This window comes from Oncorhynchus tshawytscha, linkage group LG07, assembly GCF_018296145.1.
Source record: "Oncorhynchus tshawytscha isolate Ot180627B linkage group LG07, Otsh_v2.0, whole genome shotgun sequence".
Taxonomy (NCBI): Eukaryota; Metazoa; Chordata; class Actinopteri; order Salmoniformes; family Salmonidae; genus Oncorhynchus; species Oncorhynchus tshawytscha.
This window is the reverse complement of record NC_056435.1, coordinates 43557966-43610991: the sequence shown is the minus strand read 5'-3', so window position 1 is coordinate 43610991 and position 53026 is coordinate 43557966. Positions and strand designations below refer to the sequence as shown.

At 41.8% G+C, this 53026-nt stretch overlaps 4 protein-coding genes across 6 annotated transcripts; 1 reads left to right on the top strand and 3 right to left on the bottom strand.

The window, feature by feature from the left end:
- Positions 1–3732: 3732 nt before the first annotated feature.
- LOC112254574 (sodium-dependent neutral amino acid transporter SLC6A17-like) lies at positions 3733–6387 on the top strand. Its single transcript, XM_024427276.2, has 3 exons — positions 3733–5139; positions 5611–5803; positions 6048–6387. Exons 1-3 carry the CDS (start codon positions 5126–5128, stop codon positions 6222–6224), a joined length of 384 nt encoding a protein of 127 aa, XP_024283044.2. The 5' UTR covers positions 3733–5125; the 3' UTR covers positions 6225–6387.
- A 6330-nt stretch (positions 6388–12717) lies between these two features.
- Positions 12718–18128, bottom strand: LOC112254572 (potassium voltage-gated channel subfamily C member 2). Its single transcript, XM_024427275.2, has 3 exons — positions 17362–18128; positions 14307–15186; positions 12718–14206 (listed from the first exon to the last, which is right to left on the bottom strand). Exons 1-2 carry the CDS (start codon positions 17950–17952, stop codon positions 14338–14340), a joined length of 1440 nt encoding a protein of 479 aa, XP_024283043.1. The 5' UTR covers positions 17953–18128; the 3' UTR covers positions 12718–14206; positions 14307–14337.
- Positions 18129–19126: 998 nt separating this feature from the next.
- Positions 19127–35841, bottom strand: LOC112254571 (tripartite motif-containing protein 16-like protein). Of its 2 annotated transcripts, XM_024427273.2 has the most exons (7): positions 35246–35841; positions 34954–35049; positions 34469–34705; positions 20853–21012; positions 20514–20564; positions 20313–20366; positions 19127–20120 (listed from the first exon to the last, which is right to left on the bottom strand). In XM_024427273.2, exons 1-7 carry the CDS (start codon positions 35822–35824, stop codon positions 19570–19572), a joined length of 1728 nt encoding a protein of 575 aa, XP_024283041.1. In that variant the 5' UTR covers positions 35825–35841; the 3' UTR covers positions 19127–19569. The 2 variants fall into 2 exon arrangements, with proteins under 2 accessions (XP_024283041.1, XP_024283042.1); XM_024427274.2 differs by lacking the exon at positions 20514–20564.
- A 5034-nt stretch (positions 35842–40875) lies between these two features.
- LOC112254570 (striatin-interacting protein 1 homolog) lies at positions 40876–51664 on the bottom strand. Of its 2 annotated transcripts, none has more exons than XM_024427271.2 (21): positions 51408–51664; positions 50652–50721; positions 50469–50543; positions 50241–50375; positions 49972–50092; positions 49761–49829; positions 49576–49682; positions 49355–49482; positions 49061–49243; positions 48713–48933; positions 48499–48564; positions 47722–47785; positions 44431–44502; positions 44241–44315; positions 44037–44134; positions 43827–43953; positions 43554–43654; positions 43379–43445; positions 43081–43185; positions 42759–42963; positions 40876–42555 (listed from the first exon to the last, which is right to left on the bottom strand). In XM_024427271.2, exons 1-21 carry the CDS (start codon positions 51516–51518, stop codon positions 42305–42307), a joined length of 2451 nt encoding a protein of 816 aa, XP_024283039.1. In that variant the 5' UTR covers positions 51519–51664; the 3' UTR covers positions 40876–42304. The 2 variants fall into 2 exon arrangements, with proteins under 2 accessions (XP_024283039.1, XP_024283040.1); XM_024427272.2 differs by having other exon boundaries at positions 40876–42552; positions 51408–51657.
- Positions 51665–53026: the final 1362 nt, after the last annotated feature.

Here is a 53026-nt window from a genome sequence, read left to right as displayed (position 1 = left end):
AATAGAAAATGACTCAAGTAAAAGTGCATACTACTTGAGTCTAAAAGTATTTGGTTTTAAATATTCTTAAGTATCAAAAGTACATGTAATTGCTCAAATATACTTAAGTATCAAAAGTATAAATCATTTCAAATTCCTTATATTAAGCAAGCCAGATGGCACCATTTCTTGTTTTTTAAAGTTACGGATAGTCAGGGCCACACTGAAAAATAATTTACAAACGGAACATGTGTGTTTAGTGAACCCCTAACGATCACCCTCCTACAGGCCAACTCACATTTAACCCTACAGAGTCTCACCACCAGAGGGACCTGCAGCGCTGCCCAAAACAACCTCCACCCTCACGCTATGAGTGACCCTAGTCACAGGACACCCCTCTCCCCCTCTCCAACAGACCCAGATGTTAGAGTTTACCGCAGCAGGGGCTGCTTTGACAAGGAACCACATGGTCAGGTGTCTGAGATATTACAATGGTGTGTATCTATCCCTAATGGAGTGTATTCAGTGCTGGACACGCAGTATGTTCTGGTCTAGAGGCCAGGCAGCAGTATTCTTATTATGCTCTGCTCTGCTCTGCTTATTGCAGACAGTTTAGGGGAATGTAGAGAAAATCATATTTACGTTGGCATTAAGTGAAACTGAATGTGAGTATCTATACAGTGCATTCGGAAAGAATTCAGACTTTTTCCACATTTTAAGTTACAGCCTTTGAATAAGGCTGTAACCTATTATTGTCCTCATCACTCTATGCACAATACCCCATAATGACAAAGCGAAAACTGTTTTTTATAAATGTCTGCAAATGAATTACAAATTTTAAAAAACAGACCCTTTGCTATGAGACTCAAAATTGAGCTCCGGTGCATCCTGTTTTCATTGGTCATCCTTGAGATGTTTCTACAACTGGATTGGAGTCCACCTGTGGTAAATTCAATTGATTGGACATGATTTGGAAAGGCACACACCTGTCTATATAAGGTCCCACAGTTGACAGTACATGTCAGAGAATATACCAAGCCATGAAGTCAAAGGAATTGTCCGTAGAGCTCAGAGACAGGATTGTGTCGAGGCACAGATCTGGGGAAGGGTACCAAAAATGTATGCAGCATTGAAGGCCCCAAGAACACAGTGGCCTCCATCATTCTTAAATTGAAGAAGTTTGGAACCACCAAGACTCTTCCTAGAGCTGGCCGCCCGGCCAAACTGAGCAATCTAAGGGAAGGGCCTTGGGCAGGGAGGTGACCAAGTACCCAATGGTCACTCTGACAGAGCTCCAGAGTTCCTCTGTGGAGATGGTTGTCCTGGAAAGTTCTCCATCAATCAGGCCTTTATGGTAGAGTGGTCAGACAGAAGCCTAAATTCCAAGCGTCATGTCTGATGGAAGCCTGGCGCCATCTCTACGGTGAAGCAAGATGGTGGGAGCATCATGCTGTGGAATGTTTTTCAGTGGCAGGGACTGGGAGACTAGTCAGGATCGAGGGAAAGATGAAAGGAGCAAAGTACAGAGAGATCCTTGATGAAACCTTAGGCTGGGGCGAAGGTTCACCTTCCAACAGGACAATGACCCTAAGCTCACAGCCAAGACAACGCAAGAGTGGTTTCGGGACAAGTCTCTGAATGTCCTTGAGTGACCCAGCCAGAGCCCAGACTTGAACCCAAGCGAACATCTCTGTAGAGACCTGAAAATAGCTGTGCAGCGACGCTCCCCATCCAACCTGACAGAGTTTGAGAGAATCTGCAGAGAAGAATAGGAGAAACTCCACAAATACAGGTGTGCCAAGCTTGTAGCATCATACCCAAGAAGACTCAAGGCTGTAATCGCTGCCAAAGGTGCTTCAACAAAGTACTGAGTAAAGAGTCTGAATACTTATGTAAATGTGGTATTTCTGTTTTATTTTTAATACATTTGCCAAAATATCTAAAAACCTGTTTTTGCTTTGTCATTATGGGGTATTGTATGTAGATTGATGAAGAAAAAAAATATGCAATACATTTTAAAATGAAGGTGTAAGGTAACAAAATGTGGAAAAAGTGAAGGGCTCTGAATATTTTCCGAATGCACTGTATATATTTGTGGCAGGTTTGAATCCTTTTAAGCTTTGCAGTCCTCCATATCAGTCCTCTATATCATATGATAGAGTGTAGTTATGCTTTCCCTAGATTTTATGTAGAACGTTTCTTTGTAATTTAGTGTGCCACTGAAGCACTTGAGCAGACGACTGCTCTTGACACACCTTCTTTCGTTTCAATGCTCTACCTGCTTCAGCAAAGTGTTTAGCGGCAGGAAGAATATTGATTGGCATTGGTTACAATGCCAACAGTCCAAAGGGATCTGTATATTTTGAAAGACTATGTGCAAGGCTGCTGTAAAGACACTGTCTTCATTGTCTATTTGCTAGCATTCATGCTAGGCTCTTCACATAAGCACCACTGTCTCATCTAGTGTCAGTGTCCTACTGTATCTTGTCTACTTCAAGCCAATACTCTCCATGTTCATCATGTAGGAGTTATATAGTGTGATGCTCCAGGCCAAGCATACAGTAGCTAGTGTCTTAGAAACTTCAGTACCTCTACCAAAGAGTCTGCCTGTTGACTACGTCCTGTACATACACCATGGAGAAGAATGAACAGATCACAATCACTTTCAGAGCAGAAATCCAGGAAGAAACGCACTGTATAATGTGCTGCTATTGATGTAGACGGTGAAAGAGGACTTGTCCAGTCACTACAAATAGCACAGATGAAGAGTACAAAAGGAGCACAAAACTTTTTTGATGATCTCATATTATGAGAAATCTTTGCAATAAATTACTACCAAGCATATAAAAATGTATTGACATAACCTTCTTACAAATAATTCATCGGAACAAGAAAGACTGTAGTATTTATAGGCACAAATTGGAATGTATTACAGCAGATGTGATGATTAAGGAGCTTTGACCAAATCTGATCGAAGTCTGACTGTAAAGCAATCTCCATTTTACTGAGGAATATAAACCTTCCAATGGTTGATCCTCAAATCTCTATTTACTGATACTCATGAGCAGAATGGCAGTGCTTCATGCTTAGTATGTAAGTGTGTCTTAATTTAAACCAAGAGCACAGTTCTCCGTTGGACAATTTCAACCCTCTTACAGAAGTGAAGTATTAAAACCAGATAGAGACTAGCACACAGTGCTAGTTTAATATCTGCCAAGACCTTTTCCCACAAGTATTTACACAGTTTCATCACACAGATTGCAAAGCTTTTACCATTCGTTCTTGCCATAACAAACAAAAAAAAAAAAGTACATTTGACAATCTGAAATGGCAGGGAAGGAAGGAAATGTCGCCCCCCCCCCGTGACCGTGACCCACTTTCATAAAGTAAAATGCCCACTTGGCCTGTCACTCTTATCGTCGTTTGAATTACAAATAGCTGTGAAGTCAAAATGGTTCCATTTTAGCTAGCTTTCTTTTATGAAGAGGATTGCTTTATTTGTATTTTTATCACAATGTTCAAAGCCATGGTGTTGATGATTAAATTACTACATTTATATTATTGCATAATATCCTATCTGTGTATGTTGGTGCGCATAATGTTTAATACTAATTAAGATTTTATCTGTAAACGTGACCGGGTGTACTTTTTCATCCTGTGTATATTTCATTGTATATTTGAGGTTTCTCTATTTTGTAGTTGGTATACCTTATCTATGACTATGGGAGTGTAAAAGGAGTGCGACGAGGGGTGGGTACAGTATGTTAACCTTGTGTGATCCTAATGTAGCCTCGTTTTGAGAACGTGTATTGTCGAACTCTGACGAGCTACATGTGCAGCACTCTGGTTCCCATGTGTTCCTCTCTCAGCTGCTTGTAGAGAGGCGTGGCCCTCCAGACAAGAACACATGGATAAGCATATCTATGCAGTAGGTTAATATACAACCAGTCTTTGCTTGAAGTTCTAGTCAAGCTTTATTTGAGTCAAAATCCCTCACTTTAAACGTCTGTAAATATTCTTACGTCTGTAAGATTCTACACCCGATAATAATCCAATTATTCTAAAGATAGAGCAAAACTTGTGAAGTATATAAATGTCTTAACACTGAAGAACTGTTTCGATGAGAGTTAATGTGGAGGAAATGACTATTGGATGTGGTGAATATGAATGCACTTTTTCACTTGAATCTCAAAAGAGTATTGTTATGTTTTTGTTTTCTGCATGTTGGTATGCTCAGTGTTTGCCCTAGTGTGGGTACAGTCTTTGTTAAAGCATTGTACTATTATATTATCTGCTGCACCTTCTCACCTTCTCCAGCTACAACAAGATAGACAACAACTGCCACTTTGACGCCATGCTCGTCTCCTTTATAAACCTTTTCACCTCCATCCTGGCTACTCTGGTGGTGTTCGCCGTGCTGGGCTTCAAGGCAAACCTTATGAATGTGAAGTGTGTCATAGTGTGAGTTCAAATCAACTGCCCTATCGGACGTAGGGTAAGTTGAGTCAAAGGGATAAGTTGAGCCACCCTTGTTTCTAGGAAACCATACACAAAATGAATCATGTGGCCAAATATTTAGGACGAGGTCATAATTTCATAGAGTATGAATGAAGAAACCACATCGAAAAAGTGGTAGGCAAGTTAGGTCCAAAAAACTGAAAACTGGTTTTCACAAAGTCAAATGAGTGTATTGTGTTATAAGTTATTGTGTCATGATGCTTGTATCTAAATCAAAGTATATATTTTTAAGATTGTTTTATACATCAGTTGGGGTCTTTATAAGCTACCATATGAGTTCCTAAACCTAGCATGAAAGTGCATCCCTGTAGCTGTGTGGGTTAATATAGTCAAAATGTTTGCCTTGGGGTAAGTTGAGCCAATGGCCACCATACCCCATACAAACGATGATTACATTTGGTCAGTTTTATGCATAAAACTGATAGTATTTTTGCAATGTGTCATGCGTATGAACTCAAGTGCATTTTATTGTTACAGAGAAGACATCATCATATCCTGTGCATACAGACATATAAAGGGCAATGGTATCGCCCCCCCCCCCTTGAGGTTCTTGAGAGAGCAGCCAAGGAAGTGAGAGAAAGGAAGAAGTCCATTCGAGCAGGAGGCAAGGGATGAAAAAATTGACTGAATGACATTGAAGAGGTACATTGACAACAACAAAAAACAATACCTGTACCTGTGCAAAAGAGAGGCTGTGACAGAGTAGCAGAGGCACACAAGGTCTTATCTGATGACATGGAGTCTGAGCTTGCTAAACATATCAAGAATCTCACAGACCATATTCATGGGCTTAGTAGCCTGAAATGCACAGAACTTACCTACGAATTGGCACATACAAACAATATTCACAACCTTCTAAAATATATATAGGTATCTTTGTTAGAAAGAAAACTATATTTCCCTTGACGGAGTGATGCTGAATGTAAAAAATGGCTCAACTTACCCTCTTCTCCCCTAGTGATAGTGGAGGAAATGTATGATGTCTAATCCAGAATGAAACCACTCTTTGCTCACACCATACATTTATTATCGTGCCCTCTCTGTGATCAGAGTCAGGACTTTTGCAGTACGTTTCATCTTGTGCACTAACATGATTCGCGGTGGTCCCTTCAGAAATGCAGAGAAGATCATTGGCTGCCTGAACTCTAACGTGCTGAGTCATGACCTCATTCTGCCACACGTGAACTTCTCCCAGCTGTCCACCGTAGACTACACTGAGATTTACGGTGTCATCAAGACGTTGAAGGAAGGCAGCTTCGCCAAGCTGGGCCTGGACCCTTGTGTTCTGGAGGATGAGCTCAACAAGGTGCAGTGGGTCTGTTTGTCTGGTCTGTGAGCTCTACATCATCCATCATCAACTGGATCTGAATATGATCTTCACAACACCATACCAACTAGGCTTTTCTAGTCATCCTTATGCTGTACTTATTAAACTCCTTTTTGTCTCTTCGGTCCCCTCTCCCTCTCTCTATCACAATCTCTTGGTCCTCTTTTGCTCCCTCTCTCCTCCACTCTTTTCTTTCTCTCTATATCCATCCCTCTCTTTGCAGTCAGTGCAGGGTACAGGCTTGGCCTTCATTGCCTTCACAGAGGCCATGACTCATTTCCCGGCCTCTCCCTTCTGGTCCTTCACGTTCTTCTTCATGCTCATCAACCTGGGCCTGGGCAGTATGATCGGCACCATGACAGGCATCACCACGCCCGTCCTCGACACCTACAAGATCTAGAAGGAGCTCTTCACAGGTCAGCCCTAAAACCAACTATGGCTCTCCCATTCTCCTCTATCATAGTTTCATACACAAATTCAGCACTTTTACCCAAGACAGAGTGGGGAACTAGGTAAGACTCACAAATTCTGAGATTATTAAGGATGACTCATTTTTTGTTCTATTGTTGTAGTCCTTTCAGGGCTGAATACAAAGTAATAGCAATAACAGCAATGTTGCATACATACAGTAAAGACTGTCATCCAAGCAGACAAAAGGTTTTACATAATGTGAAGGTTATTCAACTCCACTACCAATTCACCTGTGAGGAAGACGCTATATAAAAGCTGCAGACACTGCACACTTTCAGACTAATGCTTTTAGCTACCTCATCTTGCTCCAATTCCCTCTGTCTATTTCTCTGTATCTGTATTTGTATTTATTAAGGATCTCCATTAGTTCCTGCCAAGGCAGCAGCTACCCTTCCTTGGATCCAAACAAGATTAAGGCAGTTACACAAAACAATTAAATGATAAAACAGTAGATCATACAACACATTATTACAACACTAAACGACCACTACATATCTACAATACAAAATGTATCATCAGTGGTGGAAAAAGTACCCAATTGTCATACTTGAGTAAAAGTAAAGATACTTTAGTTAATAGAAAATGACTCAAGTAAAAGTGCATACTACTTGAGTCTAAAAGTATTTGGTTTTAAATATTCTTAAGTATCAAAAGTACATGTAATTGCTCAAATATACTTAAGTATCAAAAGTATAAATCATTTCAAATTCCTTATATTAAGCAAGCCAGACGGCACCATTTCTTGTTTTTTAAAGTTACGGATAGTCAGGGCCACACTGAAAAATAATTTACAAACGGAACATGTGTGTTTAGTGAACCCCTAACGATCACCCTCCTACAGGCCAACTCACATTTAACCCTACAGAGTCTCACCACCAGAGGGACCTGCAGCGCTGCCCAAAACAACCTCCACCCTCACGCTATGAGTGACCCTAGTCACAGGACACCCCTCTCCCCCTCTCCAACAGACCCAGATGTTAGAGTTTACCGCAGCAGGGGCTGCTTTGACAAGGAACCACATGGTCAGGTGTCTGAGATATTACAATGGTGTGTATCTATCCCTAATGGAGTGTATTCAGTGCTGGACACGCAGTATGTTCTGGTCTAGAGGCCAGGCAGCAGTATTCTTATTATGCTCTGCTCTGCTCTGCTTATTGCAGACAGTTTAGGGGAATGTAGAGAAAATCATATTTACGTTGGCATTAAGTGAAACTGAATGTGAGTATCTATACAGTGCATTCGGAAAGAATTCAGACTTTTTCCACATTTTAAGTTACAGCCTTTGAATAAGGCTGTAACCTATTATTGTCCTCATCACTCTATGCACAATACCCCATAATGACAAAGCGAAAACTGTTTTTTATAAATGTCTGCAAATGAATTACAAATTTTAAAAACAGACCCTTTGCTATGAGACTCAAAATTGAGCTCCGGTGCATCCTGTTTTCATTGGTCATCCTTGAGATGTTTCTACAACTGGATTGGAGTCCACCTGTGGTAAATTCAATTGATTGGACATGATTTGGAAAGGCACACACCTGTCTATATAAGGTCCCACAGTTGACAGTACATGTCAGAGAATATACCAAGCCATGAAGTCAAAGGAATTGTCCGTAGAGCTCAGAGACAGGATTGTGTCGAGGCACAGATCTGGGGAAGGGTACCAAAAAATGTATGCAGCATTGAAGGCCCCAAGAACACAGTGGCCTCCATCATTCTTAAATTGAAGAAGTTTGGAACCACCAAGACTCTTCCTAGAGCTGGCCGCCCGGCCAAACTGAGCAATCTAAGGGAAGGGCCTTGGGCAGGGAGGTGACCAAGTACCCAATGGTCACTCTGACAGAGCTCCAGAGTTCCTCTGTGGAGATGGTTGTCCTGGAAAGTTCTCCATCAATCAGGCCTTTATGGTAGAGTGGTCAGACAGAAGCCTAAATTCCAAGCGTCATGTCTGATGGAAGCCTGGCGCCATCTCTACGGTGAAGCAAGATGGTGGGAGCATCATGCTGTGGAATGTTTTTCAGTGGCAGGGACTGGGAGACTAGTCAGGATCGAGGGAAAGATGAAAGGAGCAAAGTACCGAGAGATCCTTGATGAAACCTTAGGCTGGGGCGAAGGTTCACCTTCCAACAGGACAATGACCCTAAGCTCACAGCCAAGACAACGCAAGAGTGGTTTCGGGACAAGTCTCTGAATGTCCTTGAGTGACCCAGCCAGAGCCCAGACTTGAACCCAAGCGAACATCTCTGTAGAGACCTGAAAATAGCTGTGCAGCGACGCTCCCCATCTAACCTGACAGAGTTTGAGAGAATCTGCAGAGAAGAATAGGAGAAACTCCACAAATACAGGTGGGCCAAGCTTGTAGCATCATACCCAAGAAGACTCAAGGCTGTAATCGCTGCCAAAGGTGCTTCAACAAAGTACTGAGTAAAGAGTCTGAATACTTATGTAAATGTGGTATTTCTGTTTTATTTTTAATACATTTGCCAAAATATCTAAAAACCTGTTTTTGCTTTGTCATTATGGGGTATTGTATGTAGATTGATGAAGAAAAAAAATATGCAATACATTTTAAAATGAAGGTGTAAGGTAACAAAATGTGGAAAAAGTGAAGGGCTCTGAATATTTTCCGAATGCACTGTATATATTTGTGGCAGGTTTGAATCCTTTTAAGCTTTGCAGTCCTCCATATCAGTCCTCTATATCATATGATAGAGTGTAGTTATGCTTTCCCTAGATTTTATGTAGAACGTTTCTTTGTAATTTAGTGTGCCACTGAAGCACTTGAGCAGACGACTGCTCTTGACACACCTTCTTTCGTTTCAATGCTCTACCTGCTTCAGCAAAGTGTTTAGCGGCAGGAAGAATATTGATTGGCATTGGTTACAATGCCAACAGTCCAAAGGGATCTGTATATTTTGAAAGACTATGTGCAAGGCTGCTGTAAAGACACTGTCTTCATTGTCTATTTGCTAGCATTCATGCTAGGCTCTTCACATAAGCACCACTGTCTCATCTAGTGTCAGTGTCCTACTGTATCTTGTCTACTTCAAGCCAATACTCTCCATGTTCATCATGTAGGAGTTATATAGTGTGATGCTCCAGGCCAAGCATACAGTAGCTAGTGTCTTAGAAACTTCAGTACCTCTACCAAAGAGTCTGCCTGTTGACTACGTCCTGTACATACACCATGGAGAAGAATGAACAGATCACAATCACTTTCAGAGCAGAAATCCAGGAAGAAACGCACTGTATAATGTGCTGCTATTGATGTAGACGGTGAAAGAGGACTTGTCCAGTCACTACAAATAGCACAGATGAAGAGTACAAAAGGAGCACAAAACTTTTTTGATGATCTCATATTATGAGAAATCTTTGCAATAAATTACTACCAAGCATATAAAAATGTATTGACATAACCTTCTTACAAATAATTCATCGGAACAAGAAAGACTGTAGTATTTATAGGCACAAATTGGAATGTATTACAGCAGATGTGATGATTAAGGAGCTTTGACCAAATCTGATCGAAGTCTGACTGTAAAGCAATCTCCATTTTACTGAGGAATATAAACCTTCCAATGGTTGATCCTCAAATCTCTATTTACTGATACTCATGAGCAGAATGGCAGTGCTTCATGCTTAGCATGTAAGTGTGTCTTAATTTAAACCAAGAGCACAGTTCTCCGTTGGACAATTTCAACCCTCTTACAGAAGTGAAGTATTAAAACCAGATAGAGACTAGCACACAGTGCTAGTTTAATATCTGCCAAGACCTTTTCCCACAAGTATTTACAGTTTCATCACACAGATTGCAAAGCTTTTACCATCCGTTCTTGCCATAACAAACAAAAAAAAGTACATTTGACAATCTGAAATGGCAGGGAAGGAAGGAAATGCGCCCCCCTCGTTTTGAGAACGCCCCATGTGCAGCACTCTGAGGGGCTGCTTGTAGAGAGGTGGGTACAAGAACATGGATAAGCATGTTAACCTTTTGTGTGATCAAAATCTAATGTAAATATTCTTACGCCTCGTTTTGAGAACGTGTATTGTCGAACTCTGACGAAGCTACATGTGCAGGCTGTGCCGGGTGGACTCTGGTTCCCATGTGTTCCTCTCTCAGCTGCTTGTAGAGAGGTGTGGTCCTCCAGACAAGAACATGGATAAGCATATCTATGCAGTAGGTTAATATACAACCAGTCTTTGCTTGAAGTTCTAGTCAAGCTTTATTTGAGTCAAAATCCCTCATTTTAAACGTCTGTAAATATTCTTACGTCTGTAAGATTCTACACCCGATAATAATCCAATTATTCTAAAGATAGACAAAACTTGTGAAGTATATAAATGTCTTAACACTGAAGAACTGTTTCGATGAGAGTTAATGTGGAGGAAATGACTATTGGATGTGGTGAATATGAATGCACTTTTTCACTTGAATCTCAAAAGAGTATTGTTATGTTTTTGTTTTCTGCATGTTGGTATGCTCAGTGTTTGCCCTAGTGTGGGTACAGTCTTTGTTAAAGCATTGTACTATTATATTATCTGCTGCAGTAACAGCAACGGGATTGGAGTCTAAAACCTCTGTAGGGAAAATTACTTGTGTTAGGAACTGCCCCTTTGTAGCTAAAGTGTTACAGTGACTCTCAACATAATATGAGTGTGTGAGTGTGGGTATGTGTATTTGTGTCTATGAATGTGTGTTAGTGAGTTTGTAGTTTCCTTCTTATAAGTGGGTGCAGGGACTTACCAAGCTCAAGTTGAACATTGAATCGGAGGCCCAACCAAAACCAACTCTCTCTTCCATCATGACGATTGTACGTTATTGAAACTACACGTGAAAAGAGTAACAATGTTTTTTGGGATATCACCAAAAATATCAATAAACCATAAAGAACATGTCAAGTGATTTGTATTGAACTTTTAGAACAAGCTAGATGTGTAGATAAGATACTTGTAGTTTGGATGGCCTGAAACACTGCCGTTCTCTTTACAATTGGAACATAAGGTCCCCTAGCATTGCGCAAACGTAATCATTTGACACTCAACATATCCCATATTGGGACATAACCATGTTCCCAGCAGAACACAATCACACGTCCTCACTCTCATTAAGTAATATATACTGTACACAGAGGAAAGTATTGTCATGGTTCACAAGGATCATAATTAATTCACATTTCAATGCAATGTAAATACACCCTTTGTACATATTTGTGAAGCAATTCCTTGGAGGCCAACAGATGACAAATATCTGTACACAGCTGTTGTTATTCTGGAAGAGGAAATGGTGCTGTCCTCCCTCATAATGGATGTTTTGGCAGAGAACTAAAGGGCTTCTCAGAAGCCAATGTACAACCCTTCAACAAGAGGACACAGCTGTGAACACAGGCTTAACCCATCAGAACACAGGCAGTAGACATTTTTATTTCGGATGATTATTACAGACAGATATTGTGGTGATGTTACGCTCTCACCCAACTGTGACATATAATTGGAAAATTACTTAACAGAAACGTAGAAACTATAGTATATACAGTAACTATAATTGCAATGTTTTAATTTGTAGTGTTAATATTGTTAGAAGTTGTAATGTTTTTATATCAAAGATAATGCATTTCATCTGTGTTTCAATTTCCCCTGATAAATTATCCATTTTGTTTCAAATATCAATGTGATTTCACACTCTCACCTAAACAAATCATGAATAAGAATTAACCAGGCAAGTATTGATCAAATGACAGAAATAGCATTGTTTCAACTCATTGTTTCACATATAGAAAAGTACATGTCTAAATCAATGCTCAATTAATGTAAAATGAATTAGTATAGCTATACTAAACCAAAATATTAACACATGCAACAATTTCAACGATTTTACTCTTACAGTAAATCAGTCACTTGAAATGAATAAATTAGGCCCTAATCTATGGATTTCACATGACTGGGCAGGGGCAAAGCCATGGGTGGGCCTGGGAGGGCATAGGCCCACCCATTTGGCAACCAGGTCCAGCCAATCAGAATATTTTTTAGTCTCAGAATATCGTCTCAGATGATCCCGCAGGTGAAGAAGCCAATGTTGAGGTCCTGGGCTGGCGTGGTTATTCCTGCAGTGGACATTCCGGCAGTCAGCATGCCAATTTAACGCTCCCTCAAAACATCTGTGGCATTGTGTTGTGTGACAAAACTGCACATTTTAGAGTGGCCAATTATTGTCCCCAACCCATGTAATGATCATGCTGTTTAATCAGTTTCTTGATATGCCACACCTGTCAGGTGAATGGATTATCTTGGCAAAGGAGAAATGCTCACTAAACGGACGAACTGTGAACAAATTTGTTCACAAAATTTGAGAGGAAGAAGCTTTTTGTGCTCATGGAAAATGTCTGGGCTCTTTCATTTCAGCTCATGAAACATGGGACCAACACTTCATATGTTGTGTTTATATTTTTGTTCAGTGTAAATTACTTGACTGAAACTTGAATATGATTAAAAACTCTACATGTCAGCAAAAGTATTGTATTTGGTTCAAAACATTCTCTAAGACCTAAACCTCAAATGGAGTTGTGCATAAAGGGTGTGACCATTGAGCAAGTTGAGGAAGCTGAACTCCTAGGTAACATTCAATGGTCAATTATCATGGTCAAGTCATTTTGACAAAGTTGTGAAGATGGGGAGGGTTATGTCTGGTATAAAAGTTGCATAATCAGATAAGATACAGCTCGGACACCCATACATACCCCACAAGACATGCCACCAGGGGTCTCTTCACAGTCCCCATGTCCAAAACAATTCACGGAAATGCACGGTATTATACAGAGCCGTGATCGCATGGAACTCCCGCCCATCTCCAATAACTCAAGCAAACAGCAAAATTACATAAAACAAATGGATAAAACAACATCTCATGGCACAATAGGGACTGTGAAATGACACACATACAAACACATGCCCACACACTCTATCACACTCTAACACAAACAATCTATACACACATTATTCTTTAGTTGTGTTGTTTGTACAATGAGTGTAGAGAACATTAAGAACCCCTGGTCTTTCCATGACCAGGTGAATCCAGGTAAAAGCTATGATCACTTATTGATGTAATTTGTTAAATCCACTTTAATCAGTGTATATAAGGTTAGAGAAGGATTTTTAAGCCTTGAGATAATTGAGACATGGATTGTGTATGTGTGCCATTCAGAGGGTGAATGGGCAAGACAAAAAATGTAAGTGCCTTTGAATGGGTATGGTAGTAGGTGCCAGGGGCAGCGGTTTGTGTCAAGAACTGCAACGCTGCTGGGTTTTTTACACTCAGTTTCTCAACTGTGAATTAACAGTTTCCCGTGTGTATCAAGAATGATCCACCACCCAATGGCCATCCAGCCAACTTGACACAACTGTGGGAAGCATTGAAGTTAACATGGGCCAGCTTCCCTGTGGAACACTTCCGACACCTTTCCCCGACAAAGTCCACGCCCCGACAAATTGAGGCTGTTCTGAGGGCAAAAGGGGGTGCAACTCAATGTTAGGAAGGTGTTCTTGATGTTTGGAATACTAACTGTATATTGTATCATTTTACATTTGTGTGACTGTTCTTGTCTACCAGTACATCAGTGTTTTGTTACTTGCTGTGTTTTATGTTTTTGTGTGGACCCCAGGAAAAATAGCTGCTGCTTCTGCAAAAGCTAATGGTGATCCGAATAAATGAATAATACATACTACCTTGAATGCACACAAACAAATATTGTTTGTCCTTTACCCATGCAATGGTCTATAAAGATATTAAAATGTAAAATGTTATAATGTTATTGATGGTATAACATAGCTATAATGTCCCAATCCGGTGTAATGGTACAATCAGGATCCAGTCTCTACATCCAGGGTCTCATAGCCAGACTAACGCCAGGATTCACTCTAAGAGGGAAAGAGAGAGAAAAGTTTATCTTGTTTTCTGAGCAACAAAAATAGGGATATTAATATAATCAAATATGAATATACAAATATTATAAAATACCTGAACAAGAGCGCTCCCCTGATAACAGGCATCATTCTACCTGCTCCCCACTTGGGGATGGCTGGCTAAGCGTTCCAGACAGGGGCAGGTGTTGCCTCTTCTTCTTCTTTGGGAGCTTTTGTTGGGCCATGGCCAGGGAGTAGTACAGGCGGAAGTTATTGACTATGACTGGGACAGGCATGGCGATGGTCAGAATACCTGCCAGAGCACACAGGGCTCCAATTACCATGCCGGAACAGGTCTCCGGGTACATGTCCCCATAGCCCAGGGTTGTCATGGTAACCACCGCCCACCAGAAGCCTATGGGGATGTTCTTAAAATTGGTGTGCGCAGACAAAGTTGGGTCTTCAGGGTCACCATGTACTCGCTCTGCGTAGAATTCCAGGGTGCTGAAAATTAGCATTCCAATTCCAAAGAAGACAGCAAGGAGGCAGAACTCTTGAACGCTGGCCTTTAGTGTGTAGACTAACACACGCACTCCCACCATGTGGCGCATCAGCTTAAAGATCCTCAGGATCCTCACAAAGTTCAGCACACGCAGGAAGCCCAGGGCATTCCCACCCAGCCCCACATCCAGGAAGAAGGGCAGGATGGCCACAAAGTCAATGATGATGTTTAGTATGTTCTTCACAAACACCAGTATGTTGGAGCAGCAGGTGAAACGGACCAGGAACTCAAATATGAACCACACCACACAGACGCCCTCCACCACAGTCAGAGTAGGTTCGGTCACTATCTCATAGTACGTCACCTCTTCTGTGTGGTTCCCATTATTGACCAGCTCTGTGCGTTGCTCTAACGTGTGGAAGCTCTCATGTGTCTCCAGACAGAAAGCTGTGATGGAAAGGAGGACGAAGAAGAGGGAAACAAATGCAATGACCTGCAAATGACAAGAAGTGTTATCATATGACTCTGAGTGGATCATCTCATAATGATTAAAGACACAAACAACACTGATTTATTTGTCTTCTAGGTTTGATTGGCGTGTTGGACATACATTGTATCAAAAAGGCTATTGGTTGGTGAGATGAGGCTGTTGTCTCCTGAACTGACTCAATCCCATAGTTGCTGTTTCATATGGAGCCACAGTACCTTCATTTGAGTGACATGAGCTAATGAGAGTTACATTACTGAACCATTCAAGGGACTCTGAGGGTGAATCTCAATTGCATTTTTAAATTCCTCACATCTTCTCTCCCCATCTCCTTCTCAAAGCGCATTGGAGCAGAAGATCTGAAGTTCCTGCACACTAATATTCTCTGTTTTAAGAAGGAGGAAAGGAAAACGTATGTAAGAAGAACATAGAATTGAGATTCACCCTGAAGCTTCAATTCTGGTGAAGCTGCTTTTATTATTACAGTCCTAGCCTATGGAACAGCCGACAAGAGAATCTGTGTAGTAGAAACAGTGGATTTTTTATTTTATTTTTGCACACCTCAGGTGTGCCTTTACTTATTTTTTACATTTGATTTATGCTACTACCTTTTGTAGTAGTTGTTTTTTTGCCCTTTTTGTCTGTGATTACTTTTATTTCTATCTTATTATTTGTTGTTTTAAATTGTATTTGTGAAGTGCCTGGCTTAAAGATATGGATATGGCTGATTCTGTTGCAAAACCTTTCCTAAACGGAAGCAGACAAACGGGGCGTGATCTCCCTGAATTTGTTCAATAAAAACTATTGTTTGGCAAATGATTACACCCCAGGTGTAGCCCACAAATCTTATGTTGTACACAAAGGGCATGGTTGACATGTTCCAACTATTTATTGGATTCCATGCCTCAGTAGGCTATTTAAAATAAAATAAAATGTAACCTTTATTTAACCAGGCAAGTCAGTTAAGAACAAATTCTTATTTTCAATGACGGTCTAGGAACAGTGGGTTAACTGCCTGTTCAGGGGCAGAATGACAAATTTGTACCTTGTCAGCTCAGGGATTTGAAGTTGCAACCTTTTGGTTACTAGTCCAATGCTCTAACCACTAGGCTACCCTGCCGCCCCAGGTGGGTGGCAGGGTAGCATAAGCATATGCACAATTTCATTGTTATTGTTATTTTCATGTTATTTTTTCAGGAGGGGAATTAGGCTACATGCAGCTATTTACATGTTGTACACAAAAGATGATCAACATGTTCATACAAACTTGCAGATAGTTTTTTGCCCCAAGGCATAACTCAAGTGGGGAGTTACATGCAGCTATTTAGGCAGCATATCAAACACAAGCAGGACACAGACATATAGTCTAATTAGCAATTTAGTGTTATTTTTTTAAATCATAGTTGTAAACATTGGCTAAACAGGAGGCGGACAGGCAGCCAAAGTAGTAGTGTTCTATTTCAGCAACTCTGGCAAGTGGCAACGAAATGGCAGCAACTACGAAGATTGGCCTACAGCATCCCACAAAACACAGATTGTTTTTACTCCAATGCAACATGTATGGACTGTGTCCTGCTTGTGCAACTGCAATATCCATTACAGCAGACAGAGAAGGTTGTAGCCTTCATAAAGGCCTTGAATGTTCGCTCAAATCACCGCAGGATTCTTATTTCAGCTGCTCAGAATATGAGGTAGTGATATAGACTACATTAACAAAGAAAGAAATGTGTACGCAAATTAACACATGCACAGAAGGTAATCTGGATGTATAGGTTTGAGAATTAGGTTTCCAGAGGGGCAGAGCAGAGGCATTCATAACCACAGCCTTTAAAGAGGTGTGGTTCATCAGATGTGCTTCAGGCTTTCAGAGCTGCTTCCACGTGCATCTCCAAGCCAGTGCAAGTGTTTATTGTTCTTCAAAATGAGTGACTCTGTTTCACTGCTGTGATCCGTATCTATGCCTGCTGCCTGCTCTGCACAGTCATTAGAGCTGTTTGGTTTATGGAAAAGCCATATGGTTTATAACTGCAGTAAACAGAGCCTGCCTGCTACCACACCACCTTCTCCACAGCTTGGTAGGAATGTCCAGAGGGAATTACCCAGCCTCACACTGACTAGCCTGATTCAGTCCCTATCAAAACTACATTTTTTTTTAATTGGGAGAGAATAAAGAATACAAACCTTGGCAGCCTTAGATGAGAACGGGTCGTCAAATAAAGCCCACATTTTTGCTTTCCACCTTTTGCAGCAGCTCTGAGAATTAGCTGGGTTGTCCTCAACATCGAATGACTCTGGAAACTCTTCATTGTGGTGCTGTTTTGAGTCAGATGGTCCGAACGCTGCAAGGGCCACTTCGGCATCCCTATGTTGGCAGAATGTTATCCAGCAACAAGGTTCCACGTCCGCCTTGTCGACCTCCCAAAAAGCCAACTCCTCTTCAAAAAGGGGACCGCAGACATCTGTTGGACAGTGAAGCTTACCGGTTCTGTAATAATTCAGAACATTGGAGAAAACACCTGGATGTCTGTCGAAGAAGAATTCAAGGTCACCACTTGGGTCATGATCCATCAGTTTAGCCAAACGGGTACCAGGCAAGCTCTTGAGAGTGCTCATGTAAGTTTCATGACGCATGCCACCAACGTTGATCACAACCTTTTTCATGACATCCCCCTTTGTGTCCCAGTCTTCCCTTAGATATGTTTTCAATGAAGTCCTGTCGAGGCCATGGGCTGAAGTATGGCCCTGAGAGGACACATACATTGAACTGATCATGACCTGGAGGGGAGAGAATTGCACGTCCAGGAATGTTGTTTAGCCTACGGTCCTCGTCTGCGCCAACATTTTTGAAGAGATTTAAAAGGTTTCTCAGGCCCAGGGGTAAAGAAAAACAGCATTACGGCAGGCTATCATCTCTCTCCTTTGGTAGTTAAGTTTGGGAAGAAATAATGATCTTTCCTTCCTATTTATTTCTTCAGAGCCTATTACAGTGTAGTCCCGCCCTGTAGGCAGCCCCCTTTCTGCATTCCAAAGTTTTTGTCCACTTCTGTCAGTTAGGGAAACCTGGTCTCTAAGCATTTCGTATTATTCCTTAAGTAAATCTGAGATACTCCATTTAGTATGTTATGTTACATTTTGTATGGTATGTATTCATTTGTGGATGTCCAACACCCATTTCATATGATATATTACAAATGAAAAAGGTGTATTATGTTACGAATTGGTAAAACGTACAATATGTTCCCGAATTTGCAAAACATATGACATGTTGCGAATTCCAACTAGGTGGCTAGAGTTAACTAGCTGGCTAGGGTTATGTTTAGGAGTCAGGTTAGAGGGTTACGGTCAGGAGAAGATATCCATTATGAGATTTGAACTCACAACCTTTGAGTTGCTAGACATTCATGTTATACCCCCACCCTGACCAACCACCCTACTTTCGTTTTTGCTTTAAGTAACCATTTGTCTTATGTAGCCATACCAGACGTAACATATCATACTATCTTGAGTGCATCGGATTTACATTTAGTATGTTATGTCTAGTCTATAAGACCAGGCTAGTTAGGGGTACGGCTTCATTTCTTTACATCTTAAAGTTTATATCAATAGATGTCAAAATAGGTAAAACATCCAAACGTAAATCTCTGGAAAAGAACAACCTCACAATATGTGAGACAGTTTTAAGACAGTTTCTCCATCAGTGAACAACTGCTGTCACTGTCACCTTTACTATAAGGATGAACTAATAAGTCATTCATTGAAGTGCAAATGGTTCACAAACTCTTCACATTCTTTGAACCTCAACATTGACTAAAAGCGTAAATCAGTATCTATTGGGCTAATGACCTCGTCTCGTGTCCTTCTGCTGTATAAGGGACATGACACTGCCCTCTAGTGTGTTTCCAAGAGAAATAGTCAGATAAAGAATGACATAAAAGCTGTATAATAACCAACACTTTTGCTCTTTATTCGCTGCTTTTATATGTATATTTATAAAACTGTTTATAAAAAAAAAGATATTACAAATGTAAAGAGGGTAACCATGAAAACATTTAGAGGTTTACAATCTATTTAGACAATAAGATTCCCCAAAACCTAACAGCAATCTAAAACCTTTCAAATGTTCTCCGGGATGTACAGTACATTCGGGATGTACAGTGCATTCGGGATGTATTCAGACCCCTTCACTATTTCCACGTTTTGTTACGTTACAGCCTTATTCTATAGTGGATGAAATGTTTTTTTTCCTCATCAATCTACACACAATACCACATAATGACAAAACAAAAACAGTTTTGAATTTTCATGCATTCATTTTCCGAATGCATAGCTTTATTTTAAACTTCTATCCACAGCCTACTCTTCCTGGGTGTTTTGTTCTCTATCTCATGGTTAGAATCGCTTATGCCTCAGATTACATAGTGTGATGGGACTCTCGTCCCCAAGCCAGAACCCTGGGTAGAGGGGTTCAGTGAATGTGTATTTCTGGGTTCTGTAGAGAAACTTCATCCTATCTGAGACTTCATAAAATGCTATGGTGCCCTCCTTGAATTTCAGGTAAACCCCTATTTTGTGCTGGCTGGGGGTTGCACTGAGTAGAATACTTTTATTGTTGTGGGACACAGAATATCCTTTTGAACAGTCGAGGCTCCAGGATTGGTCACTGCCCCCAAAAGCGGATGTCTTAGAGCGTGATTTTCTGTTTATGCCCCAGTAGACCAGGGCAATCTCAGCCTTGTTCCCCACCATCTCCACCTCCCAGTAGCAGCGCTCAGCCTCAAGCCCCTCCCTGCACATCACCTGGTGACGGTTTGTAAACCTCTCAGGGTGAGGTTGGACTGGGACCTTCTGCTTTTTAGGGTCCCACCTCACCATTCTGTCCTCCATTGAGATGGAGAGGTCCTTGTGGGCAGTGTTGGGGTCCAGAGTGAGATCACAGGCATCTAAAGGATCAGAGGATCGTAAAATGATGTTCATAGTCATGTTCAAACAGCATTCTCATGAGGTTGGTTCAGACCCATTTAAAACTAAAATCTCCTAATTATTATGTTTATTTACAGTTGGTGTTGTACAGGTTGAGGGGATTTTAGATGTGTTGCATGTCTGTGTGTGTGACTAAAAGACTTAGGACTCACACTGTAGAAACTCAGGTCTGGTCGTAGGCTCTAGGGTCTGTGCAGCGCTGATAACTGTCGGTCAGGAGAAAGGCAGAAAAGGCGTAATATGTCATTGATCATGCTCAGTTGGGGTTAAGGTTGTAGTTACTAACTAACTCTCATTACTTAAGGTCAAGTAAACTGTGACTGATTTTCTAAAACACTCAGGATAACAGTCACCTGGAAGCTGCTCAGGTCTGACTGGAGATTGGGAACCTCCATTACCAGCCACTGTTGAGACAGATCATAAAATCCTTTATAAATGTATTGTATATTTGTCTCTGTCTGTCTGTCTGTCTGTCTGTCTGTCTGTCTGTCTGTCTGTCTGTCTGTCTGTCTGTCTGTCTGTCTGTCTGTCTGTCTGTCTGTCTGTCTGTCTGTCTGTCTGTCTGTCTGTCTGTCTGTCTGTCTGTCTGTCTGTCTGTCTGTCTGTCTGTCTGTCTGTCTGTCTGTCTGTCTGTCTGTCTGTCTGTCTGTCTGTCTGTCTGTCTGTCTGCTGCATTCCTCTCTTCAACTGACCAATTTGAGACACTGTATTGATTCCTTCCTCACAGAATGACTCCAGCCGATCCCCAAACTCTGAAACGACAGTTCTTATGGCCTCAAAGGGGAGGTGTGGATCTGTCGAGACACTGGACAAGTTTTGGGGCTCTGAGAGGGTTGAAAGAGAGGGCCAACTCTTTGGTAATAAGAGAGAGGGAGACATGAAACTGAAAGAGTTATTGTTATTAATCGTGACAATCCACCATATCATCATGCACACAGTTGCAAACCTTCAGAACCAGACCCTACATCTATCTACTACCCACTGGGCACAAACTGGTTGAATCAACGTAATTTCAATGTAATTTGTCAATTTATTGTGACATGGAATGTATGAGAAAAATACATTCGATTTGATATGTTTTTAAGCAATTTTCAACATAAACAAACCTTGTATAAGATGTGATGAATTTGTACCTTGAAACAAAGTCAGATCTTCAACTTTATATCCACATTCAGAAAAAAAACTAAAGGCTGGGCAGCACATCCTAATGGAAAGTATTCAGACCTCTTCCCCTTTTCCACATTTTGTGGAATTTTGTGGAATTTTGTTTTCAGGTTTTTAGAAAATTTTGCAATGTATTAAAAATATAACAGAAATACCTTATTTACATAGGTATTCAGACCCTTTGCTATGAGACTCGAGTTTGGAACCACCAAGACTCTTCCTCGAGCTGGCCGATTGGCAAAACTGAGCAATCGGGGGAGAAGGGCCTTGGGCAGGGAGATGACCAAGAACCTGATGGTCACTCTGACAGAGCTCTCCTCTGTGGAGATGGGAGAACCTTCCGTAGGACAACCATCTCTGCAGCACTCCACCAATCAGGCCTTTATGGTAGCGTGGCCAGACGGAAGCCACTCCTCAGTAAAACAGCCCGCTTGGAGTTTGCCCAAAGGCAGCTAAAGGACTCTCAGACCATGATAAACATAGTCTGATGGTCTGATGAAACCGAGATTCAACTCTTTGGCCTGAATACCAAGCGTGTCAAGCATCACATCTGGAGGAAACCTGGCACCATACCTATGATGAAGCATGATGGTGGCAGCATCATGCTGTGGGGATGTTTTTAAGTGGCAGGGACTGGGAGGATAGTCAGGATTGAGGGAGGGATGAATTGAGCAAAGTATAGAGATATCCTTGATGAAAACCTGCTCCAGAGCACTCAGGACCTCAGACTGGAATGAAGGTTCACCTTCCAACAGGACAATAACCCTAAGCACACAGCCAAGACAACACAGGAGTGGTTTTGGGACAAGTCTCTGAATGTCCTTGAGTGGCCCAGCCAGAGCCCGGACTTGAACCCGATCGAACATCTCTGGCGAGACCTGAAAATAGCTGTGCAGCGACACTCCCCATCCAACCTGACAGAGCTTGAGAGGATCTACAGAGAAGGATGGGATAAACTCCCCAAATACAGGTGTGCCAAGCTTGTAGCGTCATTACCAAGAAGACTCAAGGCTGTAATTGCTGCCCAAGGTGCTTCAGCAAAGTACTGGGTAAAGTGTCTGAATACTTATGAAAATGTTATATTTCAATTTTATTACTTTAAAAACCTGTTTTTGCATTTTCATTGTGGATTATGGATTCATCTGTAGATTGATGAGGGGAAAAAACAATTTATTCCATTTTAAAATAAGGTTTTGACGTAACAAAATTTGGAAACAGTCAAGGGGACTGAATACTTTCTGAATGTGTTGTATTTACAGCTATTAATTTGGTCTCCCATCCAGGGTTTTAAACAAGCCCAGTCCTGCTTAGCTGTGTAACTGACTACTACCAATGTACTATCATAAGAATGATTATTGATATATCTGTTTATAACTAAATATATTCACTGTTGCCAGTGAAGTCATTCCAAAGGGTAGGTTCAAAAGAGCAAATGAAAAGTAACCATACTTTATCAATCATGTATCATCACTGATACTATTTAGGCCCCCGGAGGTTGGTGGCATCTTAATTGGGGAGGACAGGCTCGTGTTAATGGCTGGAGCGGAATCAGTGGAGTGGTATCAAACACATGGTTTCAATGTGTTTGATGACATTCCATTAGCGCCGTTCAAGCCATTATTATGAGCCGTCCTCCCCTCAGCAGCATCCACTGGTTTAGGCCTATAAAGCATCAACAACTATTGTTTCAATTCAACCCAGGATTCAACTAAAAATAGACAATACATATAGGCATATGGATTCAAGCTTTGGTTGATTTCAAATGTAGTCTTCAAGTTAATCATTAATATGTTGGATTCACGTCTCCATCTCAACCTAAAATCTATGTTAAAGAATGGTTTTGAATCAAATTTGATTTCAAGTGCATTTAAAGTTTGATTAGATTAGATTTAGTCAATTATTAATTTGTAGACAAACTGGATATTGTCAACACAAACAAATATCAACATTTGAAGGAGATGTGTTCCATCTGTGCCACTGACTTAGTCTGGCATTTATTCCAGTTGATCTACAAATAATTGATGTTGCATTCAAATCTCCATCTCAACCAAAAATGTAATTTAAAGAATAGGAATAAATCTATTCTAATCAAACTTTAAATGCTCTGTAAATAAAGTTTATTTGATTCAGTTCTATTCTTTAACTTTGATTCTTGGTTGAGATGGAGATGTGAATCCAACATATTGGCACACGCACTCGGCACACGCATACTCAGGCTGACTGGTTCTCGTTCAGGCAAATGAGAAATAAGTGCACTCAGGCTATCCGGAAGGCCAAAGTTAGTTACTTTAAGGAGTTAAGGAGCAGTTCTCTCTCTGTGGGTCTAACCCCAAGAAGTTCTGGAAAATGTTTAAATACCTGGAGAATAAACCCTCCTCCTCACAGCTGTCCATGTCCCTTAATGTTGATGATGTGGTTGTTACTGACAAGGAGCACATGGCTGAGCTCTTTAATCACCACTTCATTAAGTCAGGATTCCTATTTGACTCAGCCATGCCTTCTTGCCCATCCAACATTTCCTCATTTCCCACCCCTTCTAATGCGACTAGCACTGATGCTCCTCCCTCTTTGTCCCCTGCCCCGCTACAAAGTTACTCCCTCAGGCAGTCACTGAGTCTGAGGTGCTAAAGGAGCTCCTTAAACTTGACCCCAATAAACATCTGGGTCAGATGGTTTAGATCCTTTCTTCTTTAAGGTTGCAGCCCGATCATCGCCAAGCCTGTCTCTGACCCTTTTAACCTGTCTCTCCTCTCTGGGGAGGTTCTCATTGCTTGGAAGGCAGGCACTTCGTGTCCTTTATTTAAAGGGGAAGATCAAGCTGATCCTAACTGTTATAGGCCAATTTCTATTTTGACCCGTTTAACAAAAGTGTTGGAAAAACTTGTCAATAATCAACTGACTGGCTTTCTTGATGTCTATAGTATTCTCTCTGGTATGCAATCTGGTTTCTGCTCAGGTTAAGGATGTGTCACGGCGAACTTAAAGGTGCTAAATTATGTCACCATTGCCCTTGATTCTAAGGAATGTTGTGCTGCTATTTTTATTGACTTGGCCAAAGCCTTGGATATGGTAGACCATTCCATTATTGTGGGCCGGCTAATGAGTATTGGTGTCTCTGAGGGGTCTTTAGCCTGGTTTGCTAACTACCTCTCTCAAAGATTGCAGTGTATAAAGTCAGAGCATTTGCTGTCTCAGCCACTGCCTGTCACCAAGGGAGTACCCCAAGGCTCGATCCTAGGCCCCACACTCTTCTCAATTTACATATACAACATAGCTCAGGCAGTAGGAAGCTCTCTCATCCATTTATATGCAGATGATACGGTCAAAAAACCCAACTGGCCCCTCCCCAGATTTTGTGTTACACGCTCTACAACAAAGCTTTCTTAGTGTCCAACAAGCTTTCTCTGCCCTTAACCTTGTTCTGGTTAAGGGCAAAACAATATGGTTTGGTAAGAAGAATGCCCCTCTCCCCATCGGTGTGATTACTACCGCTGAGGGTTTAGCGCTTGAGGTAGTCACCTCATATAAGTATTTGGGAGTATGGATAGACGGTACACTGTCCTTCTCTCAGCACATATCAAAGCTGCAGGCTAAGGTTAAATCTAGACTTGGGTTCCTCTATCATAATCACTCTCCTTTCACCCCAGCTGACAAACTAACCCTGATTCAGATGACCAACCTACCCATGCTAGATTACGGAGACGTAATTTATAGATTGGAAGATAAGGGTGCTTTCGAGCGGCAAGATGTTCTTTCCCATTCAGCCATCAGATTTGCCACTAATGCTCCTTAAAGGACACATCACTGCACTTGATACTCCTCTGTAAACTGTCCATCACTGTATACCTGTTGCAAGACCCACTGGTTGATGCTCATTTATAAAATCATCTTAGGCCTCACTCCCCCCTATCTGAGATACCTACTGCAGCCCTCATCCGCCTTCATCCTGCCAGTCACATTCTGTTAAATGTCCCCAAAGCACACACATCCCTGCGTCGCTCCTCTTTTTAGTTCGCTGCAGCTAGCGCCTTGAATGAGCTGCAAAAAACACTCAAACTGGACAGTTTTATCTCCATCTCTTCATTCAAAGACTCAATCATGGACACTCTTACTGACTGTTGTGGCTGCATTGCACAATTTATTGTTGTCTCTACCTTTTTGCCCTTTGTGCTGTTGTCTGTGCCCAATAATATTTGTACCATGTTTTGTGCTGCTACCATGTTGTGCTGCTGCCATGTTGTGTTGCTACCATGCTGTGTTGTCATGTGTTGCTGCCATGCTATGTTGTTGTCTTAGGTCTCTCTTTATGTAGTGTTATGGTGTTTCTCTTGTCATTATGTGTGTTTTGTCCAATTTTTAAAATTTAACCCCAGCTTCTGTCCCCACAGGAGGCCTTTGCCTTTTGGTAGGAAGTCATTGTAAATAAGAATTTGTTCTTTACTGATTTACCTAGTTAAATAAAGGTTAAATAAAATAAATAAAAATATAAATTATTCATGTGTAGACAAACTAGAATTAAAGTCGGACTAAATCAGTGGCACAAAAGATACATCTCCTTCAAATGTTGATATTTGGTTGATATTTGGACAACCAAACCCAATTCAATATCACTTTTGCAATACATAAATAGCCTATTAACTTGATGACAAGTTAACAAATGATACGTCTCACGTCTCCAACTAAACCAAAAATAAAATGTAAAGAATAGGATCAACTTGCCCAAGCCTACCCCATTTCTCCTTCACCCAAATCCAGATAGCTGATGTTCTGAAAGAGCTGCAAAATCTGGACCCCTACAAATCAGCCGGGCTAGAACCTCTCTTTCTAAAATTATCCGCCAAAATCCGCCCTATTTCTAGCCTGTTCAACCTCTCTTTCGTATCGTCTGAGATCCCCAAAGATTGGAAAGCTGCTGCAGTCATCCCCCTCTTCAAAGGAGAAGACACTCTAGACCCAAACTGCTACCGACCTATATCTATCCTACCCTGCCTTTCTAAGGTCTTCGAAAGCCAAGTTAACAAACAGATCACCGACCGTTTCGAATCCTACTGTACCTTCTCCGCTATGCAATCTGGTTTCCGAGCTGGTCATGGGTGCACCTCAGCCACGCTCAAGGCCCTAAACGTTATCATAACCTCCATCGATAAGAGACAATACTGTGCAGCTTTATTCATCGACCTGGCCAAGGCTTTCGACTCTGTCAATCACCACATTCTTATCGGCAGTCTCAACAGCCTTGGTTTCTGAAATGACTGCCTTGCCAGGTTCACCAACTACTTCTCTGATAGAGTTCAGTGTGTCAAATCTGTTGTCCGGACCTCTGGCAGTCTCTATGGGGGTGCCACAGGGTTGAATTCTCGGACCGACTCTTTTATTAGTATAAATCAATGATGTCGCTCTTGCTGCTGGTGATTCTCTGATCCACCTCGACGCAGACGACACCATTCTATATATTTCTGCCCCTTCGTTGGACACTAACCGCCGGACGAGCTTCAATGTCATACAACTCTCCTTCCCTGGCCTCCAACTGCTCTTAAATGCAAGTAAAACTAAATGTATGCTCTTCAACCGATCGCTGCCCACACCTACCCGCCCATCCAGCAACACTACTTTGGACAGTTCTGACTTAGAATATGTGGACAACTACAAATACCTACGTGTCTGGTTAGACTGTAAACTCTCCTTCGAGACTCACATTAAGCATCTTCAATCCAAAATTAAATCTAGAATCGGCTTCCTATTTCGCAACAAAGCATCCATCACTCATGCTGCCAAACATATCTTCGTAAAACTGACTATCCTACCGATCCTTGACTTTGGCGATGTCATTTACAAAATAGCCTCCAATACTCTACTCAGCAAATTGGATGCAGTCTATCACAGTGCCATCCGTTTTGTTACCAAAGCTCCATATACTACCCACCACAGCGACCTGTATGCTCTCGTTGGCTGGCACTCGCTTCATATTCATTGCAAATCCCACTGGCTCCAGGTCATCTATAAGTCTTTGCTAGGAAAAGCCCCGCCTTATCTCAGCTCACTGGTCACCATAGCAGCACCCACCCATAGCACGCGCTCCAGCAGGTATATTTCACTGGTCACCCCCAAAGCCAATTCCTACTTTGGCTGCCTTTCCTTACAGTTTTCTGCTGCCAATGACTGAAACGAACTGCAGAAATATCATTGAAGCTGGAGACTCATATCTCCCTCACTAACTTTAAGCACCAGCTGTCAGAGCAGCTCACAGATCACTTCACCTGTACATAGCCCATCCTTAAATAGCCCATCCAACTACCTCATCCCCATACTGTTATTTATTTTTCTCCTTTGCACCCCAGTATCTCTACTTGCACATGTGTCTTCGGCATATCTATCACTCCAGTGTTTAATTGTTATATTGTAATAATTTTGCCACTATGGCCTATTTATTGCCTTACCTCCCTTATCCTACCTCATTTGCACACTGTATATAGACTTGTTCTATTGTATTATTGACTGTATGTTTGTTTATTCCATGTGTAACTCTGTGTTGTTGTTTGTGACGCACTGCTTTGCTTTATCTTGTGCAGGTCGCAGTTGTAAATGAGAACTTGTTCTCAACTAGCCTACCTGGTTAAATAAAGGTGAAATGAGGGGGGACAAAATGGCGCCGTAGAGAGAACACGGGGTTTCAGCGAGCTCTCGTGGCATTCGTAAATTTATATTCTTACATTAATCTCCTAGCTTGAAAAAGTGGTAGAATTGGCTAAATAAGTTACCATATAATGAGTCTTGACGACTATTTCGCAAAAATCTCCGACAACATGCCCAATAGAACTACTAAGAAGTCGACCAAAACCACCACCCCTGTGGATGTGCATGAGGAGCTAGCTAACGTTAGCGAAGCTAACACCATTGCGGATCCAGGCACAATGGACCTGATGATTCAAAAGATGACTGATAACATTACTTAAGTGATCGATGCTAAGATAAGAACGGTCTTGGAAGCAATAGCAGGCCATTCAGCTGAAATACAGAGCGTTGTGAAACGTGTTGTTGAGGCGGAAGGAAGAATTGCTGCAGTGGAAACTTAACTACATCTATGGATGCTAAGATAAAAGCACTTGAGAAACAGGTGCGCGAAATGGCGGAGCACATTGACGACTTGGATAATCGAGGACGCAGATGCAATATTCGTGTTGTGGGACTCCCGGAAAATTCTGAAGGGACACGTTCAGTAAAATTCTTTGAGGAATGGATCCCTGGCTACCTACAAATGGACACTAAGGCTGGTCGTGTGAAGCTGGACAGAGCCCATCGCTCTCAAGCACCGATACCAGGTCCCAATCAGCGCCCACGGCCGGTGGTTATAAAGTTCCACAACTTCACCGACAAGCAGCGCGTCATGGATGCGGCTAGAAACATCGGCTCTGATGGTAGTCAACATAAAGGTCCAAAGGTCTCATTCTTCAATGACTATTCCACAGCGGTTGTACGAAGACGCAAAGCGTTTGATGAGGCGAAGGCTCGACTCAGGAGAATGAAGATGGACTACCCACTGTTGTACCCGGCCACATTGAAGATTATGGTCAACGGATCACCTAAAAAGCTCTACACACCTGAAGAGGCTGCTGCGTTTATTGACTCTCTCGGGTAAATAACTTTAAGCTGCACCTCCACAGCATTGAATAACTTTGTTTATTTTTGGTTGAATCTGATCATGAAACAGTGGTGTGAGTCCTCACGTACTCCGGCTCAGTAATATTCGTATCTTTATTATTTTTCTTGCTAAAGTAATAGCCGCTATAGCTCAGGCTGAGATATGTGTGAATCCATATTGGTGCCCAGGCTTGGTTTTAGGTGGAAGAGCCTCAATCTTGTTCTATTGATTTTCTTTTCCATATATATAAAGGATGAGGCTATTGAGCGGCAATGCGGACTTAAGAGTCTACATTGGAGAGTTGAAATCCACTGCATGTTAGCTAGTGGGAAAACCCCCTTTTGGATCTTTACGTGTTTCATTTTTGGGTTTAGTATAGTTCGAGTTCAGGGTTCATATTTTTTGTTTATGCTCAGTGAGATAGAGGAGAGTTCAACACATGGAAAAAGGTACCACCCCACTTTTACAGTAGGATCCAGTCTGGATATTGAATGGTCAAGATACAATGGCAGATAACAGACTGTGTGTATGTACGTGGAACATTAGAGGGAGCCATAACCCCATTAAAAGGAAGAAAGTACTGTCTTTTTTGAAAAAATAAAATATTGATATTGCCCTGTTGCAAGAAACTCATTTGGATGATAAGGAGCACCTGAAATTACAACAAGGAGGGTTTGGTCAAGTGTTTTTCTCATCATTTACATCCAGAAATAGAGGTGTAGCAATTCTGGTGAAAAAGAACTTACCACTTAAGGTCTTGAATTGTGTGAAAGATAAATTTGGTCGCTTTGTTATAATTAATGGTACTTTACAAGGGCAGAACATTTCCATAATGAATATTTACTTCCCCCCTGCTCACCCCCCTGATTTCCTCACTAAGGCATTTCTAGACTTTTCAGAATTAAACTCGGACACTGCAGTGGTTGGAGGAGATTTTAACTGCTTGTTGAACCCCCTTATTGATAAGTTTCCCAGTGGTATAGCTTCACTCTCTCCTCAAGCTAAGTCACTTAAAGTTATTTGTGATGATCTGGGGTATGCGGATGTCTGGAGAGCTTTTCATCCCTCCAACAGAGAGTTCACTTTTTTTCTCTGCACCTCATGGATGTCAGACTAGAATAGATTATTTTTATGCCCAAGACGTCTTTGCAGTCTGTTTTATCCGCTAGGATAGGAAGCATAGTCATATCTCATCATGCTGAGGTGATCCTGGACATAAAACTCAACGGGGCATTCAATCGGTCAAGACATTGGAGGTTGAACACAACCATTCTTAAAGACCATACATTCACATCATATTTTATAACAGAGTTTAAAGCATTTTTCTCTATTAACTCTCAATCAACAGATAACCCCTCGCTCCTTTGGGAGACCTGTAAAGCGTATGGCAGGGGTCTGATTATGTCATACACAGCTACTAAGAGACGGAAAAAGCGGGAAAAGCAAAAAATGTTAGAGGGTGAATTAGGAACTAAAGAGAAGGACTACATTAAAACGCCCACTCCTGCCCTATTAAAGGAAATATCAGTCATTAGATCAACGTTAGACTCTCTCCTAACACAGGACGCTGAAAAGAAAATGAGATTTGTCAGGCAAAAGCTATATGAACATGGCGATAAGCCAGGAAAGTACTTGGCATACCTAGCTAAAAAGAGGGCTGACTCTCAGTCAATTGCTACTATTACTGATTCTGATGGTAATCATTTATATGAAAATAAATTGATAAGTGACTCATTTAAGAAATTTTATACAAACATTTATGCCCCAGAACTGCCAAAGGATGCACCCAAATTAATGGAGAACTTATTTTGTAAGATTGAACTCCCTACTATCTCCGAAGAGCAGAGGTCCCTCCTAATGCCCCTATTACCAAGGAAGAGATAATGTTCGCAATTAAGAATCTGCAAAATGGTAAGGCCCCAGGACCAGACGGGTTTTGTAGTGAGTTCTATAAAGAGTTCCATGGCCTGATCCTTGAGCCATTGCGTGATATGTTTAACCACTCATTTTCAAATGACCAACTCCCTCAAACGCTGAGAGAAGCCAACATTTCACTTATTCTCAAAAAGGGAAAATGTCCAGAGTCTTGTTCCTCGTACAGACCAATTTCCCTTCTGAATGTGGATAGAAAATTGCTTTCTAAAATTCTAGCCACAAGATTAGAGGACTCAATGCCACTAATTGTGAAAGGAGAACAAAATGGCTTCATTAGGGGCCGTAAGTCATGCAACAACGTCAGGCGGCTTCTTAATGTTATTCAAGCCTACCAACAAAGTGCTGTGGATGGTCTTGTGCTCTCCCTAGATGCTGAGAAAGCATTTGATCGTGTGGAGTGGTCTTACCTATTATTTGCTCTAAATAAATTTGGTCTGGGGGACAACTTTATAAAATGGGTGAAAGTTTTATATGATGATCCTCAGGCTGCTCTCCTTACTAATGGGCTACGGTCAAATAGCTTCTCTATACACAGAGGTACCACACAGGGCTGTCCTTTATCCCCCCTCCTCTTTGCACTCGTTATGGAACCACTGGCCGAGGCCATCAGGGTAACACCTGCTATACAGGGGCTGCTCATTGGTGATGTTCACCATAAAATAAGCTTGTATGCTGATGATGTCCTGATATTCATCTCTAGTCCCGAGACTTCAATTACATCTCTTATTAATATTATTGAATCATTCAGCGAATTCTCAGGCTACAAGATTAACCTTACTAAGTCAGAGGCTATGCCACTTGGTAGCCTACACTCTGTACCTAATACTTCTCCCCCTTCCCTTTTAAATGGTCTCCCTCAGGTTTCATGTATCTGGGTATATTTGTAACTCCTAAATTCCAGCTAATGTACAAAGCCAATTTTGTTCTCTTGTTTGATACAATAAGACAGGATCTGGAGCGCTGGAACTCTCTCCCGATTTCTTGGTTGGGTAGAATATCCCTCTTGAAAATGAACATTTTACCTAGACTACTTTACCCCATCCAAATGATCCCAGTATTACTCTCCAATAAGGTAATAAAGGATGTAAATGGATGGCTAAGTTCCTTTATATGGAGTAAACGCAAGCCAAGACTTAAGATGGCAATATTGCAGCTGCCAAGTTCTATGGGCGGCTTGGACCTGCCCAATATCAGGTTCTATCAATGGTGTGCCCACCTTTGTTATATTTCTGACTGGATCACAAATGATGATGACTCTATTTGGTTAGACATTGAGACTTCTCTTTCAAAATACCCCTTACAGGATCTTTTATTTTTCTGAAGTTTCAAGTCTGTAGAAGATCACTGCAATAATCCCGTTACACTTAACACACTCAAAGTATGGAGGTCAGTTCAATGCTTCCTGGGAAGTTCCAAACTAACCTCTGCTCTTACCCCAATTCTTAACAACCCAGATTTCAGTCCAGGATTGCTGGAGGCTGGCTTTAACTTATGGCTTAATAAGGGCATACGCAGGCTAAATGACTTATTTGCTGATAAGATTTTGTTGTCATTTGAGCAGATGGTCGAGAAATATCAACTCCCAAAGCAGGACTTTTTCCGCTTCCTACAAGTAAGACATTATATTCTGAAGAGCACCACCTTAATTGGTAACCCTGATGTGTCTGTCATTGAAAGAATGCTTTTTTTCCCACAAAGGAAAATGTCTGTAAGTCTGTTTTATGATACTTTAAGGTCCTTTTCTGCTGTCAACACACAGAGGGTGAAACAAGTGTGGGAGAAAGAGTTGTCTGTTACTATTGACGAAGAGATGTGGGAGGACATTTGGAGATATGCAAAAACAATATCTATATGTAACCGTACTAGAGCAATCCAATTAAGAATAATACACAGATTGCATATATCCCCAAATCGCAGACATGCTTTCAGCCCCACTTCCTCTTCCCCTCAGTGTCTTAAATGCAAAACTGATACAGGCACCCTAACACATTGTTTATGGTCATGCACCAAAATACAAAGATACTAGTCTGGTGTTTTGCAAGAAATTGAAAATATCCTAGGGGTTGATCTAGAATTGGACCCAGTTTTTTTACTGTTAGGTCTCCCTAGTAGGCATGTTACTTCTGTCGGTAAAAGGAGGCTTTACAACATCCTTACCTTCGCAGCGAGGAAAAACATCCTTTTACAGTGGATTAGTGATAAGGTTCCTTCTATTAAAGATTGGCATAAGATACTATTTGAATTGGGTGCCTCTGGAATATCTGACATGTACATTGCATTCTAAAACACCAGTTCTACAAAGTATGGGAACCTTATCTAAATTACCTAGAACCTGAGGTATCAGCTATTATGCTGCAAGGATTCTCTTAGAATGGCGGGGATCTATGTATTTCAGAACTACACTGTACGTTCCATGTGTGGAACCTAACCTCTTGGTTTAAACTGAGCTTTTTTGTTTAATTTCTGTTTGTAAGTTTGTTCAAAATGTATGTATTGAGAGACGCAATGATGGTGATGGGGTGAGAGAAGCACCGAGCGGGAAGAGGAAAATGGTGTACGTATGTATGGGTATGTGTGTGTGTGCGTGCGTGTATGTATACGTATGTGTGTGTATATGCATGGGTATATGTATGTGTGTGTGTGTATGTATGTATGTGTATATATATGCACGTAGATATGTGTAAGTGGGTGCTGTTTTTCTTGTTTTTGTTCTGTGTGCTTTGTCTCTGTTGTTGTATCTCTTAATATGGGTGAAAATTGTGAAATTCCAATAAAAATACTGTTACAATTTTTTTTTTTAATAAATTTAAAAAATAAATAAAGGTGAAATAAAATAAAATCTAAAAGAATTAAGCCAGTGGCTAAGATGAAACTGTCCAAGCATTAGATATCCTTTAAATGTTGATATTTGGTTGTTGTCAACCAAACACAATTCAATATGACTTTTTTAATACAGTAAATAGCCTAATGTTAAGGCTATCTTACAAACTAATGTAACAGGATTTATTGAACCTTAAAATGAGTAACACATCCATGGCCACATTTTGAGGTTAGGGTACTGTAACTATCAATATTTTCTTACGTAATCATAGAAAGCATGCTATTTGAATTGTATTCCACACATAGAATAATCTGTGCAGAATCTCGAACACCATTGGACACTTGAACTATGTACTTTTAATGCAATCTCAACTGCAATCCAGGTAATTTGGTTGTGTTATTTGATTATGCAGAGTGATGACACATTAAGTTGTTGTGTAAATACAACATTTCTGACATTGTATCCCATTTGAATTGTGTTGTGCTTTAAATGGTTGAAAGCGCAGTGATAACACATTGTTTAATTACCAAACTTCTCGCTGTCTTTTTGAGTGGGTGAATAAAGGTTGAAATCTCATTGATCAACGTCTCAACCAAATATTACCCAAATGACCATGTTGAAATGACGTGGTGACGTCAATTCAATGTCAATTCCACGTTGGTTTAATATAATTTCATTGAAATTAAGTAGAAACATTGATTCAACCAGTGTGTGTCCAGTGGGTACAGCCTGTGATGACACAACCATACCTGGAGGAAGTGGATATCACCATCTGTCTGTGACAGCTCCTCCAGCTCAGTGTCTTTCTTCTTCAGCTCAGCAATGTCTGTCTCCAGGTTGCACAGGGAGCTCTCAGCCTGAGCCACTACAGCTGTCTCCTGGGCCCTGATCAGCTCTCTGACTGTGGTGGAGTAGTGCCTCTGGAGGGAGTCAATCAGCCCAGCGAGGATGCCCTCGCAGTGCTCTTCAGCAGCCCTACTACCTTCCTGTTACACATACAGTTAGAGGCAATTTATGTTTGTTTTTTTCAGAACCTTTGACTTTTTCCTTTTATGAAGATATAGGCCTTATAAAGCTGATTTTAACACATTTCAGTGGGGGCCCCCTGGGAAGCTGGGGCAATGTACACCCATAAGGTAGGAAGGAGACATAGACATTGCCATTAGTTGGTTTAGTCCTGAGAGCATCATAAATAACTATTTTCACTTCCTTCTCTGACCTACTATATATCTACCTTAATCCTCTGTATGCTCTCTGTCAGGTCCTTCTGCTCCTTTTCTCTCTTTTTGATCCTTCTTTTTGATTCCTTCTTAAGGTCCTGGAGCTGTTTCTGTGGAAGGAAAATACATCTACAGATTAAATATTTAAAAGGTTAAACCAAAAATCTCATAAATCCTGGAAAGCACAAGGGAATGAAGTGATATTTACTTACTTATTTGAATTGAATCAATAATTGATCAAATGTGCATTCTACACATAACCCTTGGGAGACTTGCAGCAACAGATTTAAGTTTATAGGTCAGTACCTGTTTCCTGCTCCATCCCTCCTTCACGAACAAAGTGGAGTGTGCTTTGTGCTCAACCAGGGCGCACAGAAGGCAGATGCATTGATCATCATCACAGCAGTAAACCTCCAGCAGTCTGTCATGTGTGGGACATACTCTGCTCTTCAGTGCCTCTGAGACTGTAGAGGTTTGGGGACTCTTCATGGGTCTGGGCTTTTCCTGAGTCTGACTGGACGATGGCCCTGCCTGGTGGCAGGCTGCAGCAAGTCTGTGCTTACCTACGGAACCCGCATTATTTCTACACCTGGACTTCTCCATGGCTTCCACCATTTCAGCCAGAGCAATGTTCTTGATCAGGTTAGGCCTCGGGTGAATGGTATATTGGCATTCAGGGCAGCTGCAGAAACGATCATGCTTTTCTTCATTGTCCCAGAAGTCCTGGATGCAGAGACTGCAGAAGGTGTGCCCACATGGAATAGCAGCAGGAGTCCTGAGCATCTCCTGACAGAGTGGACAGCTGAGGTGGGCCATCCTGACTGATACACCAGACACTGCCATATTTGAGAACAAACAGATACCACTGACTGGAACAAGTTTCATTTCCGCCAGAAAGACAAGAGTTTCGATTCTGTAAAGTGAGGTGGCACTCCTTGTCATTTCTTGGTATGTTCGTGAGAGCTGAGGGGAAGTGGTTGAATCAGAGAGATGCTGAGGGATACAACATGTAGAAAATAGTTCTGACATTGAGAGCTCTTTCCTAACAATGCAGTGATAATAATAATAATAATAATAATAATATAGTTAATAGAATAAAAACAGTATTTAAATAAACACTGCGGGTGGTCTTAAGACACGCCTCCAACATCAGTCAAACGCTGATCTTCCACCGGTGCCATGAAATTGTGCCAGACGGTAATTACAGAGGTGGCCGATGTACCCGGTGTAACTTTACGGACAAATGTTCAATCAGCCTGTTATGGGCAAGGTCATCAAGATTAAGGGCATCATTACGTATTCCACAAAAAAATGATGTATCTGATCAAGTGTATTTGTGGTCTATGATAGGCTATGTTGGACCAACGAAACGAGCTCTGAAAACAGGGATAGCGGAACACGGGTGAAATATCAAGACTATTGACCAGATAAACCCTGTGGCTGCGCATTTCATAGAGGCTCGTCACAACAGCTCTTTGAGATACATTGGCATCGAACATGTTAAGACTCATAGGAGGGGGAAGATACTGAAAATCTATTACTGAGAAGATAATTGTATTGGATTCACCGTTTGTGCACCATGTCTCCAAAAGCTCTGATCCAGGAGTTTGATATCAGACCATTTCATACATGAATGTCACTTTAATGGTCTTGCCTTCCAGGTCTCCTACTTGGTCATTTTGTACATATATATCAGATTATGTAACTACTACATGTTCCGATCTCAAATTATTAGAGATACACAGGTTGTTTTTTAAATAGGCCACTGGAATTATATTTACGTCTTCTTGGTTATGATGCTACAAGCTTGGCACATCTGTATTTGGGGAGTTTCTCCCATTCTTCTCTGCAGATCCTCTCAAGCTCTGTCAGGTTGGATGGGGAGCATCGCTACACAGTTCTTTTCAGGTCTCTCCAGTTGTGGCGATTATAGCATGTAAATCTTTGTGGGGCAAACTCCCCCCCAAAATGTTATATGCATGCCAGCAAAGCCCCTACACAACACTTAACAATGAATTAATTGCACTTTAACGGTGACAAACGGTGTCCACAAACTGTTAGGGCCTGGTTGGAAAAGCACCCAACTGTCATACTTGAGTGAAAGTAAAGATATCTTAAAAGGAAATGACTCCAGTAAAAGTGAAAGTCACCCAGTAAAATACTACTTGAGTAAAAATCTTAAAGTATTTGGTAAATGTAATTGTTAAAATGCACTTAAGTATCAAAAGTAAAAGTATAAATCATTTCAAATTCCTTATATTAAACAAACCAGATGGCACAATCTGTTTTTTAACATTAATTTACGGATAGCTAGGGGCACACCAACACTCAGACATCATTCAGAAATAAAGCATTTGTGTTTAGTGAGTCTGCCAGATCAGAGGAAGTAGAGATGACAAGGGATGTTCTCTTGATAATTGGTGAATTAGACAATTTCTCTCCTACTAAGTATTCAAAATATAACAAGTACTTTTGCGTGTCAGGGAAAATGTATGGAGTAAAAAGTGCATAATTTTCTTTAGGAATGTAGAGAAGTAAAAAAAAATGTTTTGTCAAAAATATAAATAGTAAAGTAATGTACAAATACCCCCCCAAAACTACATGAGTAGTACTTTAAAGTATTTTACTTAAGTACTTCACACCACTGGGGCCTACATAAAGCTGTCCCAACATCAGAGCTTTCTTTTCAGCACCATGAATCCTTACCACTGCTACATCTGGCAATCAGCGGAACCTTGTCTGGCAGCGAAACAGTTCATTCAGACTAATTTACTGCCTTTTAAAAATACATATCTGATATGGCTGACTTGCTTAAACAAATGTGGTTTCTACTGATAATTCAGATGTACAAACTATGGCATAACGGGACGACAAGCGGATAAGAGGCAATCTGTAATTTCGATAAAGACATTAATGAGCAAGCTAGGATGGACGTAGTGAATATAACTATTTGTTCAGCACTTTTGAAATGCACAGTGACAGAATTCAGAACATGGGCCGTTCTTACAGTATTCTCCCTGTACACCAAGTCAGAACCATAGGATAAATAAAGGGGGCATAAGCAGCCAATGAAAGCTCTTACAATATTTAATGATTACATTTCTCTAAAACAGGCTATAGGTTACATGTGCACGAGTGGCGACCCATTATTCAGGGCAGGTGGGGATGTTAAACTAAAAAAGGCCTGATTCACACAGTCTCGTCTGAACACTTGATGTTGAGATGTGTCTGTTACTTGAACTCTGTGAAGCATATATTTGGGCTGCAATCTGAGGTGCAGTTAACTCTAATGAACTAATCCTCTGCAGCAGAGTTAACTCTGGGTCTTCCTTTCCTGTGGCGGTCCTCATGAGAGCCAGTTTCATCATAGCGCTTGATGGTTTTTGCCACTGCACTTGAAGAAACTTAAAAGTTCTTGAAATTCTCCAGATTGACTGACCTTCATGTCTTACAAGTAATGATGGACTGTCGTTTCTCTTTGCTTATTTGAGCTGTTCTTGCCATAATATGGACTTGGTCTTTTACCAAATAGGGCTATCTTCTGTATACTACCCCTACCTTGTCACAACACAAGTGATTGGCTCAAACACATTCCACAAATGTACTTTTAACAAGGCACGCCTGTTAATTGAAATGCATTCCAGGTGACTACCTCATGAAGCTGGTTGAGAGAATGCCAAGAGTGTGCAAAGCTGTCATCAAGGTAAAGGCTGGCTACTTCAAAGAATTTAAAATATATTTAGATTTGTTTAACATTTTTTGGTTACTACATGATTGTTCCTTCATAGTTTTGATGTCTTCACAATTATTCTACAATGTAGAAAATAGTGAAAAAAAGAAAAAACCCTGGAATGAGCAGGTATGTCCAAACTTTTGAATGGTACTGTACATGTAAACAGAGCTGAAAAGTGACTGGTAGTAGGAATATATAGATACTTATGGTAATATATACATGTAAACAGGAGTAATAGTGACCAGTAGTAGGATAAGTAGATAAATACTAATGGCAATCAATAATCAATGGATAGCAGCATAACGGAGTAATAAATCAAATCAATAATAATTTTAGCAGCAGCATAGGTTGAGTGGTTAGAGACCTATGGATGAGCATTGAGTCTGTGAAAGTGTAACTTTAGACCGTCCCCTCGCCCATACCCGGGCGCGAACCCTCTGCACACATCAACAACAGTCACCCACAAAGCATCGTTACCCATCGCTCCACAAAAGCCGCGGCCCTTGGAGAGCAAGGGGAACTACTACTTCAAGGTCTCAGAGCAAGTGACGTCACCGATTGAAACGCTATTTAGCGCACACCACACTAACTAAGCTAGCCATTTCACATCCATTACAAAAGCAGTAGTTGTTAGCAAAAGATCACGAAACTCAGTAAAAAAAAAAGAAACGACCTCTCACTGTCAACTGCGTTTATTTTCCAGTAAACTTTACATGTGTAAATATTTGTATGAACATAACAAGATTCAACAACTGAGACATAAACTGAACAAGTTCCACAGACATGTGACTAAAATAAATGGAATAATGTGTCCCTGAACAAAGGGGGGGTTCAAAATCCAAAGTAACAGTCAGTATCTGGTGTGGCCACCAGCTGCATTAAGTGCTGCAGTTCATTTTCCTCCTCATGGACAGCACCAGATTTGCCAGTTCTTGCTGTGAGATGTCACCACACTCTTCCACCAAGGCACCTGCAAGTTCCCGGACATTTCTGGGGGGGAATGGCCCTAGCCCTCACTCTCCGATCCAACAGCTCCCAGACATGCTCAATGGGATTGAGATCCGGGCTCTTCGCTGGCCATGGCAGAACACTGACATTCCTGTCTTGCAGGAAATCACGCACAGAACGAGCAGTATGGCTGGTGGCATTGTCATGTTGGAAGGTCATGTCAGGATGAGCCTGCAGGAAGGGTACCACATGAGGGAGGAGGATGTCTTCCCTGTAACGCACAGCGTTGAGATTGCCTGCAATAACAACAAGCTCAGTCCGATGATGCTGTGACACACCGCCCCAGACGATGATGGACCCTCCACCTCCAAATCGATCCCGCTCCAGAGTACAGGCCTCGGTGTAACGCTCATTCCTTCGACGATAAGCGCAAATCCGACCATCACCTCTGGTGAGACAAAACCGCGACTCATCAGTGAAGAGCACTTTTTGCCAGTCCTGTCTGGTCCAGCGACGGTGGGCTTGTGCCCATAGGTGACGTTGTTGCCGGTGATGTCTGGTGAGGACCTGCCTTACAACAGGCCTACAAGCCCTCAGTCCAGCCTCTCTTAGCCTATTGCGAATAGTCTGAGCACTGATGAGGGATTGTGCGTTCCTGGTGTAACTCGGGCAGTTGTTGCCATCCTGTACCTGTCCCACAGGTGTGATGTTTGGATGTACCAATCCTGTGCAGGTGTTGTTACACATGGTCTGCCTCTGCGAGGACGATCAGCTGTCTGTCCTGTCTCCCTGTCTTAGGCGTCTCACAGTAGACATTGCAATTTATTCCCATGGCCACATCTGCAGTCCTCATGCCTCCTTGCAGCATGCCTAAGGCTCGTTCACACCGATGAGCAGGGACCCTGGGCATCTTTCTTTTGGTGTTTTTCAGTCAATAGAAAGTCCTCTTTAGTGTCCTAAGTTTTCATAACTGTGACCTTATTGCCTCCCGTCAGTAAGCTGTTAGTGTCTTAACGACCGTTCCACAGGTTCACGTTCATTAATTATTTATGGTTCATTGAACAAGCATGGGAAACAGTTTAAACCATTTACAAAGAAGATCTGTGAAGTTATTTGGATTTTTACAAATTACCTTTCAAAGACAGGATCCTGGAAAAGGGATATTTCTTTGTTTGCTGAGTTTAAGGGGAAAAAACTCAAGATGTTTGACAGAAATCTGTCTTATTCCATTATATAAATAAAGCAAAAACAAGAATGACAGAGCAAGAGGGAGCATTCTTTTTATCCAGTATTTTGTGTCATACAATGTAAAACAGATTGACAAAAGCAATGATAAATAAGGGTTTTCCCAACATCTGTTTTCATTTCTCCATCTTAGATTTAATAACCATTATAAGAACAAAAAAAACAATAGAAGCAGTAAATAAGTATAAGCACAATGCAACTATAAAATTCTTAAATCTGAGTTCAGGTGGGCAAAATTGTTCCCTTGAGTAAAAAAAAAAAAAACCCACCTGTTAGCTTGTTAAGTGAGAATCACAAATAATAACATAGGGCTCATTTAGTTTCTTTCCTCACTCTCTCAAAAATACTGTATACACACAATAAAGTACATTTTCCAAGTTCTTATTCAACCAGGTTGTGGAGTGCGCCAGCACGTTTTCCTGTTGCTTTAGGTTAAAACGTTAGTCTGTAAATTTAATTAAAATGTCTTAATACCAAACGGTGTCCGCCTGGGTTGCATACAGGTGTGTGATTCATACAAGCCAATGGACACTCAGTGCGTAGAGTAACAGTGGAACATCAAAAAGGACTCAAAAGCCTGATCAACAGGAGGTTAAAGCAGTAACCATAAGTCAGACACATACTGTACACACTCAAGCAACTCATCCCTTACAAACAGAACACTTTTTATTTTGCACTTGTTCCTAAGGGTTATCATACTATACTGTAGTGCTTGAAGGGCAAAGTACTGGGCCGCCACCCAGAAGTGGGGTTAAGTGTGTAAGAAGTCCGGAATACAAAGGGTTAACGTCCCCAGCCTGGGAGGTTTGACAAGGCTGATAAGACCTATAGCACTCTGTAAAAAGGTCCAGTTCAAAACAAAAAAGGGTTCTACATGGGATAAATCTACCCCAAGGTTTCCCCAAACTTGATCCTGGACGTTTTGGTTATTGCCCTATTACTACACAGCTGATTAAACTAACCAACTCATCATCAAGCTTTGATTATTTGAATCAGCTGTGTAGTGCTAGGGCAAAAACATGTACACAGGGGGGGCCCCAGGACCAAGTTTGGGAAACCCTGGTCTAGTGCCTGGATTCAGGGATTATAAATGATTGGTCCAACTGTGTAGGGGAAATGCAGAAGGTCCACATTTAGGTGGCTTTGCTGTTGACCCTTTACCTCATAAATATAACTTACTGACTTGTTACTCCTCTCTGCATGAGGTGACAACAATGCAAGGATAAGGTTTGTTATTGGGACTCATGTCTGCATCGTTTTCACAAACAAATGCAGTGCTCTATGAATGCTGTCTTTAAGCAACAGATATGCTTGTTCAGCAACATTTGCACTTATAGGGGGTACACTTAAAGAGGTGGGGATATAGACCATTGTTACCACCTTGGGGAGGTGTAATGAAAACCTCCTTATAGCACCACCACCCAACCCCAGCCCTGTTCTCATTGCAGTAGCTCTTCCCAGGATATTGGCTTGGAGAAGACCTCTCGCTCCAGCCAGAGGTCATAGTTCATCTGGAAGTCCTCCGGCAGGTCGACACGCTGTCCCAGAACGCTCTGCAGGCAGTTGTCCACGGGCAGGAAGTCAGGGTTGCTCTGGTTGTTGTCGTAGCGGCGGCTGTTGAAGCGCTCAATGTTGGCACGCAGAGCACACTCCTCTGCCTGGAAGTCCCAGGGCCGCGCATCCAGGTCTGCTGTCAAAGAAACATGGAAGCTCATTACTTGGGGTAACTTGACAAACGTAGGGGTGCTTACATTTAGCAGTTCACAGTCATTGTGGGGAAATGTTTCACGGTTACGTCTATGATAGCAGCTATGAGGCTCCCAATCATATCAATCACTGACTGAAAAACTCAATGGGCTTTTTCTGGGTCGATTTGTGTTGACAGCGACTCACCGTTACCGTAGGCCCAATCGTCATTGAGGCGATGGCGGACCTTCTGGTAGATGGCAGACATGGTCTTCATGTTGCTCTTCCTCCACTGGCGGCCCAAGTACTTGGTTTGCACTTTGAGCAGCTTGAGGACATACAGCTGCATCATGGCTTGTTTGACCTTCAGCGCCCTCTTCAGGATAGGTGCAGACTTGAACACCACCAGCATCTGACAGAGAGAAGTGCAAGGTATGAAATGATGATCTAAAAGAATCGCAGACTGATGTCTCTCCTAGTGAATAAGAATAACTCTGCATTGTTTTGGGTGGGTGGGTCTCTCCCTCACCATGGTTCTGGAGTGCTTCCACTTGGTCAGCTTGTTCAGAATCCTCAACAGGTTGATACAGGAGAACAGGTTCCTCCAGCAGAACTGGTTAATGTCTCCAGCCTCCTGAAGAACACAGACAAACCAACCAATTGGTACCAACACCTCACCTCCAATGTTTGACTACTGTAACACTTCCATTAGGTACCCTGGTGTTTTCCTCACCTCTTCTACAACAACATTTCCTAGGTGTTTGTTTAAGTTCAGCAGCTCATATTACAATATTTCAATTATGTGAGGGATGGAGTGTGCAACTTACCAAACTCTCTGCAGTAAGTTCCGGAAGGTCATGCACCACACAGTAAGGGAAGTCCAGCACAGAAATACTGCAGGAGATAAAATGAGAAAGGTGGTGAGCGAGATGATTACTAAAAAAAGGTCACAGAACTTCTTGATCATCGGAGTCTTGAAATGGCTCAAATCCACCAATGTACCTGTTCTTGGCTGTGATGTAAGACATGATGTTCTGGTTGAAGAACTTGAGAATGAGAGGAATACAGTTGGCAAACACCAGGTGCTGAGCCATGTACTCAAACTGTTGAAAAAAATCCCACAAGAAACTGAAGGGTAAGGCAAGGTAAGACCATTCACAAGTTTGAGGTGCTTGTGAGAAATGACCACTCCTATTAAGTGGTTGTCAATACTTGGTAGATGAGTCAGAGTTTGACTGTATTTGGTGGCAGTGGTTGAGTGTGGGTTGCCAGTACCTGGTAGATGTGATTGAGTTTGAAGTGTTTGAGAAGCAGCAGCAGGATGGCAGAGATGGCCTTAACAATGATCTCCTTGTGGCGGTTAACATCTACACCGAGCTTCATGCTCTGGAGCACCGTGGTCCTGCAGATACAGTATCAAATCAAACCCTTTCAATTGGAGCTCAACTGAATACAGCTTCCTTTCAAAACGAACAGTTGACTCACGGCATCTCCTCAGGCAGCACATCTGCCAGGATGTTGATGGAGTCTGTCTTGGCCTTGGAGGTGGGGGCTGCAGCCAGCAGGATCTTCAGCAGGGCAATCTGATAGGGAGAAGAGTCACAGGTCAATTTTACCAAGGGTTTAGAGGTCATAGAAATCGACTGGAGATCTATGTTCATCAGCATACAAGGGGAGCAGAACACTCACCATGTACTGAGGCAAGCTGGGAAGAATGCCCTGGTATAGCAGCTCAGTGGAGCACAACTCCACATCCTCTTCCCCCTATAAACAAACACAATACTTTAAAAATAAATAAACACTTGTTGCCCTTTCTCTTGGACAGTAATATTCCTGCATATATCCCAGTGATAGGTCAGTGATATGCATTGGCACTCACCCCTGACAATGGAGTTTTCTGAAACTCATCCTCCTTGGCAATCTGAATCTCAGCTATAGAGATGTACTTATGCTGCAAGGAAATGGAGAACACTGTCACGGTCTTCCCACTACCAGTGGTGAGGTCCCTCTCTCATCACCTCATGCCACCCATCCCGCAACAGTACCAGAGAGACTGGGGGATGATAAACATGCCCCTCAAAATCCCAGTGACCAGGCCATTGATAGGGTGCTAGGGTCAGGTTGCTAGAGGGCCAGACACCTGACAGCCCTTCAAAGGTCAGAGACTCCTCAGTTTCTCTCCAAATGGACATGTGTAATGGAGTGAGTGGACAAAGTTGAGTTGGTTTGCTGTTTACAGTTCCAATCTGTATTGTTAGTTGTTCATAGTAGTTGTGCTAGGTGTTATACAGTCCTTTTTGTACATCCCTGCTGGCTGCAGCAATGTCCACCAGAGATGTTGCCAGAGAATTTAATGTTTAATTCTGTACCATGAGCCTCCTCAAACCACGTGTAACCTCGCCAGCCCAGGACCTTCAGATGTCTTCTTCACCTGCGCGATCATCTGAGACCAACCATCCAGACAGCTGATTATACTGAGGAGTATTTTATAAAGCCCTTTTGTGGGGAAAAACATATTTTGTTTGGCTGGGCCAGGCTCTCCAGTGGGTGGGCCTGGCTCCCAAGTGGGTGGACCTATGCCCCCCCCAGTCCCATCAATGGCTGCTCACCTGCCCAGTTAACTGAAATTCATAGATTAGGGCCTAATGAATTTATTTCAATTGACTGATTTCCTTATATGAACTGTAACTCAGTCAAATCTTTGAAATTGTTGCATGTTGCATTTATATTTTTGTTCAGTGTAAGACAGTGCCTTCAGAAATTATTTATGCCCCTCAAACTTTATTTGCCACATGTGCCGAATACAACAAGTGTAGACTTTACCACATTTTGTTGCATTACAACCTGAATTCAAAATGGGTTAAATATATATTTATCTCTCACCAATCTATACCCGATAATGACAATGTGAAAAAATGTTTAGACATTCTTGCAAATTTATTGAAAATGAAATATAGAAGCATCTTATTTCCATTTCACATGGCTGGGCAGGTGCACAGCCATTGGTATTCACACCTGAGTCAATATGTTAGAATCACCTTTGGCAGCGATTACAGCTGTGAGTCTTCCTAGGTAAGTCTCTAAGAGCTATCCACACCTGGATTGTGCAACATTTGCCCATAATTATTTTCTAAATTCTCCAAGCTCTGTCAAATTGTTGTTGACCATTGCTAGAAAAACATTTATCAGGTCTTGCCATAGATTTTAAAAGTAGATTTAGGTCAAAACTGTAACTCTGCCACTCATGAACATTCACCATCTTCATAGCAAGCAATTCCAGTGAAGACTCGGCCTTGTGTTTAAGGTTACTGTCCTGCTGAAAGGTGAATTCATCTCCCAGTGTCTGGTGGAAAGCAGACAACCAGGTTTTCCTCAAGGATTTTGCCTGTGCTTAGCTCCATTTATTTTTTTTTATCTGAAAAACTCCCCTGTCCTTAACGATTACAAGCATACCCATTACATGATGCAGCCACTTCTATGCCTGAAAATATGGAGAGTGGGACTCAGTAGTGTGTTGTATTGGATCTGCCCCAAACATAACACTTTGTATTCAGGACCAAAAGTGAATTGCTTTGCCACATTTTTGCAGTATTACTTTAGTGCCTTATTGCAAATAGGATGCATGTTTTGGAATATGTGTATTCTCTACAGGCTTCCTTTTCACTCTGTCATTTAGGTTAGTATTGTGGAGTAACTCAAATGTTGTTGATCCAGCCACGGTTCTCCTTTCACAGCCATTAAACTCTGTTTTAAAGTTACTATTGGCCTCATGGTGAAATCCCAGAGCAGTTTCCTTCCTCCGGTAACTGAGTTAGGAAAGACACCTGTATCAATACACCCAGTGACTGGGTCTTTTGATACACCATACAAAGTGTAACTAATAACTTCACCATGCTCAAAGGGATATTCAATGTCTGCTTTTTTACCCATCTACCAATAGGTACCCTTCTTTGCTAGGCACTGGAAAACCTCCCTGATCTTTGTGGTTGAACCTGTGTTTGAAATTCATTGCTCGACTAAGGGACCTTACAGAATTGTGTGTGGGGTACAGAGGAGGTAGTCAATCAATAATCATGTTAAATACCATTATTGTACACAGATTGAGTTTATGCAACTTGTGAGTTAAGCAAATATTTACTCCTGAAGTTATTTAGGCTTGCCAACAGAGGTTGAATACTTATTGATTCAAGAGATTTTTCCCCCCAAGACAATTTAGAAAAAACACAATGCCACTTTGAAATGATAGTGTATTGTGTGTAGGCCAGTGAAAAAAATCTATTTAATATATTTTAAATCAAGGTTGTAACAAAATATGCATTGTGTGAATACCTTCTGGAGGCACTACATGACCCCACTATAGAAAGCTGAGACTCTCCCAAAATAGATGATTCTCTCAGCTTCCCACAAGTGTCACGGGACTCATCTGAAGTTGGTTCCGCCAATGTGCCAACTTCTATCTGTAGAATTCAAACGTTTTGAGCTACAAACTAATGACGCCATTATCTCAAGCCTAGATTCTCACCAACATGTTGATTTGTTCTACGACGCCCAAAAGCTTCACAAGACTCATCAAAACGTAACCCGGAACTGTTATTATTAGTAGTATTTTTAAATGAATGGAAGTAGTGTTGAGCAAGAAAAAGGGGTTAAATATGGGTCCCACTTTACAATATACTTCCTTTTTTGACTGTTTTTCCATGTATGAATGTTATTCAACGTGTTTCTATGAGCTAAACGCAGTAAGGCAAAACTCAACGTTATATTAAATCAAATAGCAAAATGATCCTTGGTATGACATATTAAAACAATTTCACATTAGCTTAGTAGAACCCCCCCCCCCAACCAAATGCATAGACTTTAGCGGGATAACAATAATATTGCTTGTGCTACTGTATCCAATTACCCATTCATTGTATTGCTATCTGTATATATTCATTCATATCATCTCTTTGTACAGAACCACATCCAACTCATATCCTCTGGAAATGAAGTTCTCAATTGTGTGACACTGAGGTTGCCCTATTCTTCTGAATAATAACGTGTCAGTGAGTCACAGACCAGCCCAACTTGAGCCGCTCTCTTTCAGGCACAATGCAGGATTATTAAGCAAGAACTAGAACATCTATCCATGTTTAACAATGCTTGAGACATGTTGAGAACTGCATAATACCTGCTTCAATGTTCTGATGCTTTCATGGATGGGTCTGGGTAGGCCGACAACTGTATCTGTGTCACTGCAATACAAATAACCACGAAATCTAGGTCAAGGATCCTCGACAGGAAACTACTTTTCAAGACGAATAGTAAATCTCTGTTAAAGGGATACTTCAAGATTTGGGCAATGCTTGTGCATATAATTTTTATTTATCTGCGTCCAGTATGTAGGAAGTTAAGAGGTAGTTTCACGAGCCAATGCTAACTAGCATTAGTGCAATGACTGGAAGACTATGGTTTGCACTAGCGCCAGTTAGCAACTTCCTTCAAACACAGAAACATAAAATTGATATGCACAAGTTCATCTGACCGTGGGTAAGTAGATAAAGGGCCTCGTTGCCAAAATCCTGTAGTATCCTCTTGGGCGACCCAACCAAATTCACATAGAAAAGTGTGTTATAGATCTGTTATTCGCATTGAAAGCAAGTCTAAGAAGCGGTAGATCTGTTCTATGTGAGCTATTTCTATACTTCCCGTTCTCAAGTTTTGTTTTGCATCTTTTACTTTCGGTTTTGTACACCAGCTTCAAACAGCTGAAAATAATATATTTTTGGTTATGGAAAATATATTTCACAGCGCTTTAGAGGGAACAATAATATTCTACTGTACTTGCTTGTTTTGTCGCAAACAAAATTAGGTTAACCATTAGAATTTTAGCAATCTGGAAATGGCAGAGCGATTTCTGCATAGTGCATCTTTAAATTAAGAAAAAAAAAACACCAATTGAACTTACTTTCCAAGCGTATAGCCAATAAATTTGCTTCTACTTGATTCCAGGAAATGTTCTATGTCCTTTTCCCTGTAAAAGCAAACAAAACAAAAAAATAGTCACACTATTAGGCACATTATACAAGACACATAAAACCACAAAGTACATCTAAAGACACAGCATTATCTGTAGCAAATGGTCTTCTTGAGGTCTCCCTCAGAAGTACCCCGCACCGTACCTGACTTTGGGTGCCCAGGGCAGACCCTTGGGGAAGTTCACCCTCTCTGAGGGGGGGTGTGGGATGGGCGGGGGCATGACCTCATCCCGCTCCATGGGAAAAGGCTCCACCTCCATGGAGTTGTCATTGTCATCGTTGTCATCCTCATCTTCACGAGGGTCATCTGACTTGTAGGGGTCCTTCTCATTGAAGGCATCCAGGTTGTCCTGTTTTGTCAGGGACTAATGGAGAGGAAAGGGTACTTTTCATATGAGCCTGACAATGTTACATTGAGCAGGTGTCAAACAGGGGGCTGCCTTCACTTTGTTGCCTTGCATTGAGATTTAATTCAGGCACGGTAGAGGTTACCTTGTGTTCACGACGTGCCCGTTTCTGCTGCTGTTCGATGAGGTCAGAGGCAGAAGCTGGAGGCGATGCTGCCCTCATGCTCCTGATGACCCGGATGCTGTCCTCTGGGAGGGGGGGCAAGCGCAGCTGCTCTCGCTTACGCACCTTAATGTTCTGGAGCTGTTCAAACCCCCCGAGGGTGAACTGGAGAAGATGAGAAGACATGTTGTAAGAGACTAATATATATGCCAGCCAAAAGTACCTGGCTAACACAATAGCCAAAATCAGCTAAATAAGATAAAATCCGTCTCTCACCAGTATGCTCTTCCACAGCAGCAGAAGAACCTTCTTCATGGGAAAGTGGGGTGCGTGGCCACTGCAGAACTTGGTCACCATGCCAAAAAGCATGACAGAGATGGGCTCGTTATTGTACAGAGGAGAGCCTGGGAGAGAGAGGGGGGAAAGAGCAAAGACTATAGTCCAAAATTACTCCTCTACAAAACCCTTCTATCTAATAAAAACACACACACTCTTACCCAGCTCTGTTTTAAAGGTCTCCCTGGTGGCCCTCCACTCAGGTGAGTCAGCTGGGTCCTCCTGCTGGATGGTCTCCACCATCAGATACATGATGTTGAGCAGCACCCTGAGGAACACTAGCATCAGAGGACTCCACTTGTGTATAACTATATAGAGCTGCAGGAAAGTCTGTGTGTAATCTTACCTGAGGTCTGTGCTGTCAGCCAAGGAGATTGCTGGCTTTCTGACTGCACTGCTACAGGCAGCACTGTTACTGAGAGAGAAGAAGCAGAGGAGAGAGAGGGGAGAAGAGGAGAGAAAGAAGAATCAGCTACCTGATTTTGACAACATTTTGTATAGCAAATAATTTCATCCCAAAAACAATGACATCTCACTGATTTGTAGTTCCAACTTACTCAACCTCCATGTTGAGCAGCTCCACCAGAGCAGTGAAGGTGCCAACATCCAGCAGCAGGAAGATGTTGTACCTCATCCAGTGCTGCACTTCTGCCTCAGAGCTGCACTCTGCAAATGTCCCTGTAGAGCCACAGATAGGAAACATGACTTAAGTGCTGAAACATTGTTTGCTGGCTGCCTCACTATAAAAACATATGGCAACAGCTACCTCTTCACAGGCTTCTTTAGTCAACTTATGCTGCTAAAGCCTTGAGAGCTGATGACCTACCCTGAGCCATATAAAGGATGGCCCTGGCCACCTTCAGCCTCTTCTCCCTGGTGATCACCTCCAGGCCATCCAGTAGACGCATGGCGTGAGCTCTGTGTTGAGACACGTCCAGCTCAGTCCATTTATCATCAGACACTGAGACAGGGCAGGAACAAAACACACTCAGTCAGAGGTACTATATAAGCACACTGGAGGAAGACAACGCATTCAAGTCGATAAGGCATGTACCATGAATTCGGAATTCCTCCTCAAAGCATTTTCTGTTGAGAAGAAATTCTGGTCCTTCAGTGTAACTGTATAGCTCTGGAGAAGATATAAGTAGGCAAAGTTGGTACCAAATTCACAAGAGAATATGTCATAGAGGTCCCTATTTAAAAAAATAATAAAGGAGGTTGTCCAGAAGTACCTCACCTGACAGTTCAGCAGACCACTTGTCTGTATCTGCATACTCAAACTCGAGGTCTGGAGACTCAGAGAAGCCCTATGTCGGAACACAGACAAAAATACACTACTGTATTGCTATTTCAGACCACAAAGAGACGAAAATGTGGGCACATTCCAATGTCTGTAGTCTTTTTATTTAGGGAAATATTGTTTTAAGTTTGCAGCCAGATGGAGCAAGTCCATTGCATTTGGATTTGACAGTATTCAATACAGTGAACTCATAGTAGGCTGTAGGATCAAGGATGTTTGAAATGTCAAGTATCCCTGTTGTACGCTTTAGACACCCCCTGGGGGGGGGGTATTAGGGATCCGAAGTGCCCTAATAGTGTAATATATAATAGTGTAATATATCTACTATAGTAACGAGTTCTGAATAGCAGAAGGCTTGAGCTATATTTAAACAGAAGCTGGATAGCTATAGCAAGTAGCAAACTACTGTAGCAAACGTTACCTAGCTAGCTAACAGGTAGCGTTGGACAAGTGGCAGTTCCGTGTTCAGGGTTAACAATTCTGAAAGCGAGCCACAATTCTTGACTAGCTTACTGTTGGTCATCAGAACAGTTGTAATGGGTGAAAACGGACCACGGGATAAATAAATATCTAGTTAGCATGTATCGGCTAACGCGCTAGTTGCTAGCTACCGTTCGGCTTGTTGCTAGCACAAAACATGCATTTATGATGCAGAACGTAATACAGTAAACCAGTATTTTTTTTTGTCCTTACCTCCGAGTCTTTTCTTTGATTACGGACAAATTCACCCCTACTTTTGTTGGGTAACATAGCCCTCTGTTTATTGTTAACAATCAATCCACCACCATTACCACCAACGTCCATGTTTGATTGACCAACAAAGTTTTCCTTTTTTGTGTGGCTTTCCGGATGACGAGACGCATACTTTCTTCTTCTTCGTGTGAATTTCAGGCCGACTAGTAACTGTGTTGAGTACTGCTGCCTTTTGCAGGTTGGAACCCCTTCTTTCAAAACTCCACGTAGATCTTGTGCACTAAAATCTCTCACACACCAATATTTTTATGCTGCTGCAACTACCACATCAATTTCCGCTCCATGAGTGCAGTGCAGTTGATCACCATGGCTATAAACACAAGAAATCCAACCTTAATAAAACCCCATCTTCTTTGGATCTTTCTCTTCAGGCCTACTCACTGGGGGGGTCCTAGTCGAATCCCTCATCCTTGGGCTATCCTCTACTCTCCTTACTGCCTCAGCATATGAAATATTCTTCCCCACTCAAACTCTGATCTCAAAATCTCAATGTGTCTCTCTCATACAGGGCACTTCGGATCCTCAGTTGTATGGGCACCCCCACAGTTTACACACAGTGATTTCTCAACCCCAACTTCACACTAAAGGTCAAACCAAACCCGAATGCCAAGACCCGAAAACTCTAACCTTTTCCTTGGGTCCGGGTCGGGTCCTGTCTGATTGTCATCAGGTCTCGGGTCTATGTAAACTAGCTGATAGTCCTGAGTGGACACAAATGGACCTGACCACAGCTCTGCAAAGTCTATAGCATATTTATTTTATGTGAATAAGGTGAATTTATTGACTTATAGAAGACCTAACCAACAAATAAAGACATTCGTTAACCAGAAGAGCAACTAGGATGATAGACATAGTTTTTTTGTCACTCGGTTCTTGTCTAGACCCCTTAGGGTACGGTTTTGGCCTAGGTCTGGTTGTCGTCGGGTCCATTAGGGTTTGGGTCTGAATGTTCTCTGGTCCGTTCGAGTCTGGGTCCCCCTTTTAAAAAAAAGATTGAGTTCTGGTCTGATTGTCCTCGGGTCCGGGTCCAATTGTTTTGACCCGAGAAGACCTATACTTCACACTCCCTCTGACTATGCCCTCCTGCACACTTTTCACATTGTGGAATCTCCCTTCTACATACTGCTGCCACATGTCCAAATCCTTGGCACTTAGAGCATCGTAGTGGGTTCGGAACAAACACCATCACCGAATAGATAATATACCCTAGCCAGACCTTATCAGGTAGAAAGTCCATAGCAAAGCTTAAAAAGACAGACAGCGTATTCTCTGTCTCACTATTTCCACCGGGTCTGTGTCTCACCAAACAGCAAGCATCACAAACACCAGGAATATTATTTCTCATCTTAACCACCTTTACACTCAAAGGAGTGATCAGTGGGGTGGCATTGAGCGGTGCCCTGCTCCGGAAAACAAAGAACGACACAGGTTGAGCCCTGAGATGCATGACGCGGAACACCTGCTGCCTCTGGGCGGAGGATGCAAAAAACATTTATACAAAAACTTTCACAGATGTAACCGTTCCCAGTTTGTCCTTTACCCAGTTTGAAACAATGTAT

Excerpts from the sequence above, each read along its gene's own strand:
- LOC112254574 (XM_024427276.2), top strand. Across the intron at positions 5,804-6,047 it reads TGGAGGATGAGCTCAACAAG|TCAGTGCAGGGTACAGGCTT; the intron begins GTGCAGTGGGTC and ends CTCTCTTTGCAG.
- LOC112254572 (XM_024427275.2), bottom strand. The coding sequence starts at position 17,952 with ATGATCAGTTCAATGTATGTGTCCTCTCAGGGCCATACTTCAGCCCAT. Across the intron at positions 15,187-17,361 it reads TCTCATCTAAGGCTGCCAAG|GTCATTGCATTTGTTTCCCT; the intron begins GTTTGTATTCTT and ends TGTCATTTGCAG.
- LOC112254571 (XM_024427273.2), bottom strand. The coding sequence starts at position 35,824 with ATGAAACTTGTTCCAGTCAGTGGTATCTGTTTGTTCTCAAATATGGCA. Across the intron at positions 34,706-34,953 it reads AGAGCATACAGAGGATTAAG|GAAGGTAGTAGGGCTGCTGA; the intron begins GTAGATATATAG and ends TATGTGTAACAG. Across the intron at positions 20,565-20,852 it reads CAATACAGTGTCTCAAATTG|TGGCTGGTAATGGAGGTTCC; the intron begins GTCAGTTGAAGA and ends CTGTCTCAACAG.
- LOC112254570 (XM_024427271.2), bottom strand. The coding sequence starts at position 51,518 with ATGGACGTTGGTGGTAATGGTGGTGGATTGATTGTTAACAATAAACAG. Across the intron at positions 43,954-44,036 it reads GTGCTGCCTGAGGAGATGCC|GACCACGGTGCTCCAGAGCA; the intron begins GTGAGTCAACTG and ends CTGTATCTGCAG. Across the intron at positions 43,655-43,826 it reads AACTCAATCACATCTACCAG|TTTGAGTACATGGCTCAGCA; the intron begins GTACTGGCAACC and ends TTTTTTCAACAG.